The sequence below is a fragment of the Lygodium microphyllum genome, chromosome 21 (assembly GCF_053477565.2).
Source record: "Lygodium microphyllum isolate KBCC chromosome 21, Lygodium_microphyllum_v1.1.10, whole genome shotgun sequence".
Taxonomy (NCBI): Eukaryota; Viridiplantae; Streptophyta; class Polypodiopsida; order Schizaeales; family Lygodiaceae; genus Lygodium; species Lygodium microphyllum.
In genome coordinates this window covers 136,255,960-136,328,048 of record NC_141155.1, presented here as the reverse complement: position 1 = coordinate 136,328,048, position 72,089 = coordinate 136,255,960, and the positions used below count along the sequence as shown (strand labels likewise).

Here is a 72,089-nt window from a genome sequence, read left to right as displayed (position 1 = left end):
TGAGTTGCCTTCTCCTTCATGAACACCGATAGCTCCATGATCCTAGATGCTAGCTCAAGCATCCTCAAGCCTCCTCCTTCAAGCTCCATCCACCATAGCCGTGCACGAGCAAGAAAAGAGAAGAGAAGAGGAGAAGGGGGGATGGTGAAGAGCTTCACTCTCTTGATCCCTCACTCCCACATGCTCACTCCCTCACCCTCTCAATCTCCCTCTCTCTATATCACACACACACACACAACCAAGAGAAGAGAAGAAGACAAGGAGAGAGGTCTCTTGTTAGCCACACACCAAAGAATGAGCTTCCATTCACTTTTTGAACTTTATATACAAGCTCTAAAATCCATGGGCAACCGTCCCTTTTTACATGACCAGCCTTTGTGACAATGTCCTTTTTCCTATTTCCCTTTTCTTGTCTCTTGCCTTAAGCCTACACCTATCTATTCTTTTACAAATGGCATAGGAGGAAGCCTAGCGCTCTTTTACAAGATTTTTGAGGATTTTTTGAGGTGCCTTCTATTTAAAATTGTGCTTTTGCCTCAGCTTAGCTTTTAGGGGCCACCTTTGCGCCTTTGCGCCTTTGCTCTTTTTCTGTTCTTTTTCCAATTTTTGCTTCATATTTCTGCCATCTCAAACTAAGGTTAACAGTCACCTTAGCATTTGGTCTCCTCTTCCTTCGTCTTTGGCTCCTCTTTCCAACTGAGGTTGCATCAAGGTTGTTAGGCCCTGGCAATTATATGTTGGCCTGCTTCGTTTGCGCACAGGTCATGATATGCAACGAGATAGGTATGGTCTTCTCGTCGAGTGTCTCGACATCAAACAACCCCAATGGAACTTATGGCTTCTTTGCCGAACTAGAGGATGGTGATCTCCACCTAAGGCAATCGACAAAGAGATGAGTGATTCCACACTCAGTGCATCTCGGGTCATCCTTATCTCCGCTTGCTTGTTCCCTCTCAGGGCAATGCAAAGAAAAATGTCTTGGGTGATCGCAACTCCAACACATGATTGGTTCTTGGGTTTGCCCTCCTAGGCCTTTGCCTCTTTCTCTACCCAACGCCATCACCAGTACTGGTTGATAGTCCATGAGGATAGTGTTTCCTTCCTCATCATATGACACGTACGGGTTTACATAAGGCTTATCATTTCTAGGTTTGCCCACATAGTGGACTGGAGTGTCACTCAATGGATGGGTCATGTAGGGTCCAGATGGTCCAGGGATAACTGTAGGATTTATTTCCATCCTAGGGATAGTCGGTTTAGCATCATTTGGTGCCAGAAGAGCCAACAGGGCCCCCCTTCCAAATAGGTTCGGTGGCCTATTCGCAAGGTGGGGTTGATCGTAAAGCTATGGGTATGGGAGCCTCTAAGGTGATTGACAATGCATGGTGTCATGGCCGAACCTACCACAATTAGCACAAGGTTGTGACCTAGGGTCCTGACATTAACCGGCAAGTGGTTTCTGCCACAATACACACATTGGATGTGTGGGCACATTGGTCATCTCATCATCTCCTGTAGTTTGTCTATGTCCATTTTAATCTCTGCTAACTCTTGTCCCGACTCATTGCCCTTCCCTTTATCCTGAGTGCTTGAGTCTATTCTCTCACTCCATGTTGAGGCTCTCTCAGAACTCCTAGCATTGGACTCTTCCTTATTTGAGCCTCTTTCCTTGAGTTGGTCATCCACTCTAATAGCTTCTTCAAAGGCCCTTGCCAATGCGTCTTGCTGCAAGCTTAAGTTGCTGGCTAAGGCTTTGTAGAGCTCCTCGCCCTGTATTCCGTTGATGAATATCGTGGATACTGCCCTTTCGACTGGTCTCTCACCCAGGGGAATTCTCTTGAAGAGGCTCCTTACGTTGGTAACATAATCTCAAATGTTCTCTCTCTCTTTCTGCTTGACATTCATAAGCCGCACTAACAGGTTATCGGAGTATCCATGTTCGAAAAATCTCTTAATGAAGAGGATTTTCAAGCCATTGAAATCGGCACACTCCGTAGCATCCAAACTTGTGTACCAGGTTTGACCCTTGTTGCCTAAGCTCAGTCCAAACTCTTGGGAGCATTGAGAAGGATCAGTGAAGCCATTGGCTTTGCAAACCTACTCAAACTGCTCCAGAAGCTGTATGGATCGTCGATAGCTTTGTATTTGTCTTTGTCCAACTGCTTCACTACCACATGGATTTTTTATTGACTCTTAGAGCCTTGGTTGATTCCCAACCCCGTGAGTAGCGATGTTACCAATGCTGCAGTGCTTTATTCTGCGGCCGTGTTATCTAGCAGCCGCTTTGTCAGGAGCTCGCTCAGTGTGAGATCTCCTTCCAACGCTCTCTCACTCTTTGACCAATTCCTGTCCGCTAAGGCTAACACTCTCTAGATCTCTCACATTTCTAAGCTTTGGTGCAAAATCCTGGTTTGTTGATCCTGGTTGTATGCAACTAGGCCTTGCAGAGCCTTGTAGGCTAGTTTTCTCTCTTCCTTTAGGTCTACTATGATGTCTTCTACTGGCCTACTGTGGTGTTCTAGCTGGGTTTGAGTGTCGTATTGGTTCACTAAATGTTGGACAACCTAAGGAAAGTCTCCTAGGTTAAGCTCCTCGTTGCCTCTACGGCATGAGTTGCCTCCTTCCATGTCTAGGACTTCCTGTTCTACCAAGTTGTCAATCAAGTTAATAAGGCCGGGCAAATCCACTTTCGCAGTATTGTTTGTCCTTGTTGCGTTTAGATTTTTGGCCATGTTCTCCGCTTGGTCCTACCTTTGGGGATTCGATATCCCTTCTATGCCTTTGATTTTTCTCTTATTGGCGGGTTCCTTAAAGTCCTTAGGTAGGACCAAGCTTTTGCCTTGGCTTTGTCTTCTACTTTAGATTTTCCCGATTTTCCACCTTTTTCATTTGAGGGTTAACACATTCCAAATGAGGTGGATAATGAGCAACTTAAGGTAGATGACCAACTTGAGGTAGGTTGCCAACTCGAGGTAAGTACCAACTTGAGATAAGTATCAACTTGAGGTAAGTGCCAACTTGCGATAAGTGTCAACTTCAGGTAAGTGCTCCTTAATGGCCATGAGTAAATGTGTATACCTTCCCCTAGTGGCTTGTCCAAGTCCTCATAGGTCATGTGTTTGTCCAACTTGAGGTAGGCCAAAATACTACTCAAGCTAGCTCAAATCAACACCTTGAGATAGGCCAAATAGATACTTGAGGCAGGTAGAGGGTAGGGCTCTAGTGTTTAGGCCATAAAGGTCTAGTAACCATTGTTTCGGTGATGGTAAGATGCTTCTCCCCCTTGGCCAAAGTGGTTTAGAATTTAAATTTTTTTAAAACTTAGAGAAATCACTAAAATAACCAAAACTCTAAGTTTAGAGTGTTATAATACTTTTGATAGGTCAATCATCCCAAGCTATGGCCTAAACTAGGTTCTATGAGTCATTATTGGCCCACCAACTATGTTTGCTCAAGTTTTTGAGTGGAAGAAGGTAAAATCTGGTCCAAAGACTACAATTCAAGGCCAAGAGCATGTCATGCATTATGGGAGTCCCATAGACAACTGATATATGCATTAATGGGTCAAACTAGCTCCCTACTAAGGGCCCCATGGAGTCTTTGAAAGCATGTCCAACTAAAAAAAATAAAAATTTGAGTGGTTCAAGACAAAATAATAATAAAAACTCAGCTAGAGGGTTGATTTGATATGGCCAGTCAAACTCTCATCAAACATGGCACTATGTCTATAATATTGATCTAATAGGAGCTAGTCAAGCTCTATCACTATGCACTTGCCCCAATAATAACCATTAATAAAACCCTATATATAGCACAATTTGGGCCTGCCATGCTGCAACCAATAGTACAATCACAAAAAACCACTCAATGCAAGCACTTGCAACCCAAAAATTACTAGTTAATCATGCTTTAGACTAGCTAGTTGAAAGTGGTACTTTTTTGAACCACATGCATGCATAAGGATGATGTTAAATCTAAAATTTTAAAGAATAGCAAGTATATTTTTAGTAATTCCATGGAGCTAATTTTATCAACATAAACTCCCTAGTCAAGCAACCAACTATCTAGTCATATGTTAATGGTATCCCATGATATTCCATGATCATGCTGATGAAAAAATTAGTAAATTCACTAAAAATAAATTAAAAATCATTGGTTAATCTAATTCCATAACCTCTTAATGAAACACCTGGAATTTATGCTTCTTGCATAGCCCATTCAAGCATATACATCCAAACAATGTTAGATAAGACAATGAGTCTCTTTTTAGTTTTTTTTTTTTGGGCTTAAATGAAAGAAGGGTTTTTAATATAACATATAAATTAGCAAATCAATCCTACTCTAATCTAACCTACAATCACTCATCGCAGATTGATTGCCTTCTAGCTTGTCCTTCCCACTCTATGTTTGTGAATTTTTTGGCTACAAATGCTTCCTTGTTGGACCTCCCATCTCATTCGCATCTATTTCATACTCCTCTCATCATGATGAGAATACATGGATTACATGAGAGTCCATCCACTGGTCCCAACAATGGAACCAAAATGTGGGTTGCAAACCCACGGTTGTCAAATCTACATGAGCATATTAGTCATGATCTCTTGAATGCTCACCACTCTCTCTCACAATCTCTAACACCAAGAAAGCACCCTTACCACATTGATTTTACAAGCCTAGCCTAACCAATAATCTAATCTATGGTTAAATATAGATCTTGAATCAAATAAAGAGTATAGACAAGGATGAGACTCGTCGAGTTGTAGCCTAGAATTGTGTTGATGAGCTTCAAAGCTCTACCAATTCTGATAATCACATCTTCTTGTAGCTTCACACTCCTCAATTCCCACAAGTATGATGCACAAAAGACCAAGCTCTATAGCTAGTTCCACCAAGTAGGAAGAACTCTCTCTCTCTCTCTCTCTCTCTCTCTCTCTCTCTCTCTCTCTCTCTCTCTCTCTCTCTCTCTCTCTCTCTCTCTCTCTCTCTCTCTCTGTGTGTGTGTGTGTGTGTGTGTGTGTGTGTGTGTGTGTGTACACACACAAAGGTTTTGATGGAACCAAAGAAAGCACAATGAAGAAGTGAACAATTACATGAAGAAAATGTTAGATATGATCAATGCCCCACCCTCATTAGGTGCTACCAATGATCCATGGTGCTCAAAGTTGTAAGGCCCCCATTATGAGGAGAAGCCAAATGTGAGCCCGGACATTGGTTGAGTCCTGACTTGTATATCAGATGAGGTCTATGTGACCGGATGGCAAAAAAGGTGACTGTTGTGGGTCTAATCTTTGGGTTAGACGGAGTGGTTAAGCTGGTAGCAACTCGAGGCACATTGCATTGAGTTGCGTGGTAAGGGAGTTAAAAGGGGCCCCTATTGTGGGGTCCGGGGGCCGTGGAAGTAGCCCGGGGTCCGGGGGCAACGCCCCCGGCTCGATGGTAAAGGGAATATTCCCTGGTCGACTAGTGGAGGCTCATATGGTAGGTCGGTCAGTAGGCCGACCTAACGACCTTCGCGGGCTATAAAAGCTAAACCCCTTCGCAGCCATCATTCACTCATCTTTCACCCAGTCAGAGTTGTTGTTCCAGCTAGCCTTAAACTCTTCACCTATCTTCTGTCTAGATCGCCATCTAAGCTTCACACAGTGGAAGTGCACGGGTGGACAGAGCCATCTTTGTATCAGTTGTTTGGAGTTAAAGAATTTACTGATTCTCCTCTTATCTGTTGTGTACTCGCTATCTCTTTCTCAGATTCTGTTCGCTGCGCCGTGTAATATTTTACAGAAAAAGCTAGTCTCCTTCTCTCTCCTTCTTTCAATATACACTGGAGATGAAAGTGCCCTCTTTCCACAAATTATGGATGCACAAGAAATGCCACAGAGAAGCTAGAATTGGTAGGGAGATAAGTGGCCCTATCCACATGCAACAATTCTAGCTTCTTTATGGTATCTCTTTGCTTGCCTTTGTTCTTGATCTTCCACTTAAAGCAATCCTTTTCAATTCTTGTTGTAATAAAAGCATTCCTTGCATTTGACCTCCCAAGTGCATTGGAGCTCTTGGAACTTGCATTGGTCTCAACATTAGAGTGAGCACCACCACTATGTGTTGAATTACTAATTGCAACCCTAAAAGGTATCTCAAATTTTAGGCAATGCCGCAAGCAAGAACATAGATTTGAATGAATATTCAAAGCAATCTTTTGAGCAAGGCAACTAGCTAAAGATAGTGTTAAACTCAATTCAAATGATTTGAAATGAATAGGCCCTCCTACATACGAAGGCCTATGAGCTTCTTTAACTAGTAAGTTTGTGATGCAACATTTTGCTTTTCATAGAGGTTGCATAACTTCTTCCAAACTCCATATGCACCCCCCTTAGTGTCCTTTACATTAAAATAAATTTAGTTTGAGAGAGTCAACATAACGATAGGGTATGTAGGCTCATCCATTTCATCCCAAATTCTCTTTCCATGCCTTCAGGCTTTAGATATTCCAATTTAATTAGCTTCTCAATTCTCAATTATAGATCTATTCTTTTCAATATGAAAAGTTTGTGCCATCCAACTTCTCAATTTTAAACAGTGCATATTTCAAAGAAAAAGACAAAGCTATAACTAGCCCAATATGTGTAAACCAACGAGCAATCAAGATAGTATCAATTGCACAAAAACAAGAATAAAAATATAGTTGCAATACAAGTGTGATCACAAAAGCCAAACAATGGCTAATGCAATGCCAAAACAACCCAATTTTGATGCCAAAATAGTGTCCTGGAACTCCTCAATATGTACTAATTTTTGTAAATTTTTTGCGAAATTTTATTAATTTTCAAATTATAAAGCAAGCCCCAAAAAGTTGCATAGAAATCAACCTTTTATGTCTTCCAAAACAAACAGTGTTCTTCTTGTAGTATGAATTGAAAATAACAAATTCAGTCTTCCATAGTGTGAAAATAGTTCTTGCAAGTGACTCACAAAATAATCTATTCCAACTCTTCATAGCATGAATATAGTTTCTTGTCTGATTTAAGGCATCCACCAATGCAAAGAGAGCTTTAAGCATAACCATTTCAACCCTTTCCAAGTGTGAATGTAGCTCTATCGATAACTAGTTTTTCAAAGACTAATGTTAAAAGGGTTTGGTTGTACTAGCAATGTGAAAAGAGTTTTGAGGTCAAAGATTTAATCCTTTGATAAAAGTCTTCTTATTATTAACCTTATGAACTAATTGGGAGGGGGCGCTATCTCTGAATAGTCATGAATAGCATGGGCCTCAAGGATGTTCTAGAAGGTACTAATTGTCAAAAGATGTGGATTTAGAGCATGGCATGAGCTATGGAGGATGGAAGATGTAGACAAGACTAATGTAGACATAGACATAGACGAGATCATATGCCACACAAGTGAATTAAGTTCCAAGATTGAGACTTAGACTCATAAACACAATCTTGTGTGTAAGACAATGACATAGACACTTGATTGAAGGACAAAAGTACTAAGCATTGAAAAGTGAACCAAGTACATCATTATATAGTCTCTAACCTTTCTCCACTCTCCTCACTATGCATGTGGGATACAAGAGCCTCTGCTGGGCATCATCATTTGCTCTCTTTTTCAACACACCCCTCAAATGATGAGTTTCTACACCTACTGGCATTTGCCCCCCCTACATGTAGACATGGCCCAGGAGACTTGCTCTTACACAGCCTAGTCAGGTCAAGCTTGAAACTTTACATTCTTGGTAGGTTTTTACAAGATAACATCCACTATAGGAAAACATAAGATCCACTATGGGAAAGATAATTTCTTCAAAACAATTTATCAGAGTTGTTGTTAATAGCAGAAGCATCTTCTTCTTCTTCTCTTTCATTCATAAACTGATTTTGGTGATGATCATCTTGCACTTATTGGGCTATTTTCTTGTGAAAACATTCACTGGCTACATGGCCAGTCTTACCACAATAGTGACATATAATGCGATCCTTGTTTTTGTTGTTGTTGTTGAATTCTTGACCTCTTCCTTTAGGTCTAGCAGCTCCTTTGGTATATAAGAGGTTTTCCCTAGATGATGGGACACCATCTTTTGCATTCTTATTCTTATGTTTATTCTCTTCATCAAGAAGAGAGTGCTCAATATCTTTCTGTGACAAATTAGGTACATTGCTGAGAGTAGAGACAAGATTTTCACAAGGATCCCGGTTTACACTAGCAAAGAGTACCACGATGGCTTCATCTTTGTTGGGGGTAAAGGTGCCTTTGCCTAGCCGCCCGTGTATTACTACACTGACAATACGCGCGCCTGCACATTGCAGGCAGCGGGCACCCATCATCATCACTTTATTCTTTATTCTTTATTCTTTTAGTGATAGATGAGTAAAGGGAAGGCCGGTCACACATTGTGACTGTTGGAGTTCCCACATTATGAGTCTCTCTCTCTCTTGCTCTTGCTCTCCTGCCATAGCTCTCCCATGCAAGCTTCAATCCTTCTCACCTTTCAACTGGTATCAGAGCATGGTTGCTTGAGCATTCGAGCTTGGTCTATGAATCCTTCAGCATTCATTTGAATCCCTACACCATTGGTTCTCACTCGTGGCAACCATATTTGACTCCTTCAAGCTCCAATCACTCCCCGGCTTCTCGAGCACCTACCCAGCCCATTTGGGCACCCTCAGGGCATTCCTTTAGAGGTATTGAAGCAACAGTTGGAGCTCCCCCATTTCATATCTTGGCTTCTACATGACTAGGCTTGTTGACAAGGCTTTGTGTAGGCCTTCTTTAGACCCTACTTGAGCCCCCCTTCCACCCCATTAATGCCACGTGGACCAACATCATACCCAACAACATTAGCCCTATTTGCACTAGCTTGAAGACTTGCAAAAAGATTGTTTTTTACTTCAACCCTCCCTTGGCACTCATTGGCAGCTTGAAAACACTTCATTTGGCACTAGGAACACCCCCTTGATGCTTGACATTGGTGGTTTATCATTGGAATTGATTTGTTGAATGATTTACCTCGGTCTAGGATTGTTTTCCATAGTCCACAGGTAGCCACAAATAGTGTTACATTAGCACTTTATGCTTATGTTTGGATAGCATTGACATTTGATGCCTGATTGGTCTCGAATGGTCCCTGAATGTTAAGGGAATGTATGCCTATTGATTGGCCATCATTTGGAGTTGATTTATTGGCTTAAAATACTCAGTTTTACATAGTAAATCACTGTTGTACATTCCACGGCTAAAGCTTATTTAGTCACTTATGCTTTGCCTATTGGTTACTCATCATAGGTGCTTCCTAGGTGTTTCATGTGACTATTGGAATGCAAATGAAGGTTGGCAAATGCTTTGGATGGTTTAAAAATGTATTTTGAGCCTTGTTTGAGCTCTGTATTGGTTGGCATTTACTTGACATTGGTCTACACTGGCATGCTTTGTGACAGAGGTTATACCTATGGTCTATGTATGACCCGTTGGTACATGCTTGATGCTTATGTTACCTACACATGCTAATTACATTGTTTGGACTTGAATGCTACTAGAGCTTCATTTGGGCTTGACTTTGGATATTTTGGAGCTTATTTTGGTCTTGCTTTGGCTCGTCCAAGATTGATTGGGATTGTCTTCATGACATTGGATGCTATCATTGGTTATTTGACCGCTCATATGCTGTGGATGTCTTATTGATGTATGATCTTGGGTACTTCATCACTGGTGCTCTTACATGCTTTGTTTGAGCTTATTTTCTTAATACTTATGGCTTTTGTGCCAGTGGGAGAGTCTTTATACACTTATTAGACATTGAGCAATGTGGGTATTGAACTTTTGGATACTTGAGACTGGGATCTCCTTGTGGATGATATATGGTTGATATGCCTTGGTCCCTGTAGATGTACTTGGGCTGATTTGGCTTTGTATTCACTGAGCAGACACCGACTTGTGTCAGGTCTTGGTAGTGGTATGTACATTTTGCCCTGTTGATTGGGGGGTGTACTGACTTTACTGACGGACTTTGTCTAACATGCTTGGGTGTTGGCTCATGTCATTTTGACTGTTATATGCTTGTTGATGCCCACTTGATGTTGGTTTTGCATTGGCAGGCAGTGGTTGACTTGGAATATTGTTTTTTGCCTAGTGTCGGCTCTAATTGTACACTGCTAAAATTTATTATAGCAAGCATATATCTCCAGACCGTGATGTATTTTTCACGCTCAATCATCCTAATTTGATGTACTTTTGATGGTACTTGGTGGGCAACATCATTAAATACTCTTTTCTCGCCATTTTGCCTTGGTTTTGGTGGTTTTCTGGTCATTTTTTGCAGTTTACAGCAAACAGTTTTGAACTATCTGCATTGTTTCAACTTGCAGTATGGCATCTTCTTCCACTATGACAGTGCTATCTTCAACATCACTAAGCTTGATGGTACTAATTATGCCTATTGGAAGAGCCAAGTTTGGTAGGTATTGGCGTAGAAATTGTAGATAAAGCCACTAAGGTTGAGTGGAGAACAACCTAAAACTATGACTAATGATGAATGGATGGAGCTTGATGAGTTACGGAAGTCCACCCTCATCTTGTCTCTCACTGAACAGGTGTATTACAATGTGGTTGAGGAAGCATAGAGTGCTTGGCAGCTTTGGGATAAGATCAAGAACCTCTATGACAAGCAAAGTCTTGCAAGTCAAATGTATGGCTGAAACAACTGATGGATCTCCACATGAAAGAGAATGTGACCATGTCAGCTCATTTGAGCCAGTTTCATGCTATTCTTAAGAACTTGGTTTCACAGGGCATTGATTTCAAAGAGGATGTCACTCCGTTGTTCTTTCTTGGAACTCTTAATGAGTCTTGGGATGTATTCTGCACTGCCTTATGTGCTTCTGCCACTACTCTGAAGCTATATGATATTGAGAGCTCTCTTCTGCAAGAAGAGATAAATCATAAGAATTTGGATGCCTCTCGTGTGTCTCATGCTTTGACAGTTAGAGGCTGACATGATGGAAATGCAAAGAATGACCGTGGTAATGGTCGTGGAAGGGATTCGCAGAAATCTTAGTCTTAGTTGCGTGGCAAGTCGCGCAGTAAGTCTAATGGGAGAAATGCTAATTTGACTTGTCATCATTGTGGGAAGAAAGGCCACATAAGGCCACAGTGTCATGAATTGCACAATGAAAGGCGCAAAGACAAAGGAGAAGACAAAGTGTAGGAAAAGTCTTTTAATCGCAGCATAGTACCTGCTAAGTCAAGTGTTAAATTGAAGAGATCAATGTTATGCAGCTCAAGGATAGTGATGGGGATTACATCCTTGTAGCAGCTTCATCTAGTGCTTCACAGATGATAGATATACACTCTATGTATGCACAATGTTGACTCTTGGACTCAGGTGCATCCTTTAATGTGACACCTTGCCGAGAGTGGTTCCATTCATACAATTTTGTTCCGGGTTCTATGTGCTGCTTGGGTGATGACAGGCCTCTTGAGATTGTCGGCATTGGTGATGCTAGATTGCAGTTTCCTTTTAGCAACAGTTTTGTTATGCATGATATACGTCATGTGCCTGCATTGGCACACAGTCTCATGTTTGCTAGATAGCTTGATGACTCAGGATATCATGCATCTTTTGGAGACTCTGCATGGAAGATTACTCATGATAGGCTTGTGCTTGCGAAAGTTGCCAAGGCTAGCAGCCTCTACCCCTTTGTTGTTTTTGAATCTATAGTTGATCATGCTTTGTCTGTGGAGTCTTTACCTCATGTATCTCTTTGGCATGCCCATTTGGGGCACATGTCCATTAAGGGAATGAAAATGCTTTCTGGTTTGCGGTACTTACCACCCCTTGACTATTCTCATTTTGATTCTTGTGATCATTGTCTTTATGGCAAGTAGACTAGGTCTATGCATAAGAAGTCTGGTACGTCACGCATGAGTGAGCCCTTGGCTTTAGTTCATTCTGATGTCTATGGGCCCATGCCTTGTTAGTCTATGGGTGGTACGAAGTATTTGTTACTTTCATAGATGATTTTTCACGTAAACTATGGGCTTATCCCATAAAGCAAAAGTCCTATGTATTGGCAGTTTTTCAGAGATGGTTTGTTTTGGCAGAAAACTAGTCTGGGCATAGGTTGAAATGCCTAAGGACAGATAATGGGGGTGAGTATGTCTCATGCGCTTTTGAGTAGTTATGTGATGAGAGGGGTATTAAGCATCAATTGGCCATCCCCTACACCCCTTCCTAGAATGGTAGGGTTGAGCAGATGAATAGGACCATCTAGGAGAGGGTTTGTAATATGCTTAGCCATGGAGGCCTACCCCAATATTTTTGGGCTAAGGGAGTTACAATTGTTGTGCATATCATTAATAGATCACCCTATAGTGCCATTGATTTCTAGGTTGTAGAGGAGGTATGGACAAGAAAGCCTCCCTCTTATGCACATTTAGGTGTCTTTGGATGTGAGGCATTTTTCCATGTGTCCAAGGACAAGCATAACAAGCTAGATCCTAAGAGTGTTAAACGCATATTCCTTGGCTATGGAGATGCAGGAGAGATGGGTTATCGTCTATGGGATCCACAGGTGCGGAAAGTCATTTGCAGCCATGATGTAGTTTTCCATGAAGACAAGATGCATAGGTAGCTTGAGAAGATAGTGGAGATACATAGGGTTATATTTTAGGAGGAGCCACGAGCTCCCATATAGCCAGCTAGATAGCTTGAAGCAACAACAAGTACTCATGGCCAGGGTATTGGACAGAATGTTAAGTAGGCAGCAGAGCCTGCACTATGGCATTCTACTAGAGATAGACACTCCCCTGACAGATTTTAGCCCTCGATACATTATGTATTGGTTACAAATGCAGGAGAGCCTTTCACTTATGATGAGGCTATGCGCAGGGGTGACAGTCACTCCTAGGAGAGGGCTATGCAATGTGAGATAGACTCCTTGCATAAGAATGAGACTTGGGATTTGGTTTCCTTGCTTAGTGGCAAGAAGGTTCTACCATGCAAACGGATGTACAAGTTGAAGAGTACCCCTGGACACCCCAAGCCAGCTTATAAGGCAAGTACCTCAAGTGCCACATACCTCAATTTGGTACTCACCTCATGTGGCAACTACCTCGAGCTATCACGCCTTCACTACCTCAATTGGACATCCACTTACCTCAAGTGAGGCTTACACCTTCACTACCTTGAGTTGGCACATTCACTTATCTCGAGTGAGGATTAGACCTTCACTTACCTCAAGTTGACACTATCTTAAGTTAGCACATCTACTTTACTCAATTTGGTCCCTTGTTACTTACCTTGAGTGCTCACTTACCTCAAGTTGGTCCTATGACCTACTGAAATACGGGATATCATTCCCTTAGGCCAAAGATGGAACACCCTCTATGAGCAAATAAAGGGAAATAAAGGCCTTACTAAAGAAACCCTGCTGCTTCAATCCTGCTTTCTCTGCTGCGCACCATTGGATGCTGATAAAGAAGAGGATCTATTACAAATACTAGAGAGGCAAGGAGAAAAAGGTGGACTTATAGAGCTAACTGATGAGGTGTTCTTGGAAGAAAGAGCGTGTAAGGAACTGACCACAAGGCTTCAAAACAAGTGGATATATAGGCTTCCCGAAAAGGAGTGGTATAGTTACTCAGACAAGGGAGATGGTTAAACCCACGAGGGGACTGACTACAACATCCTTATAGAGATACAAAGGGAACTTGTTGAAATAAAAAAGAAGTTATCACCAGAGAATAGAAAGAGAATGGGCACCCTGCAATTTTAGAAAGCTTATGGAAGAGTGCCTAAGGATAAAGCTGCACAAAGTTGTTCATCCCTAAAGGGGGATACACTTTACCAATGGTATGTTAGTTGGAAAAAACAGGCATAAGATGTTGCAACCACCCAATCCAAGTTTATGGTTATTCCATCAAGGGGGCATAAAGCTAGACCTGTGCACACCCTTGTCTGACGCGCACAAGAGGTTTCTCCTTAGTTTGACAGGGGGGATCCTCTTAAGCTTAATGTGATCATGGCTTTTTTGCGATTACTTTTTACAAATGATAACCATGAACAATTTTGTTTATATCTATGGGGTCCATGAGCAACCGGTAAGTCTACCTTTGTGTAGCTCTTGGAACATATATTAGGGGATGATACATGTTCCTTGGATTTACTTAGATTGACTAATCGCTTTGAAACGAAGATAATACATGATAAAATATTAATCGCACTTCTAGATATACCTACAAAGGTAAACGACGCGCAGTGTTCCATTATCAAGATGATGATATCGGGTGATAAGCTTGTAGTGGAAATTAAATACGGGAGTATTTATGTTGCACCCATGGCAGCATTACTGCTAGTTACATCCAACACTATATGGATGGCTCAGGACTGAACCAACGACTTTAGACATCGCATACTATACCTACTTACGCCTAAGGCAGCTATACGAAGACACCCCTATTTATTTACAAAACTAAAAAAGGAGGCAAGTGGGCTAGTTAATTGGGCACTTGATATGCCTGTCAAATGGTCTCAAATAGGTCAGAGTGTAGAAGTCATTAACGAACTAAGCGGAGGGGGAAGAGATGTATTAGGTGTGCTGGAGTGGTTGTTTAGCAACGTAAAGTATCACCCCCTAGTGAAATACCACTAGGGGCCTGCGGTCAAACACTATGACCTACCTTGAGTTGGTCAAGGTAGTGAAAGGCATCAGTCTAGAAGAGGGGGAACCTATCAAAAGAAGCCTGCGATCAGACACTATGACCTACCTTGAGTTGGTCCCTTGATACTTACCTTGAATGGTCACATATACTACCTTAAGTTGGTCCCTTGATTCTTACCTTGAGTGGTCACATCCACTATCTTGATTTGGCACTTACCTTGAGTGGTAACTTACCTTAACTCAAGTGGGTACCTACTTTGTCACTTACCTCAAGTCCTTCTTTGACCTATTGGTCCCAACCTACATCTTTTGGACCCCCTTGGTTTTGAAGTTTGGCCCCACTTTTATCTCTCTAAGAAAACTAACACAAGTTACTTGGACGACACATTTCAACCTTGAAGAGAGGAGTTGAATTTAATGAGCATCTTGACTTGAACTTGCAACACCTAAAAGTCTATAGGACTTGCCCTTCCCCATACATGTTGCCTAGTCTCATAAGAGTGGTTTGAACCAAAAGAATATAATATTTTGATCTAGTTGAACACACACTAGAACACATGCTAAACTTCAAAAACACACAATGAGTCACCTCAAACCTTTCGACTTGAGCTAAGAAGCAATGGAACTTTGAAAACCCACCTAAGCACACACAAAAACACAATGATGCAATCTTTGGGTGATGTACACAAGGTAGTGTTAGGATAGGCACTTCTAGGGAGTGCTTGAAGAAGCAAAACACACTAAAAGACTTGGGAGTATTGAAAGCACTCCTTCTTGGGCAAGTTACCTTGAGGTCCTATACGGACTAACCCTACTTTTCATGACCTAGACAGTTGTGAGACTTACCCAATAAGAATACTTTTCGTGCTATTGAAGTTCAAAATTTGTGGTTGTTGTAACCCTTAGACATACACACACCCATAGGAACTAAACACAAACATATTCCAAGTGAACCTATAGGAGTTAGACACCTTGCCCTAGGCTAGATCAGGCTAAACTTGTGAGTGGAGAACACACTTCTACTCTAGGAAGCAAAGAAGGACTAGCTAAGGAGGCAATATCCCCAAAGTCACAATCCCAGGACCCAACATCGAAATTCAAGTAGACTTAGAGGACCTAGAGTAGATCAACCTCCATAGTAAGAGTAACCATAAGTACATTAGCCAAGGAAGAGGCAAGAAAGAAAGAAACCCAAAAGCATAGAACCTAACGAAGTTTCCATTGCATATCTTGAGGAGAAAGCCTCACCCCAATTAGACACACAAGGAAACCTATAGCTAATCACACCTATCCAGCTAATAAGGGCAACAAGGCAATATATCCTAACACCAAGTGTGCTAAAGATCCCATTCTTCCAACCAAATCCAAGGTAAGAAGTGTATTTTCTAAGAGATCATATTTCTACTTCTGGTCACTTAGTTGCTCTTATAAGTCTAATTGGAGCCCTAATAGCTAGAGAAGAGTCAAGAAGTCTGCTAAAGATCCCACTATTCAAACCAAATCCAATGTAAGATGTGTATTTCCTAAGAGAATATTTCTACTTCTATTCACTTAGTTGCTCTTATAAACTAGAAGAGCCAAGCATAATACCAGAATCAAGCTTGAAATTTGAAAACCTAGGTTTTGAATCTATAGAATTCCCATAAGATATCTAGCATCTCATCAGTCAATGTGACCACCAAATGAGAATAGAGTGCACAGGGAGACTAGTGGAAAATGTACTTGCAAAAAAAGTGATAAAATAAGGTTAGGTATAGACATCTTACAGCATTTTAGCTAGATATGTGAGAGTGAAAATGTATGCTAAAGTCAACGAAAAGGTTGAGATATAGCATATACAAAGATTTTTTGGACCGAGCAAGAGGAGTTAAGTTGAAGAAGAAGAAGGGGTGGGTGCTGAACTACCTCACACAAACCTTACACTTTTAGAAATCCTCATTAATTGACTACTTGTGACACACTAACACCTAAAAAAGGTAGTACCACCCTAGCTGCTTCTATCTTGATAGGACTAGGAGTGACCCATGTTCAAGAAGCCAACCAAAAATCCCTATTGTCACTAAGTTAACAAGTATAAAGGGGGGTATGACCCATATAGTTTTGTTGAACAACTTGAACAGATTTATGAGGCTAAGAACGTCCAAGATGCTGACAAAAGAGCATAAGCTTTTGGGCTACATCTAGGAGAGAAGAGAAAGACTTGGTTTACAAGTCTTGATGATGCTAAAAAGAACAACTTTGGCATGCTCAAGTCTTTGTTCACAAAAAGGTCCTCAAAAGCTAGATTTGCAAATAATCTCATTATCAAGCTCATGAATGACATCAAAGACTACATAACTCACATAAGAGAATCCCTAAGATAGAAAGACCAATTTGAAGGCTATAGCCATGGTCTTCATAAATGGGATTAAGAATGGGAAACTATACAAAGCTTTGCAAAGCAATTCTGGCCGAAGATGTGACAAATTAGCAGAGGTTTATGAAGAACCCATAAGAGTTGATGACTTGTTGAAGAAAAGAAACATTAAAGCCATTCAACTAGTAGGCATAATCACAAGCTATAGCATGAGCCACTATCCATAATGAGCGAACGATTTTTAAGGAGGGAGAGAAGGGAAAGGGAATAGATCTCTTGCAAGATATGTCAAATCTCAAGATGGAGCTTGCAAAACTCCAACATGTCTTAAAAGGATGGCTCACGAGGCCTAATGTCCAATGTGTGCATTATAGCAGCAATCACCTTCCACTAGAATGCCCCAGGAGATTTTGCAATAACTATGGGAGGTTTGGGCATGACATAGCCAATTTCCAATTGTGAATGAGACTTTTGTATCCTCAATCCTACCATCAAAACCTTTGGCAAATGAATCCATGTTTTCAGTTAGGAGTTCCTTTAGCTCCACCCACACCACATGATCAGATACAATAAAAACCTAGGGCAAACATCAATGCTATGGGTGTACCAAGACTTACTACACCAATCACAACACTTCCACAAAACAATGCTCATATTCACTATGTGGAGGAGCTACTAGACAAAGAACCACATATGAACCCTTACGTCTCATATCACAAAGGGGGTAATGCAGTCCTTATAGAGCAATTCCAATGATGATGCAAGGCAAAGGAAGGGGCCGAGGTTTTGGAGACATGCAGCCACAAGACCTAATGACTTTTGAAAATGTTATTTTATGACATCATATACCCAAGAAAAATTATCATTCCCTTTCTCATACCTTGGTATAATGCTACCTCTCATTCAAACCATGGTGCATGTTGCATGCCCCTCACCTCAACTACCACAAAGGGGGGATAGACAAGTCCTTCTTGCAAGTGACCCAACTAAAGAAGGGGACACTCTTTTAACCAAGGATCTCAAGGTGTCTAAAGCTACTAGAGATCTAGTTATGGGGTCAAATACTCCATCAATCTCCACATATGTTGCTCTTATGATGGAAGGAAAGCATATCCTAGTCATAAGACTACTCACATAAATGGAAAGGTCCAATGCCTGAGTCAACTTCCCTACTAAAGAAAACATTATATGCATCAACTATCATCACCCAATCACTAGGCACTAAGTTTTCCCAAACATTAGGTACCTCTCTTCCATTATGTTTGATCTTCTAAATCCTCTCATTCCCACTTATGATGTCTCTATAATTCATTTCTCTTTGTTTACTTCATATGCATAGCCTTCACTATCCATAAACTTTGAACCAAATTTGTACTATCAATTTTCATTATCTATAACCCCTCAAAACTCTCCCTTGATTAGTCCCATGACCATCCACATTATTTTCAATGCACTCTTTATATCTTGTCACAAGGATACTTTCCTTAGCACCATAGTCTTCTCTTTCCTCACATTACTCTTTCACAAATCTCTATCCTCCACTTATAGTCTAATTCTAGAATTCCTCTACAATTGAGTCAACCATTTATGAAGTACCCTTTCTTGCCATTGTCTTCATGCTCAACTTTGTTTCATAGTTACTAGTTTCTTGATTGGACATGAAATATGCATGCTTCATCCTAAACCTTTTGCAAATCATCCCTAACGCAATAAATTAAATTTCTACAAATTTTTATAACCTCTTTCTTATTCTCAAAGCCATATTGATCTCGCACTATGCCATCAACTCTTCTTGTTCTACTTTATTACTTCTTTTATCCTAGATTCCCTCAAAAATGCATGCAAGATCTTAATCCGTTAACTCTTCTTACTTGCTCATACAATGCAATGTACTCTTTACACCATGGCTCCTTTATGGGGGATTGTTACCATATTTCAATAGTTATGTGTGTGAACACAGTTAGGTCTATCAGGGCATTTTTTATCCTCTAATATGCCTATTCACTTTAGGACATACTTAGTCTTATAAATCTTCTTCTTCCAACCTTCTCAATATACTTTGAGTTATGCTCTCTCAATTTTCGTCATTCTCTTAGTTGTGTCCTTGCATTCCTATATAACTGCAAGTCTAAAGGCTTCGACCTCTTTGGTAGAGCCATCAACAACCTTTGCTTCATTTCCTCAGATTGGGATGAGATTTTATGAGCATCCTCAAGTTGACATATACTGTGAGAAGGCTCTTCAAGGCTTAATGTCGACATATTTTCAATTCAAGTTTATTTTGGCCTCTGTTTGCACTAGTGCTAGTACTACACATGTTATTGCATCCTTTTGTGTAGAATATTCAACATCAATGAATTCTATAGATAAGAGATCTTACAGTCTCCTTGTTAATGTACTACATAGCATAGATTGATTTTGTGTATATTTTCCTCTATTCATGCAACTTTTGCATCAAGTATAATCAATGGCCATGGTTGGCAACAATGATGTATTCTGTATGTTGGTTGTTGAGGACAAGTTAGATGGAACCAACTATCCACTATGGGCTTATATTATGCATCATGTATTGGTTGCAAAGAGACTTTGGAACATTGTAAATGGTATGTCATGCTACTATTTCAGAAGGCTACAAGTGCAAAAGAATTTGTAGAAATAGATTTTGTTGAGGGTGTTGTAGGTTTTGCTTCACTTAATGCTAAAGCACCACCACCACCTACTCCTGAGTAGATTCCTTGGGATGGCAGAGATGCAAAGGCTTATGCTTTGTTGCATTATTTGTTAAATGTACCATGATCCCACATGTTCGCTCATGTAAGAGATCTAAGGATGCTTGGGATACACTTGCATGTTTTTATCAAGAAAAAATGAGGCTTATGTTGCTTACTTACATAAGTAGTTAGAGAGTGAAAATATAGATGACAATGACTCCATGGACAGTTTCTTGAGAAAGGTCAAAGTTCTTAAGGAGTAGTTGATTGCTCCTATAGATGAGATTTTGCCAAGCTGTTCACTTGTGCACATTGTTCTTAATGGTCTTTCTAACTCGTATCAAAGTTTTGCATTTACTCTTCGTTTGATGATGAAAGGCAATCCAAATTATTTTTCATTTGATGAGTTGGCTTTTGTTTTGTTGCAAGAAGAACAATATAGGCAAAATAGGTCCATTATGCATGTTGCAAATCAAGCTTTTGGGGTTAGTTGGAAAGGTAAATGAAAGGCTTCCTTTTCTACTAGTAAGCAAAAATCTACAAATGTTGTTCAAACAAAGAATATTGATAAGGACATGAAGAAAAAAAGAGTTAGACATTTTACAGATAATGTAAGGTAAAAGATCATGTCATTAAGAATAGTTCTAAATTGGTTGCAAGAGGCTAGTATGACTATTGCAAATGCCTCTACTTCTAAGTCAGAATCTGCAAATGCTATGCAAGGTACAAAGTGGACATTTAGTGCACAATGCAGTTATGTCCCTTCTATACATGATTCCTACATATCTATTGTGGAGTTTGATGTATGGTACTTTGATAGTGGTGTTACAAAGCATATTACTTCTTTACCTAGTCTCTTCACTTCTCTTGAGCTTGCCCCTAAGGTAGTACTGTGACATGCCAATAACTTCTCTTATCCTATCAAAGGAGTTGGAAAATTATGTTGACTATTATAAATGGTAGTACTTTCACACTTATGGATGCTTTGTATGTACCAAAGGTAAAAAAGAATTTGTTGTTTCTTTTGCACTTGCCAAGGTTGGCTTGATTGTGAAGTTTGTTGATGACAAAAATACAATTAATGATTTCTCTTGTAGTGATGCAATCATTGTAGCTAGTTTATTATGTCATGGGCTCTACAAGCACAATTATTATGGTAAATGTGTGGAACATGTGTTGTGGGCAATTATAGATTCATTAGCTATTTTAGATGCAAAACTTTGGTATGCATGTTTTGGTCATCTAAATTTTGCTAGTTTGTTGCACATGTAGAACTCTAATATGGTGTCTTCATTGCCTACTCTTAAGGCACTTGTTGGAAGACGCATTTTTCAAGGCTACATATTGGCCAAAATATAGCATTCTTCATTTCCAAAATATGGTTCAGTAATGAGAGCTATTCATAAATTGCAGGCTGTGCAAAACAATGTTTATAGTCCAATGCAAACAATACTTCTCAGCAACTACTTGTACTTTGTGGCTTTCATTGATGTAACTATTCCAAGCATGCATGGATATATGGTTGAAGAGCTAAAATTAAAGTATTTGAGTGCTTCAAATAGTTTGTCAAGATGTAAAGTCTCCGTTTAGATTGAGGAGGCGATATATGTCTAAGTATTTTAATGCATATTAGGCAAAAAACGATGTATGATTAAGAGTCAAGCTTTGCCACATAGTTTCTAGCCTAAGGACTTTTTATGTGCAACCTATGTACTTAATGCATATCCCACTAAGGCTTTGCAGTCTCTCACTTTGTATGAGGCTTGGCATGGCAAAAAGCCATACATGGCTCACTTGAGTATTTTTAGTTGCATGGCTTATGCTTTGCTTGCAATGGAATAATGCAAGAAGTTGGATGGTAAGGCTAGAAAATGTATATTTATTGGGTATAGTAATGAAATCAAAGATTATAAGTTATACCATCCACAAAAAGTGACTGGTGTATGCTGACATGATATCTATGACATTTTGTTGCCTCTTTTAGTGGTGTGTAATCACATGCATTACCAAATGAAGTAGTTCTTCAACCTATGTCAATTTCTCATGATAACACAGATCAGCTTATTTGTGATGCTGATGTGAATGATGCACTTCTTGATGAGAGACTAGAGATTGAGAAATCTAGGACTATGTAAAAGTGATTGGTCCAAATATTGCATGACAATAAATTCGATGCACTATTGGCTAGTCATACTCATTTAAGCTCTCATAGTGCCTTTTATGTAGTGCATTGTAATGCATTGTTTGTTTTTAGTCTATGTGATGAGGATGAGCCCATGTCTTTTGAAGAAGCACAAAGTTTAGACATTGGATGGCTAGTATGCAATCTAAGTATAATGCTATTGTCAAAAAGGCTACTTGATTCTTATGTGATTTGCCCCTAGCAAGAAGGCCATTGGCATGAAGTGGGTTTACAAGTTAAAGTGCAAAAAAAATGGTAGTATTGATCACTACAAAGCTAGACTTGTGGCAAAGGGTTATGCTTGCAAAAGGGCATTGATTTTGATAAGACCTTTGCTCCCCCTTGCCATATGACAACTATTCCTAGCATATGTGCATTGTCAACTCAAAATGGAGGGACAAGAAAACAAAGTATGCAGATTGAAAAGGGTATTGTATGGTCTGAAGCAAGCATCTTGAGCTTGGTATGAGAAGATACATGCATACTTGATTGCATATGGTTTTCAGAATAGTCCGTTTGAGAGCACCTTATATGTCAGACGTGAGGGTGATGTGCCTCAGATCATTATAATTTATGTCAATGACATGCTACTCACTAGTCCTAATGAGACACATATTGCTAATTTTAAGGTTGAGTTGAATTCATCTTTTGACATGTCTAATTTGGGCCTCTTGCATTATTATTTGGGCATTTGATTTGAGCAGTGGTTTGGAGGTATTGCATTGTGTCAAACAAAGTATATTGACACATTATTACAGAGATTTGGTCTTGAAGACTGCAAGCCTATTGCTATTCCTATGGAGACAAGTTTGAAGTTGAGGCTTCATGATGCCAAAGATAGTTTTGATATCTTCCTTTATCAACAAGTTGTTGGATGCTTAATTTATGTATGCATTATGACTAACATTTAGTTTGTAGTCTCACATATGAGAAGGTTTATGCATAGCCCATGCACTAAGCATTAGCAAGTAGTAAAGCAAATCTTTTGGTACTTGAGTGGTACTCAACACCTTGGGTTGTTTTATACCAAGGGGGGATCATCACTACTAGATTTACATGCTTTTTAATATTCTAATTAGGCTAGTTGTCATGACACGTGTATCCACAAGTGATTTTTTCTTCATGCTTGGTAGCTCATGCATATGTGGTTGAGCAAGAAGTAGCTCATTGTGACCACTACTAGTTGTGAAACTGAGTGAAAGGCAACTGTCAAAGCTACATGTTGATTTGGGTGTTAGATAGTCATCTACCACCATCATCTTCAGTGATAGGCAGAGTGCATTAGTAGCTGCAAGGAATCCAATGTTCCATGCATCCACTAAGCACATTGAGGTGCAATATCATTATGTTAGGGAGAGACTCTCTATAGGAGAGGTCGGCTTGGTCTATGTGCCAACATAGGACAAGCTTGCAAATCTTTTCTTGGGCTTTGCCTCATGAGCATGTTGAAGATTTCCACAAAGCTTTGGGCTTACTCCCCTTTGTGGATTGATCCAATCCACTACACTTGGTGTTTTCCTATACATGAGTGCCATATCTTGTTCACTACATCACTCCTAGAGGGATTTGTTAGCTTATTTTGATAATGATGTGTGTGAACATACTTAGGACCACCAGGGCACATTTTTCCTCTTTCAGATGTTTGGAGGTTTTTCCCCTAGCCTTGTATATAAGCCTACTTACTTCAAGGTATACTTAGTCCTTTAAATCTTCTTCTTCCAAACCTCTCAATACACTTTGAGTTGTACTATCTAAAGCTTCCTCTTCTCCTAGTTGTGTACTTCCATTTTTACAACCTTAATACTTAGGACCACCAGGACACAATTTTCCCTCTTTCAGATGTTTTTTCCCCCCAGCCTTGTATATATGCCTATTCACTTTAGGGCGTCCTTACTCTTGTAAATCTTCTTCTTCCATGCCTCTTAATACACTTTGAGTTGTGCTCTCTCAAGCTTCTTCTTCTCCTAGCTGTGTACTTGCATTCCTTCAACCCTAAATCCAACGAGGATGTCGTGATATTATTTCAATATGATGCAAAAGCTCACTAATAATGGCATGTACTTGAGTTATTTCTTGGATTAATGATCACAGGTGAAACATTTTAGCTATCTATATTTGAGCTTGATTAAGCTAGAAATGATTTACAAATTAAATAAATTAATCCTATAGCCATAGCAATCAAAGTTGAGTTGCTCCCAATGCAATCCACTTGCCAATTATCCCTTTCCATCTTTCATTCTCTTGTCCCTTGATAGGAAACGGGGCCACCTATGCCAACTAATCTTACTTATGACATTAGCAAGTGATGTGAAAATGTTAGCACTCTCATTATCATATTTTTAAAAAGTATGTGTGTATACTTTATAATCATCTAGTGCCAATTGATAGTATAATTGGTAGAGTGAGTAAGCCTCAAACTTAATATGCATGACATGAAGTCATTACTTCATTCAAGGGTTTTTTTAGCTCAACTTCTTTTGGTTTCTAAGTATAGTGAAGAGGACACTTATAGGCATTAAAAAATTCCCCCAAAAGGCTATTTTATATGGGCAATTCTAACATACATTGTTGTAGCCTTGCATCAAAGGAAATTTCTTATATGCACTTATGCACCCTTGTTATTGTGTTACTTGAATTAACAAAGGTGACTGATGCCTTTATGGTAGTCATAAGTCCGTGCCTTCCTCTTTTTACAATGGTAGAAAGTGATGAATATCCTTTAAGAAATGTGTTTCTTGGAGACAAGATTTATCATTGCTTGTGAATTTTTGCCTAATGATAAATGCAAACGATAATAAACTCTTTTGATTGATTAGATAACTAGACATGTGCCATTATGTGTTTTATCAATGACATGTATATATTTCCAACATGCATGTTGGCACAATCTTTCGATCTAGGGTCAGCTTTCAAGAGTGTTGTTAGTAGATAGGAAGTGTGTATGTTCTTATGGGTAAAGGTTGCACTTGATATTGTATTAATGTGTTTTGTTCCTTAAGTACCTTTGTCATGTAGTTTAGATAGTACATGGTAGCCCCACGAGCATTCACGGTCTATCATATATTCATATTAGCATTTAAAAGAGTTCATATTTGAATTCAAGTTATTTGTGTTTCTAGTTTTAGGATCTTGTTTCAATAAATATTACTGGTTGAGCACATGCCATTGTGCATTTGATACCTAGTGCATTTAGTTTAACAATGATCTTCTTTGCATTTTCCTTCATTCAACCTACTACGTCAAGGAGAGGTTCCAACAAACCCATGGTATGAAAAGGTGGCTTTTGAAATCCAAAACAATGTGCTATTTGTTTTCCTTTGAAAGGGGCTCTATGTCTATCTCCTTGCATATCAATGGTCTATATTGGGAGAATATTTTCAACACATTTATTTTATTTCCCAGTGACATGATGCATACATGATGTTTGTTGTCTAGCAAATATAAAAGAGCATTTTTAACCCAAAGTAAGCAATAGCCTTGTCAATTCCCTCGCACATGAAACCTATCACCAAATCAGTCCATCAACTTTTCATAGTATTGGCTGCTTATGATAGAGCAAATGTTTGATTGCATTAAATCTTTAGATGTACTATAACAAGCAATTTTTATGAGATTTTTCTTAAGCTAATTGTCAAGAGAATGACCATTTTCATTCACTTCTTTTTAAGTGTGTGAATTTTGTATTCAAAGATAGCCCTTTAAAGGATGTCATGGCTTCTAAGCAATAAAGAAATGAATGGAGAAGGTAGGTGACCCTACATAACTTCTAATAACGAAGACACTTCATTGTAGTTTTCTTTTTGTCATCAAGAGATGTTTGCTAGGATTAAAATCCTTTCATCACCTTACTAACTAAAAGTTTCTTATATTGTCATTGACCTTTGTGCAAATGAATTTTTGATGATTGAGTGACTTTTGCCATTGATCACCTTGATAGATACTTTTTAAATGCCATTAGAAACATATGATTTTATGTTTAAAAGCTCCCACTTTGTTGTTATTGAATCCACACTCTATTTATGGTACACCCTATGATTATGACCACATTAGAGGGCTACATGGTTTTCACGGTCTAATGTACATAGTGGAGTCATTGAAATGAGTAGCACGTCAAACCTTGTACATAGTGTTACATAGTATATATTCTAAACACTATCTCTCAAATCTTGTTATATCCTATATCTCGTGTAACTATAACTCCAATGGAAGCATCTCTCACTAAGAAAAATCCTCAACCCATCAATGAATAGGAATCACATTTTTGTATATAGTATTTGGCACTTACATGCATAAATCACTGATGGTCAACAATGATCACATTAAACCTTGCAAATCAACATTGATACACATGACTTTGTTTATTCCAATGTTGCTCTTCTTATTCATAAGCAAGAATGACAAAGAATAATCACTCACCAACATATGAATATATAAAAATTTGGGCCTTTGTTTGTAGGCGAAGGTCTCACATGTACCTTTTGAAACTTATTTAATGTATGGAAGTATAGAGGGTGGCATGCCATGAGCATGCCACAACACATATAGATAGTAATGTGTGTTTAACACATAAGAGATAATTATCAAACACGTCCCCCCCCCCCCCTATCATAGGTGACTAAGGCTATGATACAAAGTATGACTACATAAGCCTATCCAAGAACTTACTTGAATGCCATGCTTGTTAACTCGAGCTAAATGCAAGTATAGTAGGGAAGGCTTGCTCCACTGTAAGAGGAGTGTTTGATGCTTTTACAACAATTATTTTGACGAGAGAGGATAGGATCAACATGATATATAATGATAAACAGGAGTCATGACATGTATTCCTAGAAAATTTGGAGGTAAATGACCTAGCACAATCCAAGATATTATATGTATGGCCTAGAGGTTGAACAAAAGTCACAACATAGAAGCAAAACCACATAATTTAGAGGCTACTGACCTTACATGTTTTCAAGACTCATATCATAAGTTGTGAAGAATGTGTGGTTCCCCCATACGAACTTCCCCTTGAATAAGATATTACATACTATTGACAAAAATCAACTCATTTTGGATTGAGAAAGTACCCCTCATAAAGAAAAAAAAACTAATTTTGTGATGCAAAGATCTTAGCTCATGAATATGTAAACGGCCAAAGCTTAACTTCAATCACAATTCTCAATAGTAATTTCAACATATTTTCTTTAAAAGAGACTCGAATTCTGTGTGTCGTGATATAGGTTTGCATCTTGACTTGAGGTTAATGAGTTCTTATGTGCATCTTTAAAGGTAGAGAGGGAATGGAAAGTAGTGGTTAACAATGCACCTCCATGTGAAGGTGAGAAAAAACACCATGTAAGGGTGGTGCCACACCCAACTCTTACTAGAATTTAATATGGGCGTATTAAAAGTAAAGTGGATACGGTGTTGCATGCTATTTTGCTTCCTTACTTACAAAAAACAAGGTTAGCTTTACTTGCTAGACTTTTGAAGATCTAGCAAACTAGCTCTATTTAAGTTGTCCATTTGTGCCTCCCTTTAAGGAAAAGCTATAAACCTTTTTAAAAAACCCATGTGAAGAGGTTGTGGATTTGAGATCAAAGGCCACACATGTCTACAATAATTCTATTACTTGCTAACATGTGAAGAAACATGATTGTAGGCACGTGTGATTCTTAATAAGTTGACTACTAAGCTAAATGAGATGCTTGCAAATGATGTGTAGAGATCCTACATATTAGTTTTTGACTTATTTGGTCTAATGCCACATGAATCATGGGGAGATAATCAAACAGTTGTAGCCTTAGGTTGGTTACACACACAATCGTAACGATGGACACGAAAAAAGAAGACCATTGCACCACGTGTCAATATAGTATCCATGCCATAATTTTAGGATAGGGGACACATTTGGGCAAGAAAGATTCTTGGCCATGTGCTCATATTTGCCCCTAGCTTGCATGGATGCAAGACCCACATTAACTAAAAGTGAATTGCATATTTGACAAGGTTTGAACCTCCACAAATTTGGTGATAATCTCAAAGCTTTACCACTAGGCCGGGGGGTGTCATTTTCAAATATGTAAGTGTATCATGTGGATTCAATATAAGGGCTTTTTAAAATCCATTTTTTAGAAAAGTTTAGCATACATAAGGGTATCATTTAATAGGGGTATTCGCATGTTGAATAAAAGAAGTGTTTGTTTTACTCATGAAAACTTCACACATAAGGGGCTTTTAAATTAGGCCTTGAATGCACATTTTAGTAAGAGTTTACATATAGTAAACCCTCGAGTCACTAGGCCACAAGCTTCTTTATGTTAGCCATGGTTGTGGATAGTGTGTAAGGTAAGTGGTGGAGTCTTTTTGCACATCCTTGGTTGTTTGGGGTAGTATGCAACCGCCTTTAGACAAGATGAATGAAGAACTTGAAAATTTTATTTATCTACATAAAAAGCTTGAAAATTTGGGGTCAAAAGGGCCAAGTGATCAAGGGGGGAAATTATATTGAGGTATCTCCACAAGGTGTAGATATCTTGGAAAACGTGAGATTTAAAGTTTCCATTATAGAAGTGGATATCTTGGAAATTGAGAAATCTAAAATTTCCATTATAGGAGTGGATGTATTCAAAAAGAATAAATTCAATTTGGTGCTCGATAGATTGAGAATTTATTATTGGTCCTCCATTGCATGGTCATCATACTAGAGATGTTTATTTTCCTAGATCTAAGGTGTCATGTTTCCTTGTGCAGATGGCCTTCCATGAGATGGTCATTTCATATCAGGATAGAGTACTAGGGATGTTTATTCTTTCAACTTTGGGGAGTTATAATGCCTTGTGTAGAAGGTGTCCTATAGCATGCAAGGAATGTGAGCTCATTTAGCAAGCTCTTAGAAAAGAGATATATATTGTTTATTTTAGCTTATAGGAAACCCAAATTCATTGAAGATTTGATAGGATCTTGTGGAATTGCATTATAGTAGTCCTTTGGATCAAATATTTAGGGAATTTTCCTGTCAATAAAAATGTGTTTTGATCTTGACCGATCTCTCCTCCCCTAGCTAAATCATTGGTTATAAATATGATACATTTTGGAGTATTGGAATTAATTGAATTGGGCAATGGCTTGAGGATCCTTCTTGATATTGTTTAATCAAATAATCTATTAAGCTTTCAATTGAGGGAGACCTGATATCGATCCTAGCTATCATGTGTACAATACTCCCAAACCTCCTTTTCTCTTTTTTTTCTTTTCAAAACAAAAATGCCATTCCTCTTTCGACACTGCATTCAAGGCTAATATCATGGCCATAGCTATCTGGTTAGTCAACCCCTCTAATGAAGGTCTACCATCCTATTGAAGGTGTGCCACCACCAAATGGAAGGAAAGGAAAATATGGGAAAGCTTCCTTGCAGACTACACAGTTAACTTCATCCACATCCATCACTTGCTTCCCAATTGTCAAGGTACACATAGCTTCAAGTGCTGCCTTGGATGCTGGGGGCCAACCATACCTCACAGGCTCCCCTTCTAGCATCTACTAGATGATCATGTGTAGAGCTGGCCTAAGAACTTAGGCAAAGTGTTCCCACCATGCAATGTTTCTCCACCATTTGGCAGCTGAGAGTCTCAAGGCTCGTGGAAATAAAGCTTTGAGTTGTTTACCCTAGCAGTATCTAGTGTAGGCTCCAAGCCAAGAAAAGCTTCGCGATTCATGTGCTGCTATGAAACCATAGCTCCACAATCTGATGCAAGAGGCAATGGGCTCCTGATTCACCTACTACAAAACCCTAGCTCTAGGATCAGGTGGATGAGACAGATCTTTGATGCCACTAGTATCAAGGGCAACGGTGGTATCTCGAGTCTGTGACTCTCTAAAAAGCCTAGAAGTAAGAAGGGACACCATTTCCATGATGTGAAGGATGGGGGGAGAAGCAAAACCTGAAAGATTAGAGCTATTGAGGAGCAGGAAAGGCTTGAGTCCATCTTCTCGTGCGGCCAAGCCATGGGTGGCATTTGTGGTAAGGGCAGCACATGATTCTGCCACGATCGATTCTTCGTGATCTTCAGCAAATCGAGGGCTACAAGCAGGTCATGGAGATCTGAGATCGAGGGGGCGATGCAGGGGAGAGGGAGGGGGAGGTGCAGACATGAAACCGCGCTGGAGGGAGGGTTAAGGGCAAGCGAAGCAGACGCGTAGGAGAATGCATGGACACAAGTGCCTGATGCAAATGATGATGCTGATGTTGTTGCAAGAATCTATGATGTTTATGTTGACAATCATCTTGATGCTAGTGTTGGTTCTTGTTCCTTTGGCGTAGGTAGCGTTTGGGTATGGAGGCTGTTGGACTTGGTGCCATGGTGTGGCACACTACTTGGCAAAGGAGGGGACATGCATGCTGCTAATGGCAAGCAACTACATCCACATGTTGAGACGACCTTTTTCTCTTACAGTATCTGACTTGGTTGATGTTTGGAGATTGATGATTGGCAAAGGATGGAACATGTGTGCTCCTGGTGCCATATGGCATGCACAATCCATCTGCCCGATGTTTGGAGATTGATGATTGGCAAAGGATGGAACATGTGTGCTCCTGGTGCCATATGGCATGCACAATCCATCTGCCCAGGCACCATATTGCTAGAGGAGGAGATGTGCATGTTGCATGGTTGTGGTTGATACATGCTTAAGTAGGCCGTACAACACTATACACCCTGACCGTCAGTTTTAATAATAATATTAAGCATTAAGCATTAAGTCTCTTGACTTGGTATATGTGCTTTGATCAATTGAGATATTTACTTAGTGTAATGCAACAGTATATGATATCATCTTACTTCTAAATATCTTCTCTTCTTGGCTCTTGGCAAGAGGATTGCAAGTGTTGTTATCGGGCAATAATTGGCAAAGGTTGATATAAATGGTTTAAATGAATTATTTTGTGGTTAAATTGTATAAATCGTAGGGTGTATGTTGAGTGTGCTCAAAAGGTGCACTAATGGGTATGCATGATGTAAGTTTATAAAGTAGAATATATTATGGAATTGGCAAGCACTGGGAGGGGGTGGACTAAGAGTAGTCTTTTGCCTTCAATGAGAGGAGAGGATGAACGGAGAGAAATAATATTATGTGTAATATCGAGAGAGAGAGAGAGAGAGAGAGAGAGAGAGAGAGAGAGAGAGAGAGAGAGAGAGAGAGAGAGAGAGAGAGAGAGAGAGAGAGAGAGAGAGAGAGAGAGAGAGAGAGAGAGAGAGAGAGAGAGAGAGAGAGAGAGAGAGAGAGAGAGAGAGAGAGAGAGAGAGAGAGAGAGAGTCACTCGCTCACTCACATTAGGGCTTGGAAGGAATGCTTTCATTGGAAAGTGGTTAAAATGAGGTGTGTGTGGGTGCTTCAATGTATTTGTGTGTATGGTTGCTTGGATGTAAATGTATATTAATCTTCTTAGTAGTTTTCATATTAGATTACTTCATCAGAAGTGTGCTATTATGTTGTGGATTAAAGCAAAATGAAGGTTGAGTGTGTGCACACATGCATGTACATGTGTATCTCAATATAAAGAAATTTATAACAACCAATAGGTAATGCAAATACAACTACATATTTCTCACAAAGATTAGTGCTCTTGCACAATTCCACTTGAAATTATGCTAAACATATTAGACATGGCTTATAAATAATATGTACGTGTAAGGTTTGTTAAAGGAAATAATTGGATTGTTACACGTTACTCATTAAATATAACATGTGGGCTTGAATTTGATGAAGATAACTTCTCGAATATGATGTTAGTCAAGCTTCTAGTTAGGCGTATGAAAGTATTTGCATTGAGTTTACTATGGGTGAATGCTATATAAGGATGACATGCTCAAACTATTTTTGTTGGACATGTATATAACAATTGTTTGAAACTTTAGCATATGGGATTGCTAAAAAAGTTACATAAGCTTTAAGGATAGATGCAAGGCTAATGTGTCTAGAATAATCAAGATGAATATTTTCCATGGCAACACCCCACATATACACTAAATAGCGCCTTTGCACTTGCTAACAATGGGTAGTACTACAATAACAAATGTGATATAGATACACAATTATAACGTAGTTTATGTGATCAACACCTCAAATTTAGGTTTGCATTTATTTCTAATATATAAATAAAGTAGTAGTCTTAGCACTTCCTAAGTGAAAAATATTATAGCATACAAAGCAAGCTTTGTGATTATAAATGAGAAGTGAGATATGTACAAGGCAAATATTATAAATGAGAAGTGAGATATGTACAATGCAAATATTTTATATATTATAGGAAAAGAAGACCACCACAAAATACTCAAGTTTATATTGTTCTTTGATTGTCCTCTGTTTCAGAATTGAGTATGCCAAACAAATCAGTGTGTTCATACCATGATCAAAAGTACATGGCCTAGGTTGGCAAATGAAAACACCATATGCTAGGTTGCCCCAAACCTTTGCCATCTTCCTAACCTATCATTTTGCATAGTATGTCTAGAAGCTTGAGAAGGGTGGTAGCATTGTGAAGAAGTTGAGACATGAGAGTGGCTCAGAGATTATGGTTGCTACTATAATACTAGGTTCAAATGACCAAATTACCTTGATAGCACATAAGGATTCATTGTGCTATCTTTCTCATACCCCTTAGCATTCACACGTGCAATCATGTTCTTCTACCTAGAATATCAGTTTCTTGGTGTTGCCTTCAGTCTCATTGTTGTGTAAACAAGGGTATTGAGTTGAATGGAAGAGATAGAGTTGTACGTATTTGTGAAAGTAAGATTTGAGTGAAGCATCACATATAACCACAACTTTAGATGCATTTTGAACATGCATGGATATTTTATTGTCATTGGCTACTCCAAATTTGGTTGGGCAGTATTATTGGGCTTCACCTATTACATGGAATGCTCATGGGCTTGTTACATCCCAATGTTGCGTCTTAGATTGGATGCTTTCAACATATGCAGATTGGGGGGAGCATAAGAGGTGTTGTAGCTATACAATAAAATGCAAGATGAAGGTTTTAGTCTATATCAACAAACTTTTGCTATTGTTCTTTGAGCATGATAAGTGTAGATCATAAATAAGGAGCAAGTGCAAAGCAAGGTTAGCGGGTTTGGCTAGCAACACTGGACAGAGACCAGCTATTGACAATAATCTAACATGTATAGTGAAGAATAGAACCATTATTTTTTAAGCCATCCATTTCAAAAGTCTAGTCATCCATCTTGATGCAAGTATTAAAGGAACATTGAAAGCATAGTGCAAGATGCTCGCATTGCAACCTTGCTAGGCCGTGCTAAGTAATCCATCAAGGTATGATGAGAGTTCCAATGCCCTTGATGGGCAATACTTTGCTTGAGAGAATTGGCAATGATAATTTGATACTAACTACATGGGCAATTTAAGGTATTAATGTTAAGTGGTGTTTGTCATTGATTCATGTTATCTTTTATACACTCATGTAATCATGATGCTACCATTGTCATTTTCTATTAGCCTTCAGTTTGTTAGTGCCTTGGATGCATCCTCAATGCCATGTTAGTAGTTTGAAAGTATTTTATTGCAGACAAGAGAATCGACGTGCTGAGGACTTATAAATCTCAATTTGAGTCTTGAAGTTAAGAGAACATTAATAGATTGATTATTAACGGATAACTAGAAGTTGTAGCTTATGCAGAGCGTGTGGTCTTTACATATGGGGGGCTTTGAAGGTGTGATTGATCGAGGTGAAAATGAACCAACTTCAAATTTTCCCATGTGAATTGACATACACGGTCAACTTTCTAGCTCTCTTTTATAGGGAGTTGACTAAGTGCCCAAATAAAGGGGCATGTACTTTGTTGGAAAAAGGCTTCTTATGAAAGAAGGAAACATCTATGCTTTTTATATAAAAGTTATATTCTTTAAAGCACTTGAATTTTGTTAGATATAAGAAGAGATATATCAAAAACCATAAGCATGATGTAACCCCAATAGGCAAGCAAGAAACATAGAGAAGCTAGTAATTGCAAGAAACATAGAGATACCACTACTGGATGCATAGACAATTGGGTTTGTCCATGTTAATGTGTTCATGTTGTGATGACAAGTGTTGTAAGAACTAACAATCACATTTCATATGCCCCTTTTGTCCTTACACCATTAGAGATAGTTAAAATTGCATGCTAGTTAGAAACACTTTATTGTATTTTTTTAAAGGTCTCCACTTGGGAAAACGATTTATCATTTGTAGCATGAATGGAAATGTATAATGGGTTACAATTAGAGAGATAAAAGTCACATACTTTGACTACCCATTTTGCGCTCAAACATGGGCACATTGAGATCTAATGGTTTTGTTTGTTTTTTGGTTTGAGCAGTCACTTTTAGATTAGGAAGATTGCCAAGCTAAGTGTTCCCACACAAACTTCTCAGTAATGACACTTATCTTTCACACCTTCATCTTCAACTTTTCACACCAATTAACCTTCTTTGTTAGACAATGTATTCCTTTTTTGGTAAGAAGTAGCTATGCTTGCACATGTTAAGAAATTAACCACCACAATAGTCTACACACATGAAATGGCTTCTCCTACAACTTGTCGACATCTTTTCATGTAGTAGAACCTTTTTATTTTTAATCTAACAGAGGAAAATGAAGGGAAAGCACCTCATTTTGGTTTATGGCACACATGAAATGGCTTCTCCTACAACTTGCCAACATCTTTTCATGTAGTAGGACCTTTTTATTTTTAATTGAACAGAGGAAAATGAAGGGAAAGCACCTCATTTTGGTTTATGGCACATATGAAATGGCTTCTCCTCTACAACTTGTCAACATCTTTTCATGTAGTAGGACCTTTTTATTTTTAATTTAACAGAGGAAAATGAAGGAAAAGCACCTTGTTTTGGTTTATCGAACAAAGTTGCAACACTTTTGCCTTTCTAAGATAATAAGCAATAAACTACCAAAAATATCACCACAACCCCTAAAGTAATAGTAAATGTTATTTAGAAGAAGATTGATCATGCTTCATAAGAAGGTTAGCACATGAGAAGTGTTTGTTAAAAGACACTTTGATTTCTTGCTTCTTTATTCCTTGGTAAGTGAAGTGCTTTTGTTACACATGCTTCATGAAATTTTGTCCATTGGAAATGCTTTAGGCTTGGCAATAAATTAAGTCGCTTCATTTAAGAAAATGAAAATTTTCAATTGTAGTCAAAATTTTCTAGTGTTGACCACATCTCCATAAGGGAATTGTGCAAAATCTATGTTGATCTTGAAGTGGCACTACTACCTTACTATTGGTTGCATTTATGCCAATGTAAAAAAGTGACGATTCTACCATGGTGTACTTACAAGTTTCACATGTGTGTGCTACCATGTGCATTGTTTGCAGACACACATGTTTTCATTGCCCATTTCCACGTGCATGAGACACGAGGACAAACAATGCCAAAGTTCTTGAAAACAGAATTTGATCGTTTGAGCTATTTCAAAATTGCCCTCATCCCAATCTTTACACACTTGGAAGGGTAAAGGGCACCGTAGAGCTAGTCAGCTCCCATCGGCTTTGTATTATTGACCTTCTATAACTCATACACTCATCCTGCTAAGACTAAGTTGCCCTTCATTGGTTAAAGAAAGGCCAAGGTTCTCGTTGCGATGTGCCTTTGACCATCTTTCTAAATTCTCACTAGTGTCCATAAAAACAATTTCTCAAAAATTGACTACTTTGGGATGTACCATCTATACTATTAGTTAACGAGAGGTGGGGGGCGGGTGCCACGTGGCAGCCCCCCACCTCCCCCACAAGAAAAAAAAGAGAACGCGGAGGTGGGTGCCACGTGTCTAGCACCCGCCCCCGCCTGCAAAAATCACGCCCGCCCCGGTGGCGAGTCTAAGTGCAGCGCGCCTAGTGCACATTAAGGGCACAGTCTCATAAGTTTAAGCCCACACCATTCATCTCGCCCATGTTCATGTGTAATCCATGTCATGCCACATGGGTATGGGTTTGTTGCAAGGCTGTAATTTGTCCCGTCCCTCTCTCTCTCTCTCTCGGTGTCTATATTGAGCAAGGCTTTTGTACATCTTTTATGATGTTTTTCTGTCTGCTTTTTCATAAAAGCTCAACCTTACGAATGATGAAAGCTACAAGGGAGGAGAAGAGGAGAAGAGGCCCGACGCAGACAGCGATGAGAGTCCTCCCTTCCGCCATCACCTTCAACGTCATCATCAAATCCTGCAGTTCGCTCCGCGCCTGACAAGTCCATCCCGCGATCGATACTTCGTCCCTGCGTGCTTGATTTTGGTTCAAAGAGGCATTTCCCCCCCTCTGCCGTTGCTCCGCCATGGGGATCTGGGAAGCTTTCCTCAATTGGCTTCGCAGGTAGGACGATTCTTCTTTACGTTTTGCCGGCTAGTCCTGAAAGGAAAAGCAGAGACTTTTTTTCTGTTCATTCATGTCGCATAGGTGTAGGGTTTCCGCATTATCATGTGGTTGAAGATCTTATGGCAGCTGATTTGAAAATGACGATTTTGCTTCGCATGGAAGCCATCCCTGAAGTCAACAGGATCTGCTCCAAATTTTCTTTCGGGTGGATTATTAAGCCACTAATTTGAAACTCCCCTTGTAGTTTTGAGTGTATGTCAGTTAAAGTCAAGACAGCAATTCAAGCTCGTTGGGGCTCGAATTTTCAGTTTCAGTCCTTGACGTCTTGCAGCTTCTGGAGGAGTACCTTAACTTGTCGAAATTTCCTGCGTTTTGATTCGTGACCCCTTGTTTGTAACCACCCTTCCCTCCCGACTCATTTCTCGGTCTGTTGTCGCGGGGCCTATGTGAACTTTGCCACAGCAGGTTCTGCAAACCGGGCACGAAGGATTTCTTTCTCAATGGACACATACTTTGATCATTGTACCTTTTTTTTTGTGAAGTACTGATTTGTGACCTCCAAAAAAAGAAAGAGAACACTATTCTCTTCACAAAGCAATCTCACAAAATAAATAGCATGTGGAGTGTGTAGGTCAGAAAACGATGACAATCAGCAGATCTTCCATGATTTCGTAGCATGGCATTGTCTTTTGTGCTTTAAGAAGAGAAAAGAATGAGCCTTCTTCCTGAAATACTTGGCCGTCTGCAACAATGTGGCTGCATACAGCATTTTGGAGGGAAACTATATTGGATAGTTTTACTTGAACAATTCGTATGGTCCTCATGTTGGAGTTTCTTAAGACTTAGAAGAGGAGTGGTGATACATAGATATTTATTGATGGATACAGCAAGATGGACCATTTTGCTTCAAACAACAAGACAATATGGATAGCTAGATATTTTTTGGACCAGGGGTTCAAAATTCATGAACTACTGAATTGTTTTGTGTGTGATGGAGATTTTAGAACAATCAATCTAGTGTGGAAAGCATCTCTCTCTGCTTGTAGGTGGACAAAGTGAGATTATAAGCCTTTAGGTTTAGGTGTCTGGAAGTTTTCCATAGAATGGTCAAAGTATTGTCTTGCTGGTGAACTTTGTTTGGACAATAACTTTTAAGCAGCTACTTACAAAATTCTTTTTGGGACTGTTATTGGACGCCTTTTTGTTGTCCATTAGAATGCTGAAGCAAATCAAAATTTAGAATGTCAAAAGGCTTGAAGGGAAATATAATAAAGCTATTGAGCTTATTGTGATGAATCATGAAGGACAACGAGTTTTGCTCAAGTTTGAGAAAACTTACTTGAAGAAATAGGATGGGAATAGAAAATCATTTCTTGTAGCTTTCCATGAGGTACTGTCTGTGGTCTTATGGATATAGCTGAAATGGTTAATGTTGTTGGCTTTTTGGTTAAAGCTACTTGTTTGTTGTTGAAGGATTTATATTATATTCCATGTGAGCTTTGTTGTAGTTGTTTAAAGGGAAATGAATTCTATGGATCTTGGTTCAAACATTTGGTAGAGACATCCTTAGAGATTCAATTGATTCAGCTTTGCAATTGAAGTTCCTTTGATTTTGCAAAGAAGAATCATGGATAATGGAGCCACTTGGTGCTAAGGGTCACAAGCGAATTAATGAAGACAACTAACATTGCCATTCAAAGGGAGAAGATTGAAGTGTGAAATGAAGGGTTCAACCCACACATATTAAACTCTCCCCTCAGTGTACAAGAATTTGAGGATGATGATGGGGACTAAGTAGAATCTTACATTGAAAAGTAGGATATATAAATATATGGAATGTCTTGGACAAATCTAGCAATGAGAATCCTAGATGCTGATCACATATATACTAAATATTATAAGGCTTGGGTTTAAGTACATAAAAATCATGGAATACAATGCAACAAACTTGGAACAAGATAGATGTTGCCAAGTCATGGATGCACCACACTCTCCCTGGGTGAGGTTGTAGGGCATCCTTATATGTGATGCTTCTGATGAAAGTCTTTTGTGGGGTTTGGTGTTGGTAATGAGATTGTCACAATTTAAGTTTGGAACTCCATTAGTGCGCTTCCCCATTGATTAGAAAACCTTTGTTGAAGGTTTGAACCGGGATCAATTATTGGAATTAGCTTCCTTTGGAAAAGGAATCGGTAAGTGTTGGTGGCATGAGGGCAATGCTTGCCAACTTGTAAATTCTCTTTGGGTTGCAAGTGATAGATGTCATGCTCATTGTCAAATTGTGTTTGTGAAGCAGAGTTTACCATTAGAGGGAGAAATTGTGATAGAGGATTTGGTTTCTTTACCTTTGGAATTTGGAGTCTACTTGCAAAATTTGGATAATGCTGCTGTTGTACTTTTAGAAAATCTATGAGCTAGAGGAATCCCATGCGTGGTCTCAAAGAGAGAATCCTATTGACTTATTGTAGTGTATGATCCCTAGTCATTGGAAGAGTATGATGGTCAAATAGCCGAGGCATACCAAAAATCACATTTGCTTTTACCAATGGAGCCAAGTCGATAGGCTGACTTTGCCTATGCTTTTAGTCTATCTTGATGATGGCCTCGCGAAATTTAACTTTTTGCCTTGTTCATCTCATGAATGGACCCTCAAATCATCTTAATTTTTGCAGGTAGAGTTTGCCAGCCATGTCTTTTCACTAAATTTGAACTATTCATCCCACTTTGAGAAATTCAGTTATACAAGATGTGGTATTGTCTTGCCATTCACCTTGTTGATAATGACAATGGTCTCATGGCACCCAAGGGAGCATCTGGCCATATCATCCTGGCTGGCTAACAATTAGCATGATGTGGGTGGTCCTAGGGTGCATTACTGTCAGAGTGAAGCAATGCAGAAGTGAATGACCATGACAAAGAGTGAACGGACGGAGAGAGAGAGAGAGAGAGAGAGAGAGAGAGAGAGAGAGAGAGAGAGAGATGCAGAAAATCTGAAGTGAAGAATGCTGTATAGGAATGTAGAATTATACATGGGTGCAGAGAGAATATCTGCATATGTCACCACCTTGAGGACCTCGATCTCCGTCAGCCTGAGTGGTGTCTCCGTCACCAGCAGGTTGTAATATGTCAGATACAAGTGATAAAACCTGCTCGAAACTCAGCCTTTAAAAAGGCTGAAAAGAATGCCTCATAAAATACCAAAATAGGCAGGTCGGCTGCATTTAATGCACCGTCTTTGATTCACATTGCCAGCCCAATCTGAATCACTCCAACTTGCAAGAACAAGATCAGAAGCACATGTACTTGCTGGATAATGAATCCCTAAGTCGGAGGTCCCCCTCAGATACTGTAGTATCCTTTGATCAGCCTGCCAATGCACCTGCTGAGGCGCACTCATGAACCCCGCCAAGAGACCTATAGCAGAACATAGATCAACCCGTGTGTTGAGGAGCCAAATCAATGATCCAATCAGCTGATGGTAGTGAGTGCCAAAGGAGAATCTGCAAGTGAAGTAGCCTTCTAGTTCGGATCCATAGGAGTAGAGATGGACCGACAATTCTCCGTCTCAAAAGCACCAAGAGCTCTTGTACATATCTCTGCTGAGAGATGAAAATCCTCCTCTGAGATTGGTAAATCTCATGGCTCAAAAAGAACTGGAGAAGTCCTAAATCTGTCATCTTGAACTTCTGGTGTAGGGCTGCCTTCGTCTCTTCGATCATTTGGGTATAAGCACATGCAATAATCAAGTCATCAACATACAAAACAAATAACACACGACCTCCCTCGGAAGTGTGCATGTAAAGCTGTGGATTGGCAAAACAAATAATACACGACCTCCCTTGGAAGTGTGCACATTAAGCTGCGGATTGGCCCTCGAACGCTGATTTCCCAACTTGGCCTGGAGAAACGAGTCAATCTTCTCGTTCCAAGCACGCGGAGCTTGCTTCAGATCATCCGAAGAAGAATCTCCATCAAGAGGCTCTGGCTCCAAAAGAACTGTCTCGGGAGCCCAACTCTCCCCTGGATCTGCAAGGACGGGGTGCTCCGCACCTCCCTTTGTGGTTGGAACTTTCATGAACCGCACATCTCGGCTTGTGTAGACATCTTGCTTGACGGGATCAAACAAGCGATAACCTTGGGACTGGGAGCTGTAGCCAACAAATACCTGTCTTCGGGAAGTCGCCTCAAACTTGTCACGTTGCGTCTTCAGGATGTGCACATAGGCGTCATATCCAAAGATCCTGAAATAAGAGACATCAGGCTTAGTCTCAAAGTAAGCCTCAAATGGTGTCATCCTGTCAACGGCCGAAGTGGGAGATTGATTTAGGATGTGGATTGCTGTAGCCACTGCCTCGGCCCATAGAAATTGAGGTGTCTGTCGGTGCTCCATCATGGTGCGCACCATCTCAATCACACTGCGGTTCTTTTGCTCCAAAATGCCACTCTTGAGGAGTGTTGGTATTAGCAAGCTCCTGGTGAATGCCCCTATCTGCACAAAAACGAGCAAACTCATTAGAAACAAGTTCACCACCCTTATCATTGCAAGGTCTTCAATCTTTGGCCGGATCGGTTCTCCTCAAAGGGAAGCCAATCCTTGAAGTGGGAGAAAGCCTCCGACTTCAACGTCAAGAAGTAGCTCCATATCATCTTGTTGTAGTCATCTACAATCAACATGAAGTACAAGCTCCCCTTCAGGGACTCATTCCTCATTGGGCCACAAAGATCCGTAGATACAAGCTCCATAGGTGAAGTAGACCGCCTTGAAGCTTTGTTGGAATCGCATCTCGATGCTGTTTTCCACGAATGCAGGAAACACATGGTTGCTGGCTCACCACTATGTCTGGCAAACCTCAAACAAGTGATCCTCGTGACGCCTTCTGAAGGTACTCATAGTTCAGGTGGCCAAACCGAGCATGCCATAGCTCGGATCGTGACTGAGAGGTAAGAAGGAGAGAGGTAATAGTTGTAGAAGACTTCAATTTGTAAACGCCGCTCTCCTCAGATCCGCAAGAGAGAACCTTGCTCGATCCACGATCAAGGACTCGAACAGCATCATTGTCAAACTCCACCAAAAGGCCAAGAGAACAAATCTTATGCACCGAAAGTAAATGATACTCTAAACTTGGTACATGCAACACCTCGGAAGTGTGGGTACCACCACGTCCATTTGGAGTCAGCTGCATCTCACCCTGTGCAGCAATAGACACATAAGAGCTGTCTTCTATGAGAATCAGCCCATGCGAAGGTCGCAAATGGGCAACACCAATGGGAGAAGGAGTCATGTGCCGTGAGGCACCACTGTCAATGATCCACTCTCGAGCGTGGAGAGTTGTCATCGCAGCATCAGAACTCTTCGGTGTAGGGTCCTCAATGACCGCTAAGTGTAGAAAAGCAGTTGATGAGGGTGCAGCCATTGCTCCAGAATCCTTTGGGCCCTTCTTGGTGTCCTTCTTGTCCTTGTCGAGGCAATCCTTCTTCCAATGCCCGGTCTTACCACAGATATGGCATGTCAATTCTTTCTCTTTGTTCTTCTTGGATTTGTTGTCCTCCTTCTTCTTTTGGTCCTTCCTCTTCTTCTGAGAGGCTTGACCAACCAATGTCTCCGATTTGGAATCATTTTGTCCCTTCAACTGTTTCTCTTGGTCCAAGACCATAGAAACCAACTCTTCCTAGCGAAGAGTCGACTCCCGCCCTGAGGCAATAAGAGCGGAATAAAAGGTACCGAATTGTGGCGGCACCTGGGACAATAAAGTGATCGCCATGTCTTTGGAGGAAATGGGCTTCTTCACATTTTGAACTGCATCTGAAGCTGCTGAAGCTTGTTGATGCATTCCCGAAGCGAAGAAGACTTATTCACAAACAAGGTCCGCATCTGCACCTCTAGGTCATTCGGTTGTACATCTAGTCAAGCTCTAGCCATATCTCTCAAGCCACTGTTAGGTGCTCTATATAGGCTATCACATTTGTTGTACAAGACAAAAAGAGAAAAGAATGAATCTAGGCATTCAGTTTGTCCCAATGAGACTGAGCTTTGGTCAACTCCACGTGAGCACTGGAAGAGAGTTGGGACTCGTCTCTCACTGAGGGCCGGTTGATCTCCTCCATCACAAGCTCCTCCAAATCATAAGACTCCAAGATGGCCAACATCATCACTCGCCAGATACGGTAATTGTCGCCATCAAGCTTCAGATCTGATGGAAGAGCCGGTAGGATAGGCACCTTCCGGTCCATGATCGCCTAGAACTCCACATCAGTCCTTGTAGACATCTTCACTTGCAATGCTTGCACCAATGCAAAAGAAACCCTCCTCTCAGTGTGAAAACGTAGCCTGCTAAGGCTCGTCTCCGATGCCTGAACCTTCTTCAACCGCCGGAGGGGATGAAAAGGTAAAATCTTCAGCAAATCTTCTCTTTTCTCGCATGTCCACGCTCGTCTCAGCCTTATTCGGATGCACAGCCCACTTGCTTGCACTTGAACGCTGAAAACGCAGCCTTATGCTGCACTGAAAACTCCTCTTCAAATAGGTCCACCCTAGGCCAGTCCTTCAATGCTCTGATACCCTGTTAGAGTGAAGCAATGCGGAAGCGAATGACCATGACAAAGAGTGAACGGAGAGAGAAGAGAGGGAGAGAAAGAGACAGTGAAATGCAGATAATCTGCAGTGAAGAATGCTGTATAGGAATGCAGAATTATACACGGGTGCAAAGAGAATATCTACGTATGTCTCTGCCTTGAGGACCTCAATCTCCGTCAGCCCGAGTGTTGTCTCTGTCACCAGCAGGCTGTAATCTGTCAGATACAAGTGATAAAACCTGCTGGAAACTCAGCCTTTAAAAAGGCTGAAAAGAATGCCTTATAAAATGCTAAAATAGGCAGGGCGGCTGCATTTAATGCAGCCAACTGCTGCCGTGTGGCAGGGAGCCGATTGCTAACAATTACAATGCATGGCAGGTATGCACATGTAAACGCCCCGAACAACGTAGTATGCTTAACAATTATGATATTCACTTGTTTTCGAGATTTAATATAAAAGAGAATGAACACTTAAAGCTGAAAATGAAAATTACTCACAAAATTACAGCCATGAAAATGTAAAAGTAATGGAGACAAGATTGAGGGTTGAAGATGGGCAACCCCCCCGCGAAGGAATGTATTTCTGCTCAATCCAAGTCCCTTAGGGAAGAGCTCAGTTACAATCAACCTGAGAGCGAGAAGAAGTAATTCTCACTCTCACAAGATCATGCAAAGATGTACAAACACACATGTATTATCTATTATGCAATGATAAGAACTTATTTCTTTACAGTATGAGAGAAGAAAAAGGGAAAATCAGCCTTTCTCCATCGTTGATCAGCAGTACATGGATAGGGCTTGCTTCTTGTTGCTAAAATGGAAGATAGAGCTCCAGAAGGAGGTGCTGTAATGAATTTACAGGCTTGCTGTCCTGTAAAACAGCAGTGATAGAAGAGGGAATATGGAGGAATTTGATAATGGAGAAGTGGGGGATGATGATGGGGATGGATGGGGCCAGTTTCTGGCTATCTGTGGGTGCTGTACATGAGTTTACAGCAAAGAAAAATGATGTTGAATGAAGAAAAACGAGCTCTTATTTATAGGAGAGGGGAGAGCTAGTACAAAAGGGGAAAGTGGAGTAGCACAAGACAAGTGTCCAACCACATGTCATGAGATGTGACAAGTGGTGGGACACTTGGAAACTTGTGTGACAAGTGTCTTGACACTTGTCTCTTCTCTATGGCCTTCCTTTTTGGGTTGAATACTGTCAAGAATAGAAACAACCAAATTTAGTAAGCACAGTCAGAGTACAGAACTTACTATTTTTAGAATGACATTCCTATTTTTTAGGACTAGCATTTTTAGGCTAATTCGAGGCTCCTAAAATTTAGGGACCTCCTAAAATTTAGGGATCTCCTAAAATTTAGGGACCCCTCAATATGGGTGTCATATGAAAGCTTTTTTCGTGTACATTGCAAAAATGGTATCCAAATCTTCATGTGACTTTCCTATGCAAAGAAATGTGCATTTCAAGCTTTCAGCCCATACATGCACATTATACAAGCATTTCATGATTATGCCATCTTGTTGATTGTAACTGTCTGTTCTGATGGATCTAGCCCACACTTTAAGGCATCAATCCTTTCTGTGTGCGAGTCTAACCCTGATATGCGTGAGTTCTAGTCACAGGCGCCCAATCGGGCCATATAGGTGGAAGTGTGAACTATCTTTTCTCTAACCCACCGCGTGGGTCCACCATAACCTGTGACCACTCATCAGTGGCCAGCTCCAATGCACTTTTCTTTATATCTAATTAGTGCAAAGGAAATAAATTTAATAAATTATTATATAGACAAATTAATGAAAAAGGATACAAATTCTGTTTCTATAGAGTTGTGACAGCACATGAAAAAACGATGTCCAGTTGATGGTATAGTACAAATGTAGCAGGGCAAGTTTGCTTCGGTAGAGCCTCAAACTGATCTCAAATGCAACGGCAAGGTGACTTGCATAAATGCTTTCACAACTGGAGAGGGTGCTGGTTGCATAAACTGTGCCTTCTCAGACTTGAAAATTGGTAAATGCATGGGGGAACTGCTACATGTTCACTGCTGGCCTTTTTTAGCTTCCTCGAGCTCTATGAGAGGGTAATGTGGTGTCAATATGGTGCCACCTCATTGTGTATTGCTAATGTTGTGATGCCATGTAGTTTGTTTGTCTTGATTGTGTTTGTTGAAACATAGTTGAGATGGTGGCATATATATTATACAAATTTGAAAGAGGGGGACAGAGGGAGGGTTTTTCTCTTCCAAGATCCTCTATTTTTGTGTATTCAAGGGGTGCTCGCTTGGCTATTGGCCATTGGCCTTTACCCTAATATTTTATGTCACCCAGGTGGTGATACTTTTTGCAGTTGCTTTCCTTATTTACTTATATAAATATTTTATTTTTCTTTTCTTTAGTTGTTGTTGCTTTTTACCCCCAGAGTTCTCTTGGATTAAGCTGAGATCTTTGCATGGCCAGAAGAGGCAGCCATTGGGACAAATTGGACTAATGGTTTCCGTGAGCCTTGGGACTAGATTGAATGGGCACGGAAGAATAGAATGCCAGTGGTTTGGGACTGTGTGCTCAACCACTAGAGATGGTGTAAGACAATGAGCTTGGCCAAGATAGAAGACGCACGTGTGAGAATGCCCATGGAATAGAAGTCACTATAACTGAGCCACATTACACTTTTTGATGTGGTTGCAATGATAAAAGTTGCTCAAAACAACTTGAGGAATGCAGGGGTCACCATCCCTAAAATTTAGGGAGCGACTATTTTTGGACCCTAGAATTTATTCGTGTCATTATCTTCGTTTTTGCACGAGGATTAATTCTCTGGTCTGTGCCAAGGTCAAATTTGCACCGATCATGGAGAATTTTAAACCGGAAGGTTTAAATGGGAAAATTTTTACATGTATGCCATGTGGCACAAATTTCCAAAAGAGAGAGAGAGAGCATTAAAAAAAAACGTAATAGGCATGAGGGGCAGATCTGAGATTGAAGTTTTGAGGAGCTGAGGGTAGATTGCTGCAAGTACATCTGCTATGGAGAGTACTTCCTTGTCTCTGACTCATGTACGGAGGTAGAGCTTGCTCCTTCTGGTCAACTCTCTCTCTATTCTCAGAGGAAATGCTCTGCATGATGGGCTGATTCTATCGAATGTACAGTTTTGTGTTTTCTTTGCATTTCTGTTGAGGCAAGAGCCCCACTGTCCAAGTTCAGGAGCAACTGATGGCTTCTCCAGTGCAGGAACTAAAGAAAGTGATGACCATGCCACACAAGAACAAGGTTTTTCAGCTCTGATTTAGTGCTGTTTGTGGGATTGTTTTACTGCTGGAATGATGCCAGGATAAAAGAATGTTGTTCTGGATATGCTGGATAGTAAGAACAGTAAATACATAGTTTTGCAGACTGCAATTCTGTACATGAATCATTGAGTTATGGTCACAAAAAAATGCTTTCCTAAAAGGGATGTTGTTCTGGATATGTTGGACAGTAAGAACAGTAAATACAGAGTTCTGTAGATTGCAATTCTGCACATGAATCATTGAGTTATGGTCACAGAAAATGCTTTCCTAAAAGGGATGTTGTTCTGGATATGTTGGACAGTAAGAACAGTAAATACAGAGTTCTGTAGATTGCAATTCTGCACATGAATCATTGAGTTATGGTCACAGAAAATGCTTTCCTAGAAGGGATGTTGTTTTGGATATGCTGGACAATAAAAACAGTAAATACATAGTTCTGCAGACTGTAATTCTGCACATGAATCATTGAGTTATGGTCACAGAAAATGCTTTTCTAAAAGGAATGTTGTTCTGGTCTTTGTTGTACTGTCCTTATTCAGCTGGGATTTACTCAAAAAAGATAAAAACCAACAGTTCACAGTTCACAGGTTATGTATTTTGGAACATTTCATTTTTGTAACTTTTCATCTTTTAATTGATAAAGAAATACCGAGAGGGGCGCCGGTCTTCGGGGCCAATTTGGTGTTGAGTGAGGGAGTGAGACCTTTGTTTATGTGTGTGTGTGTGAAAAGACCAGGTATTAATTGAAGGAACTACTGCTTTATGTAAGCCATAGACCGGTAAAACTCTTGATTGGTACATTGAATAGGGATTTCTATCCTCTATCTACATCCTCATTAGCACAAGGTTAGTGTGTGCTATTGTGCCATGCATTTGTGAGACTTGTGCCTCCAACCTTGGAGTTTCTTTGTTGAATTCTTTGATGAAGTTTTTTGGTCTAGGATAACTTATGGCTGAAGATGTTGCAATGTTGTTATTGATTTTAGTTGGATTGTTGCATAGTGAGCACTCTAGAAGTCTAGTCTCTCACAAATGAGATTTACTTCATCTTTAGAAAATAAATTTTCTTTTGTTAGAAGGGATAGCAAGGTCCATCTTGTTGAAGAGTGGTGTCGAGTATTTGTATCGTTTATCTATTCTGTGCATTGTGTGATTATTTATCATGTGCCACTCTCTCATTGTGCCAAGTGATTGCCAAGTTGTACAGGTATTAGAGCTTTGGCTTTGATTTTTGTAGATGAAAGTGTGTGAACATGCCAAATGGGAGGAATGATGAAGAGGAGACGTTGATCTAGTTTTGCAAAAGATAATCTAAGAATGGGCCGATGAAGGTGAAAGAGACATTGACAAGTAAATAGTGAGCGCTCTAGAAGTCTAGTCTCTCGCAAATGAGATTTACTTTGTCTTTAGAAAAGAAAATTTCTATTGTTAGAAGGAATAGCAAGGTCCATCTTGTTGAAGAGTGGTATCGAGTATTTGTATCATTTATCTATTCTGTGCGTTGTGTGATTATTTATCATGTGCCACTTTCTCATTGTGCCAAGCGACTGCCAAGTTGTACAAGTATTAGAGCTTTGGCTTTGATTTTCATAGATGAAAGTGATTGAACATGCCAAATGGGAGGAATGATGAAGAGGAGACGTTGATCTAGTTTTGCAAAAGATAATCTAAGAATGGGTCGATGAAGGTGAAAGAGACATTGACAAGTAAGTAGAGGCAAAATTGGGTTGTCTGACAGCACAAGTAGTTTTAAGAAGACAATGGTGTATTTTTGGCAGCCAAATTCCAATTTACTTTTCATTTTTTTTTCTCAATTTATGGGACTATCTATCCTTATGTTCTCTAGAAAAGGAGTGCAAGTCTAGAGCAAGACTGCTAAACAGATTTCTTGTGAACAACAAGGAGCTGCTGGCAAGATTTGATAGTCAATTTGAGTTCAAACTTGCACTATCTTAAGGTAGAGCTCAAACTATCTTTATGGACTTTCAAATGTTGTGAAGGTTGTACATGAGCTGAGCTGTGAGAGTGAAGGTGTAGAGAGTTGAGAGCAGTAGAGAGAGAGTGAGCACGACACTTGATGTTTGGTACAAAGACTTGTGTACCACATTTTAGGTTTTGAATATATATAAAATACAAAGTGTAAGCGTGTGTTCACACTCGAACAGGGTAAAAGGCACGGTGAGCCTTTATTCCCAACAACCTTCCACCTAAAGGCAACGTGCCTGAAGGTAGAGGAAAGAATCAACTAAGTATATGTATGTACAAAGCTGAAAGACACATATACTATCCAACCTCCATCATCTGGCAGTAATGAGCAAACTGCTCGGTTGGAAGACCTTTCGTGAGTTTGTCTGCAAGATTATCATCTGTATATACCTTGACAAGCTCAATGCCTTTGCTGTCAAGTACATCCCTGATCAAGTGATACTTCACCTGTATGTGCTTTGTCTTTGCGTGAAAGACAGGATTCCGTGCTAGCACAATAGCACTCTGACTGTCACAATGGAGGATAGGAACCTTTGTAATCCCAAGCTCTCTTACTAGACGTGAAAGCCATAAAGCCTCTTTGCATGCCTATGTGGCAACCACATATTCTGCCTCTATAGTATACAGTGCAACACACTTTTGCAGCCTAGATATCCAAGAGATTGCTCCTCTTGTGAACATAAACACGTATCCTGGAGTAGACTTTCTACTGTTAGGATGGCCAACATAGTCTGCATTTGTGAAACCAACAACAGTTGACTTCTGCTTCAAGGAGTCCAAGGCATAATCATCTTTGCTTGTAATTAGCATGTCATCCACATTTAATACCAAGAGAATAAGGTTGCCATCTGTTGCCTTCTTGGTATATAAGTAGTGATCAACTTGAGAACAATGAAATCCCTGAGATTGCATGAATGTATCAAATTTGTGATACCATTCTCGTGGTGCTTGCTTCAGCCCATACAAACTCTTGTTAAGTTTACATACCATGTGCTCTTTTTCCTTTGTAACAAAACCGTCAGACTGTTGCATATAGATTTTCTCATGAAGATCACCATGTAAGAAGGCGGTTTTTACATCTATTTGTATGAGTTTCATGTCCTCAGATGCAACCAAACCCAAGATGGTTCGCAAAATAGTCATTTTGACTACAGGAGAAAAGATTTTATCAAAATCAATTCCATGTTCTTGCTTGTACCCTTTAGCAACCAAGCGTGCCTTGTACTTGGGCAAAGAATCAGAAGTGACTTTCGTTTTGTAAACCCATTTGTAGGGTAGCACTTTTTGTCCTTTTGGCAAAAGTACCAAATCCCAAATGCCATTCTTCATGAGAGATTCTATCTTTGATAGCATTGCTTTTTGCCATTTCTTACTATCCTGTCTGTCCATTGCTTCCTAGAAGCACGATGGTTCACCACAATTTGTTAACATTACATAATCAGCCATATAGTTTACTCCAAGAACAAATCTATTGGGCTGTTTTTGCACTCTGGTTGATCTATGGACCTAGTGGTCAATATTTGCTGGCTGTTCAGCCTGTAAATCTGCATTGACAGCTTGTTATTCTGCAGGTACAGCTTGTTGTATAACTGGTTCAGGTTGTTTCAGGTGCACATGTTCTTACTGAATTTGTGGGACATCATGGGTAAGATCTTGCTGATCATTTACAACATCATTCTCTGCATTTTCAGGGACATTTTCAGTAGGTATTTGCAGTGTCTAATGGGCATTCTTTGCTGTCCTATTGGTACATCCTCCCGGAATACGATCCTTTGGACCTCCTCTGTTCTTTTGAGCTGTTTGTGTACGCGATCTTCCCGGAAGATGACATCATTGCTGCGTAGCACTTTTTTTTTCTCAGGATCCCATAATCTATACCCCATTTGACCTTCTTCACCATATCCTAGGAAAATACATTTGCTGCGTTCTTTCTTGCGTATGTGTATAAATGCCTTGCAGCCAAACACTTTCAAGTGTGCATACGAAGGTGGCTTGCCCCCGACCATGCTTCTTGGGGAACTTCCCCCCCAAAGACCTGTTTGGTGACCGATTAATCAAGTGTACGGCTGCCATAATAGCCTCTTTCCCAAAAACCATGGGGCAAGGCAACATGTGACAGCATTGTATGGACCTTGTCTTGAATGGTCCAATTCATATGCTCTGCAATACCATTTTGGGGCGGATTATGAGGAGCAATAAGCTCCGTCTTAATCCCTTTGCTGCCACAAAAGTCTTGAAAGGCTTTGGACACATATTTCCCACCATTGTCAGAGCAAAGGCATTTTAACGTCTTGCTGGTCTGATTTTCAGGAAGTACCAGGAAATTTTAAATTTATCCAAGGCCTCGTCTTTGCGATGGATTGGATAAACCCAAGCTTTGCGTGTGGCATCATCAACAAAGGTAATAAAATACTTCTTCCGTCCTAAAGATAAACCTGGCATTTGACATACATCTGAATGTACTAACTCTAAGGGTGAAGACTTAGAAAGATTTTTTGTGTGACGTTTGAGCATGTTTACTATAAATGCAATGATCGTAGTGTTCAAAATCAGCATATCTCAAACACGGTAAATAACCCAAACGAGAGAGCACTTTCATTCCAGATTGACTCATGTGTCCCAACCGGCTATGCCACAAAGAAACACTTGGTTGCTCAGTTATGGCGACAACATGGTCACACATACTAGATACATGCAAAGGATACAGAGTATTAGTTGTGGACCCCTTGGTAACAATGCAGGAGCTTTCCATTTGCCATCCCCAAAGGTGTGATAGCCTTTATCATCTAGTTGCCCTGTGCTTATTAATCTCTTCTTGAGCTGACGTACATGTCTCACATTATGCAAAACAAACATGGAGCCATGCTGAAATTCCAGTTTCACACTGCCAATGCTTGCAATTTTACATGCATAGTTATCCCCCAAGTGGATAACACCACGTACAACACCATTGTAGTCAGAGAACCACTCATGATGTGGTGTGACATGAAAGGACGTACCTGAATGAAGTATCCAAGTGTGAATATCATCCTCAAAATCTGCAATCAATGCATGTGCATCCAAAGAAGAAGCTAGAAGTACATCACCATCATTGTCATTATCATGAGTATTTACATTAACCTCTTCTATTTTCACATTGCTCTTTTGATAGGCTGGCTGCCCTTGTTTTTAGCCTTGTTGGCTTCATTGTTTTTGTTTTTGCCCTTCTCTTTCTTTACCTGAAAGCAATCCCTTTTGTAGTGCCCCTTTTTGCTACAATGATGGCACTCCATATTTTTTCCACGAGATTTGCTGCGTGCTTTGTTTTCAGAATTGACCTTATGCTGAAATTTGCCTCTAGTGTGTAATGCATTTGAAGACTTGTTTGTTGAGTTATTTTGCCTATTGAGTTCTTCCATCAGCAAAGAACTCTCCACATCAGAGTATAACACCTGAGCATTCGAATTACGCAAAGTTGTCTTGAAAGTATCCCAACTTTCAGGTAGAGTGCATAGCAAGAAGGTAGCTTTGAACTCTTCATCAATATGAAAATCCAAAGCAATTAGTTGACTGAAAATTGAGTTAAACTCATTCAAATGTACAGACATGGTTGTACCCTCTTTCATGCGAAAGTCCATTAGTTTTTTCAGTCAATAAACCTTGTTGGCTGCACTTTTCTAAGTATACAATTCTTCAAGTCTTTGCCACACTGCATATGCTGAATTCACCTTCTCAATGTTGAAGAGCAAGTTGTCTGACACTGAGAGCTCAATGGTAGAGCGAGCAAGCTTATCCAAGTCATCCCACTCGTCTTGTTCCATGTCTACTGGTTTGATTCCCATAGTTTTGATGGGCTTTACATGTTTCCTTTGCACCAAGACATTATAGCTTGTTTATGCCAGATTGCAAAATTATGGGAACCCTCAAGCTTCTTAATGTGCAAAAGACTACTGCTATCACTGTTTCTAGCCATAATTTGTAGTCCCAAATTGACTAACCAGTCACCAAAGGCAAGCCCAAATATGACACAAGTGACCACAGTGCACAAGAGTACCAACCAGCAATGAAAAATCCAAGATTGCAGAAATTTCAGATCTGCATATGAATTTTCAGAATTAAAAAAATGTCGTTTGCTGCACTCCTCAAGCAATTTTTGACACAATTGGAGACCAAGCCAAGAGTTACATGTGAAATCCCCAAAATTTCACTGCAATTTCTGCTCCAAAGGCATTTCCGAGCACAAATTTGACAATTTGGCTCAAAAGCCCCAAATTTTTAGAGGATAATCTTTTCAATTTGCATCAATTCAGGTACCCAAGTGCATATACCAAGCAATTCTTGCACAAATTGATGAAATTCTGCAAAAGCCCCAAATTTTTCGGGTCTGGTGTGCACAAATTTCACTGAAATTGAAGAAATTTCACTAAAATGTGTAAAGCCCCAAATTTTCACGGGCAATTGTACATTGATTTCACAATTTTTGAGTCAGATTGTTCACTTCTGCATTAAAGTCCCCAAATCCGGAAAAATCCCCAATTTTCTTGGGGAGAATTTGGCTTTGTGCCTTGGCGTATGAACACCCGATGAAGGAGAAGAGAAAAAAAAAAGGATATTTCCTTAAAAAAAACGTTGACTTTTACTTGTTCGCGTGCCATGTTTGTGGCGGCTGGTCGCAGCCCATCTCTTCTGTCGTGTGCCTGCAACCCGTTTCCTCTGGTCGCAGCCCGTTCGTCCTGTTTGACGTTTGCAACCCGTTTTGTCTGGTCGCAACCTTTCCGTCCCATTTGGTGCTTGCAACCCGTTTCATATGGTCCTATCTGCATGCAAGCCTGGTTACATTTGCACAGGTTGAGTGTAGGTCGTACTGAGGCTGGTCACTCCAACGTATCGCCTGTCAACTACCTCTCCTGCACCTTTTGAACACCGACAACGGGTGCCTAAAGCTCCTGCTTGCCTGTCACATGGCCTGACGATTGTCATTGGCTTTGGGAAACGTGCACAACTTGTGTGCTCTGATACGAGTTTGTTGTGAAGGTTGTGCATGAGCTGAGCTGAGAGTGAAGGTATAGAGAGTTGAGAGCAGTGGAGTGAGAGAGTGAGCACGACACTTGATGTTTGGTACAAAGACTTGTGTACCACATTTTAGGTTTTGAATATATATATATAAATTACAAAGTGTAAGGTTGTGTTCACACCCAAATAGGGTAAAAGGCACGGTGAGCCTTTATTCCCAACACCAAACTCTCAAGAATATGGCAACAATGGGAAACTTAGGAAGGCTTTGCTAGCAAATTTCAAAGATAGTTATTAGCCTAGAAAAACTAGGGTTAAGAAGCCTTTGAATTGTTAGATTTATTTATCCCTGTGTGTGAACACGCATTATTGTGTGTAAAAGTGCATATTTAGTTGTGAACACCTTTTACCCCACTTAGTATTAAATAAGGGTCAAAGGTGTAAGTGCATACCTTAGCCTACATGTTCAAGCCCTATCACTTGTACTTTCATCTCACATATCTCATCTGTCATTATCAATCTATCTTTTAGTTTGTGTGTACTTGCAAGAGTTCTCTCTCTCTCTCTCTCTCTCTCTCTCTCTCTCTCTCTTACCTCCATGAAGTTCCATTTGCCATAGCCTGCTGGTCACACATGCGAGCTCCATTACCCAACAGTGGTATCTGTCTTGGTGAAGCAGCAGCCTATGTGCACACCCCATGACCTGCTGTTCATAATACAACAGCAACAATAGCATAAGTAGGAGGAGTGCTACCCATCACTATGTTGTGAGTAGTGTTGTGAAACATTGCTACAACTGCCCATTGCTTGCTGCCGCCTTGAGACATGTCTGGCCTAACAGCAGCCCCAACACGTCATCAGCTTGTGCATCCTGCCACGATCTGCTGTGCGCCATACCTGCTGGCTGCCCAGCACCATGTCTCTAGTCTGCACGTTCTAGAGTCTGTTGCCTGCCTGAAAGTCTCACGTGTCACTTCATCAGGCCATTAAATCTGCAATGTATCAACAAACTTGTTGTCTCCGCCCTCCATGTCATATTAGTGTTGACCCCAAGTTTGGAGAGAGAAGGCTTTTGATACAACCTTAGATAATCACAGTCCATTTAAAAGAAAAACCTAAAGGGGGACTGTTCACATGTAGATTGGGGCTTTTCCATTTTGAACCAATCTCTCAAAATTTCATGAACAAAATTTAGGGTTTTTTCAATTTGAGCTCGAATTCTGAAAATTTTATTGAATAAATTGGGATTTTCACATTGGCGCCCTTCAGCATCCATTCAAGGTGTCCGATGACACATTTGCAACCATCTAGGTGCTTGCCTTTGACATTGGGCAACAAAATGACCCCGCCAAGCATCCAGTGCTTGGCGATGCTATCGCAAGTGGTCAGCATTTATCATAATATCCTTGAGATCGACATTGAAGGGGAATTTTAATCTTGTCAAATAATTATTTTTAGAACAAAATAAAAATAATATAAATTTTTAAAAAATAAAAAATATAAAAATGTTGAAATTAGACACTAGCCATGTTGATGTAGGCACTAAGACCTTTCCATCACTTATAAAATAATTGTATGGGATTCTTTGCCTAGATTTTAATCCAAAACGAGTTGTACTTCTTTCTGTTCGCAAATAAGTTATATTTTAGGGGGGATTTTAATCACATTGCACATGACCTTTGAGTTGATCCCGAAAACTATACTAGTGTATTTGGCCTCTTGTTATGTACCCAATCCCTTTGAGCCATGTTGGCTTTTGATCAGTCTTTGAGCCAAGCACACACACCTTTGAACCATGTCTTACATGGGGTCCTTGAGTTGGTAGGCCATGTCATGATCCTCATGTCATATCTCTCTCACTTATGTATCTCATTTTCCAGAATCATTGTATGGGATTAGACACTGCTGCTTCAAGGTAAGACTTTCCTTTTCCTTTTTTGTATGTTTCGTGTCACGTGTTTAGTCACCCATGACCCGAAGGGGGGTTTGTTAAATTTATTTATCCTTGTGTGTGAACACTCATTTTTGTGTATAAAAGTGGGTGTTTAGGTGTGAACACCTTTTACACCACTTAGCGTTATATAATGTTCAAAGGTGTAGGTGGATACCTTAGCCTATATATTCAGGCCTTATCACTTGTATGTTCATCTTACATATCTCATCTAACATTATCAATCTATCTTTCATTTTTTGTGTACTTGCAAGAGTTTTCTCTCTGTGTGTGTCTCTCACACACCCAATCCCCCCCCCCCCAAATAGCTTGCTAGTCACATGCGAGCTCCATTACCCAACATGAATAATCAAACAAGAAGGGCAAGGTTTTTTTCTCACTTTTAGGTTCTTTATATGAAGTCAAGAAGAATAGGGTCTAGGTGCACTCTCATGAAGGTAAGAGTTATCTACCTCTACTTGACACAATAGTCCATACACATAGGTGAATGCTATCATGATAGGATACAATATTTAGATCGATTTTCTTGAAGGAGTTGCATACTACAGATTCATATTTTACGCGAATTGGGAATGCCTTCAAGTAGGGGACTTTGTAATCAAAGGTTTCTTAGCGTTGAAATATTGAGCAAGTAATGGATGAATGCTATTAGCATCCATATGCAGACAGTGGAATCATTCCTCATTTCTACTGGCCTATTATGAGGTGGAATATTGAATAGTCTATCATAGAATGCCAGTTTGGGAGAAAGTGAAACTTGATCGACATAAGTTTCTTATAGAGGCTAATTTTTGGCTTGATTCATTGAGGTGTTCTCATTGAACTCCTTGAATTAAATGGTGTTTTCTGCAGACCTTATCATTTGGAGTTAGAGATTTGTATAGTGGTGGCCTTTGTGACTTTCATGGAGATGGAAGTGATTTGCCACTTTTGCTCCAGTTTTAGATTTTCCAAGCCATACTTAGGGTGTGTTAGCTCTTTGGTCATCTCTTGCTTCTGAGCACTACCTGTGTAACCAGGGGATATTGGGAGGGCTCTCTACTTTTTAGATAATGTGGGGTTATGGACACGTTTTGGGTCACCTAGGATTTTGAGTACATTTGAGAGGCCATTCCTGGCCTTTCCTATAGTTTGTTCGTGTGCCTATAGTAAGCTGTCCGTAGCACTTGCAGTTCTTGATTCTTTGGAACTATGCATCAGGCCTAGGGATCTCAGCTTTTGCCTCTTTACACAGTTCTGCTCTTAGCCTCTCACTTGTGCTCAAACATTTTTAGTCCTAATTCACTGCATGCTTCTGCTGGTATACTATAGAGCTGCATGTGGGGCGTAGTACGGACTACAAATGAGCTATCTAAAGGTAGTTGGGTATAGAGGCAGACAGGTACTGCTCCTTGTTGGCAAGTGCAATAGGGAGAGTTTCTTCCACAAGTTTGTTTGGATTGGTAGATGGTGAGCTACTGCCCGGGACAATCTGGAGGACTATGAGGAGTTTTATTACTTCACGACATGACAATTTACTCCAGCTGGATGGAGTGATGACCTATGGAGAGATGTGACTGAAGGCCTTTATGAGCCATAGTCTGGACTTTGACAGTTTGTATAAAGCTTGGGAGTTCATCTTGTCTGTTTTTGTTACTTAGTTAATAGGAGTTATACAGTGAAGGATGATCCAATATAGTGGAGCTTGAATATAGAGTGCAAAAGATAGTACTGTTGAGCCAGATTGTGGATTGCAATTGTGTCTGAAAGAGAGGCAGTGTGTTAAGGGAAAAGAAAAGGGGGGCCCGGGGCTTTTTTTGGGGGGGGGGGGGGTTGTAACTCTTCTACTTCAATGACATTTTGCATGGGTAGAAGGGGTATGGTTGCAGGAAGCTCCAAACATGATCAATCACTGTGAGAGGTGTGTCCAAACCATAGGCATATTAGTGGCCCACTGATGGAGCCCTAAATTATCAAAAAGGGTTATTTTCATTGCTCAAAATTGGAAAATCGCACTGCTTTGATCAGCTTTTAAAGTTGTGTAAGGTTTTATGCCATAGAGAGCACCTAAAGTCTCATTGCCCTGTTGAATAATTACATCGTACATTCATGTGACAATTGGGGACTTTGTTTTGTTATATATGTATGGGTTTGGTTGAGTTAATGAACTGGTTTTAAGCTGAAGATGAGGTGAACCTTGCTCTAACATGAACCAAGAGTAGTGGCCTTGGGGAAAAGACATTTTGAAGGTGACAGAGCTAATGATACAAGTCTAATTCTGTTTTTTTTCCTTTGCAGCCTTTTTTTCAAGCAAGAGATGGAGCTTTCCTTAATTGGTTTACAAAATGCTGGAAAGACTTCTCTTGTGAATGTCATTGCGGTACTTACCTTAGTGTTATTGCTATTGCAATGTGAATATTTATATTCAACACAATTCATAAATACTATCATCTGAATAGTGAACGTGTGAATATGATGTACTTTATTTCTTGACTGTAATGTGTGTTTCTTTCTTTTGCAGACTGGTGGCTACAGCGAAGATATGATTCCAACTGTAAGATGCTTTTTCAGCACCTTTGGTAGCTCGTGTTTTAGTTTGTAAAAGGCTATGTAGTAATTCTAGTAGGTCCATGTTTGGCAAGATTAAATTGTATAGGATTGGCCTGGTTAATCCATGATTAATGGGCCCTACTTTGTGTCAGAATACTGCTACTGTTAGCTCGTGTAAAGTGATAGCATGTGTGGGTGCATAATCCCCTGCGCAGGAGTAAGTCTATAACTTATAATCTGCTAATAAAGAAGTATGTCTATAACTCATGACTGGCAGCATCCTTATTGGTGCACATCTTTTGGGGTGAAATAAGCTTCTTACTTGATTAGGTTTGTAAACCTTTCATATATACTAATCATATGTATGAGTATGCACCTGAACAAGTGCTCTATACACTCAAATGTACATGCAGAATGCTTTGAGGAGAGTTTTCTCTACATGCAAGTTTTTTGGGCTGATAGCCTAGCTTTGCATCTCTCATATAAATCCACACAAATCATGAGTTGAAGTTTTGTCCATGTCTGCATGTGATCTGTGCTTCCGTAACTGTTATGGTTAGTGTGAAGTGCCTGGGTCCCTTGGAGAACTGCAGCCGGGGTCATTCCTTTTTATGAGGTTTGGCTTGTGGAACTGCCTGTTCAAGAGTGCATATAACATGTTGCCTAAAAACAGCTTCCTCAAGGTTCTTGACCATTTAATATTTTTTGCAGCATTATAGGCTGGTCTCCTCCCTTTAGGAAGTCTATCTTATCTTGTCTTGAGGTGAACTATTAATTGAAGGTCTTAAGTCATCATTCCATGTGTGGAGGCCGCACTGTAAGATGGCTACATAGGCTAAGCTTCACAATATATGGTTCAATCAGGCTTATTGGGAGTAGATTTGTGTACAAGATTCTAAATACTCTTGTGCATAGTGAAAGTTTTAAAGGAAAGGCACAATTTTGTAACTTTGCATTTTGGCACTGTTGGGCATTTTGACGACTGTCATGCAATTGTAATAGTGGAATAGATTCCATAATAGCATAGGTCTTGGGGTATTTCTAGTGTATTAGCTGTCTAAAACTCACTTCAAACTCGCAAGTCACTGTGCTTACATGTTTGGTTGCCTCGTCTTTTTTTTTTTTTGATATGGCTTTGTAGGATCTTGTAAAACTTAAGCATTGTTCTTGCTATAGTTTATAGAGATAGGTCTACACGACTTGTTTCTGTGCAGTCCTTTACTGACAGACCTGTTTTGCTTTTGATATCTGTATGTAGGGTGTTGTATTAACGTGTTCTATGTGCTAGGCTGGCTTGCTGATGATGCATCTTAAGCAGAGTGATTTTTTATGGTGACATGCAGGTTGGATTCAACATGCGTAAAGTCACTAGAGGGAATGTAACGATAAAGCTGTGGGATCTTGGTGGACAGCCCCGGTTCCGCAGCATGTGGGAGCGTTACTGTCGTGGAGTTTCAGCCATTGTGTAAGTCCAACTTGTGCTCCTTTTTCCTTGCAGAGGGTAGGGGATGACACAGACAGCTTTGCACCTCAACTGGATTTAACTTACAATTGCATTCACACCTGGGTGATTGAGATTCCTAATTGTATTTTTCCAGATATGTTGTTGATGCAGCTGATAGAGATAATATTCCAATCTCTAAAAGTGAGCTTCATGACTTACTAAGCAAGCCATCACTAAATGGAATACCCCTTCTTGTGCTTGGAAATAAGATAGACAAGCAGCCTGAAGCACTGTCCAAACAAGCACTAATAGATCAAATGTAAGTGCATTCTTTGAGATGAGTGCATTTTGAGTGGCTTTTCATAGGTATCATTGACTACTCACTGACGCTTTTAATTTGTTGAATCTTTCAGGGACCTTTCATCTCTTACCGATAGAGAAGTTTGCTGCTACATGATTTCATGCAAAAACTCGACTAACATTGATGTGGTTATTGATTGGCTTGTAAAGCATTCCAAGACCAAGAGCTAGTATTGTTATTATGAAGGCAGCGTTCAATCATACAGGTTTTGGGGCAGGCTTGTGTGATAAATTTTCATCAAACAAGGTTTTCGTTCAAGTTTTGTTAGTTTTTGCTCTTGAAAATAGTGGGTGTCTGGTTTTGTATCTTGTCTTATTTATTGGCTATGCGATGTCTACTTGACATTGTGCAATAATGTCATTTTAATTTCATTCTTGGTCCTTGTACTCTATTGTAAGACACTAACATTCATATGATGATCAGACATCCTACTTGCCTTTTTCATGACCATTAAAGTCTTGCCAATGTCCATGTAAGGTTTTTAGCAAAATTTCTCTCTTTTTTTCCTGTACTGTATTCAAGAGGCGTCTCTCACTCACTTAACATGGTTTTGTGCAATACTTGATTAACATCGATGTGGTTAGCGATTGACTTGTAAAGTACCAAGAGCTAGCAATGGTCATACTTGGATGGTGCCTTGCTTATGCAGTCAGATCATTTTAATATTGCGAGTGAAGTGAGGGTATACTCGTATGGTTTTGTAAGGGCTTGTATGCTATTTTTTTCACCAAAAATGTTTTCATGAATTTCACTCTTGTTCTTGAAAAAGAGCGGGTGCCTGGTTTTGCATTTTGCCTTTGTCAGGTTTGCCAGGCACAATGTCATATTAGTTTAACTCTTGGTCCTTGTACATTATTGTAAGACATGAGATTTTTTCGAACCTCAGACATCCTTTTCCATTTTTGTTTGATTAAGCCTTGCTGATGATAAATATTTCAAAAGGTTATTAGCTTTGATTCCCATAGCTTGTTTTGTGTCTGGTATGCATATTAAGTTTGGTTACTTTATCATGAGCTCATTTTTCCCTTGGATCTGATCGATTAACAGTCGTCTCATTCAACATTGATCGTTGAAAGTCTACTAAGAAAACCCACTGTTTTTATGAGCTTTATCATTCAACTGTGACAGTTGAAAATCTAAAGATATTGCCACAATAGTATACTCTTATCGTGAGCTTTTGAGGTGGGTATGACTTTTTTGAAGGTGTAACCTTGCTAGCACTTCAGAATTTCTACTATTGTGTTGGACAAATTCTCAATGTACAACTCTGTTTTAGTTTGTTCATAGCATAGGTGTCTGAGGTGAACCTATGATGAAGGCGAAGCATAGGAAAGCAGTTGATGCCAAAGTGTGGGTTGGAAAAAATTATGCATGTACAAGCATGCAATCAACTCATTTGGACTCCCTATGAAACTCCTTGAGAGACCTCCAATCCCTTGGGAACTTGTGCATCCATCATCCCTTATTTTTATGTAATGTACTCAAGTTCCATAGTATAGTGTAGAGACATTGTAGGAAGGTTACATCTTAAAGAGAGGGTTATAAGGGCATTTTTTTGTTTGATTGTTGGTAAAGGTTGGTTTGTTTTGTTTAGAATGCTAATTGGCTTTCACCTTGTTGACACATGCATAACTTTTTGGATGGTTGGATTGTAACTCGAAACAATTGCTAGGAGTTTTATTCAGGAACTTGAAAACATTTGACTTATGAAAAGCTGTAAGTTATTGTTAGCTTTTAGAAGGGCAATTGTTGTTTTACTTGGATGTCAACATATGGTTCATGAAGTTTTTTTGCATTGCCATGAAAACATGTGCTCTCAAAATTGTTAGCCTTGCAATATGTCTTCCACCCAAAACTTATGGTTGGGAAGTTTTATTGAAAAAGTTTTAGTAAAAGGTAAAAATGCTATAAGCATCTAGTAGGCACATGATAGTGTTTTTAATTCTTCCTTTGAGAACATGGAAAAACTAGTCTTTTAAATCCATGTTCTTCCCTAGAAAACTAGTGGTTGATATTTATATTGTTGAAAAAGCTACAAATGTAACTAGTTAGGTTTGTCAATTTTTATAAGAGAAATAAAGTTAACTTTCAATTGCATGCTCTTGTCCTTGTGTGTTTTGGGCGATTGATGTTGAAGCTTCTATTTGATATATTCATTCACTTATGGTTGCATTGGGATGTAACTTGGTAAGCCCAAGATTGTTTAGACAATCCTCAAGTCCTACTCAACAAATGATTACTCACTCATGTGGCATTGTGGCAAGTTGAAAAGTGAGGGAAAAGAGCGTGAAGGCAACACATCGTTTGGCTAACCACATAGCAAACCCAAGACAATTGAAGCCAAAACAGGAAAAATGCATTGAGCATCAAATAAATTATTGGATATTGAATTAGTAGCAAAAGGTTAAACAAATGGTTGTATAGAAATCAAGTAGAAAGTAAATTTTATCCAAGCATGGAAAAATGCATTGAGCATCATACACATAATTGGATATTTGAATTAGTAGCAAAAGGTCAAACAAATGGTTGTTTAGAATTTGAGTAGAAAGTAAATTTCATTCAAGCATGGCTTATGGAGGGCTACTAGGGTGATTGAATGTATGGACTTTTATGGTTGGTAACTTTTATGTATTCCATATGTTGATGAAGACAAGTTGGATGGACTTAGCTATCCATTATGGGCATATGTGATGCATCATGTATTGGTTGCAAAAGGGTTGTAGAATATTGTGTATGAAATTGAAGTACGTATTGGTGTGGTTCCAAAAGCTATAAATGCACCAGATACATGCATTGTTGAGGAGGTTGCATGTCTATTAAGCATACCATGATCACACATATACTCTCACATAAGATAATATACTTGGGATACACTTGCACATTTGTATCAAGGAAGAAATGAGACTCGTGTTGCTTGTGTAAGAGCTTAGATGGTGACCATATAGATTGAAGTTGAATCTTTGGATAGTTTTTTGATAAAGATCAAAGATATTAAGGAGCATGTTGGTGTAGACACTCAATGGTGAGACATTGGAGGGACTCTTATTCTTTAAAGAGTTTAAACACACATTGACATAGCCATCTCTCACACATAATTGGCTCACATTTTGATCTCCAAGCCATTCACTCTCTCCTTGCTATCCCAAGAAAGCACAAAAACCAATGACTAAAGAGGTTGTATTAGGCTCACCTTCTCACCTTTGCATGTTGCAGTCCAAATGTCTCACAATTCATGTGGCACTTCCTAATTAGCTCCTGCTTTTTTGTCACATTGGATCCAATTGACAAGTGCTCCATCAAAAAGACGAAATGTGGAGAAGAAGTGGCAATCTCAACCTCACACTCTCACCTTCCAAGCTATGGAAGAAGGGTAAGAAGAGAAGAAAAACCAAAAGTAAGAAAAGCTTTACTCTCCAAGCCCCCTCTCGCTCTCACTCTCACTCCTTTTCACTCTCAACAAGGCACACCAGATGATATTGAAGCAAGGAAAGGATTGCCCTCAAATTTGTGCACACAAGAATATGCTCTTTTATTCACTTTTCGGTGTTTATACATTAGGGTTACAATTAGGGTTAGGGTTTCCTTCAATAAGTTGGGCATTGTACCCACTTTTGTGGCTCTTCAAATGGTCCTTTTTAATTTGTGTCTATATACCTTAGGTTAACTGGACCTCTTCTAAACCAAAGTGAATAGAAGTTTCATGCCCATAACCTCACACCTATTGTTGTGAGTCTTCCTATTTAACTCCAAGAGATGTTACAATTTGTACGAGAGTGAGTCTAGATCTCGAATAATATTATAAGTTAATAGTACAATCTAAATAATTAGAATACATTAAATTTGCACATTGCAAATGCAAGTGTCTAATGTCCTACGGTGAAATCCGAAAATATGAAAAACAATCTTTTTTTAATTAATTTCGGTACTTTGACATGTATGCTTCCACTCAACTTTGCATTCTTTTTTTCTCTTCTAGGTTAACATTATCCCCCTCTTTACTACATGAGTGGCAATACCTTCGTACTCATTATTGTCGTAGCATGCTTCAACTTGCACCATATACATTGGAATGTTGAGGAAAATCAGAGGTTGCCCTTTGGAGAAGTGGTGGCAATTGTTGATAATGAGCTTGGAGGATGGTACTTAGTACTTTATAGTTGGTGGTGGTGACAAGACTACTGAAGATTATGCTATTGTCGATGGTACATTTGATTGATAGTTCCCTTTGTTGGATCAAACTTGTATGGCATGGGGAATAGAGTGGAGATTGTAGAAGAGGAGAGAGTTGTAGTTGAGAGACTTGAGGACCCAAACCATCTATAGGTTACAATGCAAATATTATGTGAGTACATGATCTTACATAGATTATTACAAGATTAGCTCCATGATCTTTCTCTTTGACGATCATCAATAGGCAAGGAAACTTAGGTATGAAGATGGAAAGAATGATCATTGCTAAGAAAAAGAGATTCTAGAAGAGGATCATTGGGAGATGTCGATAGTAGATTGAACGAATGTTTTGAGTCTTAAGTAATTAGATAGGGTCTTAAAAGGGTCAACTATAAGTGGCAATTGAAGTGACTAGTCTCTTCTTTGAGTGCCTTTTCTGCCTTCCTTTCATAGTTGGCTTGTTGGCATTCGGATAAATGAGTAGCAGAGGGAAGATGTGCAAGTGACTTAGGGACATAAGCCTAACCAAGGTGAGTTGAGCTCCCTAGGTGTATCTTTCACTTATCTTAGCTCTTAGTATTGTTCTTGCATTGAAACACCTAGACTTAATGTTGTGTCAAGAGAATTCCAGCAAAAGCCTTGATGCTAAAGCAAATGTTGTTGATGAAGAACCACAATTATTAATGAATATTGCGATTTTTGGAGAAGAAAGTCACACATCCTTTAGAGAAAGTTGATGGCTTTTGAGATGGATGTCAAGGTACATTTTGTGTGAAAAGATTTAGGGCTATGAGGTTGATGGTTCTTGCTTGTCTTTGAGGGTAGTTGAGGCTCCTAAGTGTTCTTAATGTACCTTAAATGTTTCTACACTTTTGAGTTATTCTAGGGGATTTGCTTACATCATTGTTGCCTTTTTAAGCTTAAGCTTTTGTTTCTTGCCACTTACGTTATCTTGCAATCACTTGATGAAACTTGAGATCACATGAAATTGGTTCTAGTTTGAAAAACTGAAAAAAATTTAACTATGAGTCAAGATTTTCACCACTTTACTTGCACGATAATGCACCATAGCTCATTTCTCCCCTTGCACAAGAAATGTTGCAATGCTTCCCAACATTGCATAGGCAATGCTCTAGTGACGTGCACGGATTAATTAATAATTATATACACAAAAATGGTAATTGAATATTTATTTATATACAAGTTATTGGATTATGTTACAATGTCACTCATCCTAGAAATATGCCATTCGTAAAAGTCAAGATTGCATTGGAATGCAATATAGGCCATCAAGAATTATGGCATCATAAGAAATAACAGATACTTCATGACATCTTGTACCACATTTCCTTGGCCCATTTTGCTAGCAACATGCAACTCTTCCTCCATGAGAAGTTTATTAAGAAGAGGATGGTGTCGGTTTGGTTTTGCCAGCTTGACACCTCGTATAGTTGCAAGCTTGAAGGGAGACTTACATATGTTTGGTCATAGATGGAGGTTTTAAAACCTCATCTTTGATCTATAGTACTCATCATCCAACAACCAATTTGGGCAATGTAAGTATGGATGGACTACTATTCCCATTCAAATATGCTTTCTCCTTCTACTTTGCATTTCAGCTCTTCTGCTTCATCCACACTCTTTTGGCAAAAAAAAGGACTAGATAAATTGAAAATTCTTGGCTATGTGTTTAGGGATAATCTATAAACGTTCACCCATGATTATTGGATGCTATGTGCAAATATGGTCATGCACTTCCCACATTATGGGGATATATTCTTACTCCTCATCACTTTCTCGATCCATCTATACTCCATTCTAAACTACAACTTGTATTTGTGTCTCATGGGTTGTATATCCCTATGTGACCACCTTGCCATCAATGATCACATGGCCATTTCTATTCATTTATTTCTTCCCTTGTACCCCATGATTCCCTTATTTTTCACATTTTTTGTGTCCTCTAATTGAGCTTCTATGAGATCCTCATCAACATATGTGGGTCTACCCTACAATCCTGACAAAACAACCTTGTCCTTCAAGAAGGCAACTCCCTTGGTACCATCTTCAAATTCTAAAATTAATGCTTGTGAGTATGTGAGATTTTCCCCTATCCTCCATGCTTTGAGCAATGATTGCTAGTACTTTTATGTTCAGTCACCTTTGCTTGCCTCATTTTCTCCTTTTGGTTAGTTATATTGGCCACATCCATCTCCTTGAATAATTTAGTGTTCTTTGTAATCACTTGCCATTCTTTTCTTCTTCTTTAACACCTTCAATGACTATCTTGTTCCATTATTGCTTGGTGGCTTTGATTTTGACATCCACATCTTGGGTTACTTTTTCTATGCAAGGCAACTTACCTCCCTTATCATGACTTTTTTGAGGTCTTTGGTGGTGTGTACCACATCTTTCTTGAGAGCCTCTATTTGCTCTTGAAACATGTTTATAAGTGTTACATTCTTTCCTTTTATCTCCTTTATCATGATGGTAATATTTTGAGCCATCTCACTAGTGTGGAGTCTTTACCTTGTATCACCTTGGGATGGTTCTCCTCTTCTAGGAGAATGATATCTCAAATATAGTTGAGTCCATCCTTTGTATGGTTGCCAAGCTTCCTTGTATCCCTTCTAGTGTTGAGAGTTGCTTCCATTCCTTTGACTATTATGCTAAACTTGGTGAACAATGAGTAGGCTACCATTGCCATGAGAGATAGAAGAGAGAGAAGCTAGGTTGGTTGTGAGATATGATGGCACTGCTAGGGGGGTAAGTTGGGCACCTATTATATATGTCACACAACAGGTCAACACATTAAATATTTTAAAAATTTCTGAAGCAAAATCAAGACTCAACAAGAATGGGAAATTAATAGAGCTCTTATTTATTTAATATCTTATATGCACTCTTGCAATCTCCTAGCTCTCACATAGGATGCTTGTTAATGGCAATTGTGGAAGATAATTACTCATCTTGCTTCTATTTCCATCTTATGTAACCATTGATTGAAAGTAAGGGAGAGAGAGAATGAGGGTATGTACATGAGTGAGAGACTTAGCTAAGCAAAGCTCTGCACCATTGCTTGAGAGTAAGGGAGAGAGAGTGTGTGACTGAAGGTGTGTGCATGAGTGAGAGACTCAATGAAGCAGAGCTCTATCCCATCTCTCACATCCCTTATCTTCTTTCCATCTTGGTAAGAGGTTAAGGTTGAGATTGTCAATGTCCTCTTTCTTCTATGTTTTCTTTTCTCAACAATGTGCATGCTCGATACACACACTAAGGAGTTGAGGTATTTGTTTGTGGACGAGGAGATTCACCATGGAATAAGTGGATAGGGGTCGATTCACATGAGGATAAGCTACTTGGCCTTGTTGGAGCAATTGTATCACTTGGATCATGGAACCTTCTTTGAGCCTTTAAGCTTTTGACTACAACCTAGGAAGGCAAGTTACACTACACCTCAAAGTTAATTTCATGTTATTTAATTTCTTTGGGTAAACAGAGAGGATCAATGGTTTCTTTGGAGATGAAGTGTGAGACAACTAAGGTGAGAGATAGTTGATCCAAGAAGGTTGATGATCTTGAAAGAATATGAGTTATGCCCAATGTTTTGACTACCATGCACTTAGCCCAACATTTGGTTCCAATTGGAACAAAGGATAGAATCAACCATGGAGGTTTTCATACTCTTACGATGTGGTTAAATAGAAGACTTGCTTGCTTGAGGGTGGGGTGGAATGGTAATGGGAGATTATAGAGCAACAGAAACTTATCCTCTATAGCTACTTTCCCTTGAATAATCCATACTCACAAAAATTGAATCTCCAATGACAACCCTAAGCAAACAATTTAATGAGTAGCAGCCAAAAATTTGCTTCAAAACGACTTAGTCTCTTGTACTCCCAAGCATGTAGATATCATAAGTGTCTCTTGAGGTGGCATTTACAAGGCTTCCTTATAGGCAGGGGTATTTACATCATGTGGATCTTACAATGTAGAATCTTCTTCCAAAACTACTAAGATATGATGAACTTTCTCAAGTAGGTTTTTAGGCACAACAATTTTTTTAGCATACTGTGGTAGCTCAAGGATAAGTGTCCATTCATTAGAGAATGGCTAGGAAATAACTTCAGTAAAAGGGCATCCATAATTTATCACAATAGAGGCTATAGGTGTTAAAGCCAAGACCAAGTAGAGAGCTCTATTTAAGACAAATGGTTGGAAATTTGCAAGCAAATTCCATAGTATTTACAACATGCCAAGTGCATCACACATGCATTTCTTCACTACGAGGTATTATATCAATGATCCCACATGGGAAAGTATGAGGGATTACAATATGAACTTGTGGTTGTAGGGATTCTATAAATAAAAACATGATTGAGTGTATTTCAAACACATTTCCAAAGGCATTCCTTCCACATGAATGGATTGAACCCTAGGTTTGAGACATACAATCAAGCTCATGACACATTGCAATACATTTATAGCATCCCATGATACAAGTTTCATGAGAAGCTTATGAAATTAGTGTAAAAAACAAGTTGAAATTGACACATCAAGGCTTCAATTACATTTTTCATTTTGATATTTTGCAAGCTCAAGAGAGACCCTCCCCTCAACAATGATTACTTTTGTATGTCTCAAACCTAGGGGATTGGGGGAGAGAGGCACTCATGAATATGTAAGCATATCATGTGGATTCAAAAGAAGGGATTTGTTTAATATCATTTTTACTCATTTTTCACATACAAAAGGGTCATAGCTCCAATACAACATGCTACTTTAGTCCATGATCAATTGAACTACCAAAGAATGGCATTTCAAGCTACTAGAAATCACACTATATTAATGCAGATAATTTCATGAAGTAATAGATTAGCATTTGTCGAGTAACCTTAATAAGGCACTTTAATATTTCATTTTAAACTTTACATATACCCTCCATTCATATGGCTTCAAGGGAAAGATGCTTTTGAAACTCAAAACAATGTGTTTCTATGCTAGAAAGTTCCCAAGACTTCATTTTGTTCACTAAGATCTTAAGTAATCACTTAACTAGTATGCCTTGAAATGCCATTTGCAATCGCATTCACCAAACTCTTCCAAGCTCTTTCCAAACCTTGATGTGTCAATTTCCCCAAGATGGGACTAAACACTTAGTATCATCATTTCCCAAGGCTTGCATGATATTTGAAATTATATCAAGATAGTTGATACACAAAAACTAGCATTAATTTTTACAAAAAACTTTGAAGGACATTAAGTTCCTAGTTGTGTGCTTCTTAGCAAGCTATGTAGCTAATATTAGTGAGAGACCGTATTGCACCCTATTTATGGAAGTCTTTCTCACACTAGCAAAAAGTGTCCATCCTATTAGGAAGCTTGTTGAAAGAGAGTTCAATTCTTTTAAGGACCTTTAATGCCGAGATTGCCATGGTCAAAGCAACTAAAGAGACTTTTCAAGAGCCTCAACAAGGTAGAATACCTTGGCTACTTCCTATTCCCAACTCTAGGAACCTTAGATGTAAACACAATTTGGAAAGGAGCCAAGCATCATGCCATCCTTCTTGTGGAAGTCGTAGGTGACTCTCTAATAAGAGGGGTTATTGATATGGGAGAAGGGGTTAGCATTGTTAATCAAGAAGTTCTTAAGGCTTGGTTAAACCCTCCAATTAAGCAAGTACTTTTCAATCTAATGGCATGAATGGATTCAAGGATCGGCATTTGAGAGGTTGGTCAAAAGATTCTAGAGGGGGTTAGTATTATCAATCAAGAAGTTACTCAAGATTGGCTATACCCTCCAATTGAGCAAGTACATTTCAATCTAATTACACTAATGGATTCAAGGATCACCCATCAAGAGTACTTAAAGATTAGCTCGTCATGATTGCATGACTCAAGTGTTCTATCACTTTGTGGCTATGAAAGGGGTTTACTATGACATTGCTTGAACTTGCTTGGATGTGAAACACAAGATTAATTAAGAATTAGGGAAATGGTCTAGTATTCTTATGTAACAACGCATATATAGTGCAATTAGAGATGAAAAGTTGGAAAACCACTTTGGTGGACTTGGTTTGAATTTCCAGTGGATATACTAATTTTCCTCCTACACCAAATCCCTTGAGTTGATAGATTCCTTGTGTTGAGGATAAGTAAGATTGGGTGCACATTATTGCCACATTGGAACTATCATTTACAAAGAAAGGGGAGTATTGGGAGGCTCATCAGAGAATGAGTCAAAAGGGAATAGAAGAACTGACTGTGCACATGCTTGACCCTCAAATAGAAACATTCTTCTAGTCCTAAGGATAAGCAAGATGGGATGCACATTCTTGCCACATTGAAACTATAGTTCACAAAGGAAGGGGAGTATTGGGAGGCTCATGAGTAAATGAGTCAAAAGGGAATAGAAGAACCAAATGTGCACATGCTTAAGCCTCAAGTAGAAACATTCTTAGTGCCAATATGGTGAACCATGACTTAGTGAAACAAACAAAAACAAAAGGCTACTTTACCCCCTCTTATAAGCTAAGCTTCACAAAATACTCACACAATGGCATCCATGTTTTAAGGGTGAACCTATAGCTAATCTACACATCTTTGAAGAGATACTAGCTAGCACCGACTAGCAATGGATTGAGCTACATCAAATATTGTTTGATTACCATAGTGACTTGTTCATATCCCTCTTGTAGAGAGAGGATTTGGATGATGAAGAAGATAGTTGATTAGAAGATGCACCATAAAATTACAAGAGTACCAAAGACTCAAGTGATCAATCCAGTAAGTACAACATAGATGGAAAAATAAAAAAATAAATCCAAATCAACCCTAAGCCATCAAAGGTAGGAAGCTTGCTCATAGATGCTAGCATAGTCGGAGTGAAATTAAAGTTGAAATGAATACTTAGAGGTCTTAGATCATGTGCTATCAAGATAGCAGCCACAAACCTATTTTGCACCTCTAAAGTTCTCACAAATGAGAAAACAGATGATACAACCCCTAACTCTCCACAAGAGTTAGAAGGACCAAGCTCAAAGTTCAAAGGTAACATGGCTATTAACAATGAGATTCCATCTGAGGCCAAAGTGCAAAAACCAAAGAAAAATCTTCCTATTCATTTGAGAAGAAGGCCATTTGAGGATGCTTTGAAGGACTTAGACTCTAAAGCAAGCTATTAATAAAAGCCATAAGATCTCCCTAGGTACTTTATGAATTTCAAAACAAGGGATTCAATCATAATGATGCTTGGCATAAAGAGACAAGGTGAATCTAATGAATCCATTGAGGGACCCACAAAAGTTGAGGAAACCTCATAGAGGAAGGGGAATCATCTAAGCAGCATTGAGGACCTCAGTGCTAAAGACGAGAGTAAGTTCATCAGCTTACTCAAGAATATTGAGATATGTTTGTTTAGAATTAGATGGACCTTAAAAGAAAGGTGTACCATCCTAAGTACTAACACATACCATTCCATTAAACCTAGATGCCAAGCTCAATAAATGTTGGCCTTGGCTGATGAATCCTTGTTATGCCCATCATATTTGTGAGGAATTGGATAAATTGTTGAAAGTAGGATTCATATATGAGATCAACTATATGGATAGGGTGTCAGCCATTGTCATGGTACTCTAGAAAAATTGAAAAATAAATGTGTGTGAAATATAAGAAGGTAAATGATGCCATTAAGCAATATCATTATCCACTACCTTATATTGGCCATATGAGTGAGTGGCTAGCAAAGGAGCCCTATATCTTTCTTAATGGTTTTCCAAATTATGATGGCTTCTACTACTCTTCAAGTTTGATTTTTATGTGGTCATATAGAATGGCAAGCAACATCATAGGTGATCATATGTCACATGTGACAAGTGGTGAAAAAGAAAATAGTGTTGAAGACAACCTTCTTGAGGTCCACTTTTTCTAAATTCAATGGGAGGCTTCATTTTTTAAGGTTGATTCAACACCTTATTAAGTAGTTGATATTGTGCATGCCCTAGAGAATAGTTTATTTGGATGCCCCATGGAAAAGGCATGACTCAATCATCTTCTTATCAAGACCCAACACCCTATTAAATGACCGTAAGAGAACTATATAAATTAGGGTAGGCTGGTCTACTCCAAAGATACAAGCATGAGATTGAGGATATGCTATAGGAAGCACATGGAGGGATAGCACAAAGACACTTCGATATGCTGATGCCATGGCTTAAAAGGTTTTTCAGAACTTTGGCGAGTGGTTGAACTTGTTCAAAGATGCAACACACTTTATAAAATAGTGTGATGAGTGCAAATGACTCTGGGTCAATGGGAGAAGCCTTCCATGTTTCCATTTGATCCAATACTACTTTTTTTTATTCCTAGAGAAAACAACACTATCTTTCGAATCAATGAGTTGGGCATATCTCATCCATGGTCTACCCAAGAGTAAGATAGCCTACTCCTTTCACAATAATAAACATAAATGAAGACAATACATTGCAATCTTGAGAGGCCAATCATTTACTA

At 39.4% G+C, this 72,089-nt stretch overlaps 1 protein-coding gene across 1 annotated transcript; it reads left to right on the top strand.

Annotated features, from left to right (window-relative positions):
• The first annotated feature begins 35,959 nt into the window (after positions 1-35,959).
• On the top strand, positions 35,960-59,779 carry LOC148018614 (ADP-ribosylation factor-like protein 8a). The gene is made up of 6 exons (XM_087662044.1): positions 35,960-36,276; positions 57,352-57,433; positions 57,575-57,607; positions 58,947-59,068; positions 59,202-59,366; positions 59,461-59,779. Exons 1-6 carry the CDS (start codon positions 36,239-36,241, stop codon positions 59,576-59,578), a joined length of 558 nt encoding a protein of 185 aa, XP_087518170.1. The 5' UTR covers positions 35,960-36,238; the 3' UTR covers positions 59,579-59,779.
• The last annotated feature ends 12,310 nt before the right edge of the window (positions 59,780-72,089 follow it).

Bases quoted from the DNA above. Each gene is read 5' to 3' on its own strand.
- LOC148018614 (XM_087662044.1), top strand. From the start codon at position 36,239: ATGGGGATCTGGGAAGCTTTCCTCAATTGGCTTCGCAG. The intron at 36,277-57,351 runs GTAGGACGATTC...TTTCCTTTGCAG, and splicing joins TTCCTCAATTGGCTTCGCAG to CCTTTTTTTCAAGCAAGAGA. The intron at 59,069-59,201 runs GTAAGTCCAACT...GTATTTTTCCAG, and splicing joins CGTGGAGTTTCAGCCATTGT to ATATGTTGTTGATGCAGCTG.